Here is a 53,802-nt window from a genome sequence, read left to right as displayed (position 1 = left end):
ATAAAATAAACTTCTTTTGTCTTTAGCTTTTAAAAAAATGGTTAGACAGCACGTTTGGAATCTTCCTCACCAAAGTCCAGCGCTCACCTAGCATTCTTATCAGGCTCATTTTTCATGGAATGGCCCTACTATGGTATACTTATTCCTACTCCCCTGCAGAGCATTCTCCTCCTGGGAGTCGAAGGAGAGCAAAAAGGACTCCTGGTCCCAGGCTGGCATGGAGAACTTCTTCCTTGCTCCCTCCAGCCTGGGCATTCACGGTTGAAACCCTAAAGCTGGCCAAGAAGGGGAGGGTTCCTGTTACGGGGAAAATCCAGGTACGAGGCAACTCAGCTACCTCCTGGCCCTCAGGCAAAAAGCCTGCGTGTTCCTGAGGAGAAATAAAAAGGAGCCCAGCCACCAACCGGAGCAAAAGCAAAGATCAAAGTTTATTGCGCAACAGGTTCAAGTCAGGGCTGAACACCTGGGAATAGGTTGCGAGAACTTTTCAAAACTTTTCTGGTTCCCACAATGCATCTTGTTACATGTCATGATTATGTCACTACTACATAGGTGAAACGTCAGGAAAGGGGCAGAAAGGGGAGGGTTATACATGATTAACATACTGGTAAACATGATTAACATGGAGGAAATGAAATGCAAATCAGTGTTCCTGGGAACAGAACAATGGGATTGCCTGGCCAGGTCTATCACCCCTCAATGGGTCCAGAGGAAGGAGATAATGGCCTGTGTTTAACTGTCAATTGCTCTCTGCAATGTCGTCTGTTTTCCTGTGTCCGTGCCTTCCCGCTCAAGGGATCATGGCAGAGGCCTTGAAGCCCTTGGCCAAAGTGGCAAGATGGCGGTGGAACCAAGACTCTGGCAGTTTGTGTACTGCCCATGTAACAATGTGTCAGGGGCAAGGGGACAGTGTCTAGGGCGGCTCCCTTGAGGGCATAGATTCGTTCCTTTTTTTAAAAAAAAGAGAATTTATTATATTTCATAAAGGAAAACAGACCAAATACAAACACTACAAACACTACAAAACACAAAAAGAAAAAAAGAAAAAATACATGTGAAAACACTTAACTAAACAACAAAAATTAAAACATCAAAAATACAGCAAATAAATTCTTTAACATCCTCAAACTTGTTTGATTCTTACTTAGTGGACTTCCTCCCATCCTCTATGCTGCGTTCATTTCAAATTTACTTTAGTAACTTTATAACGACTTTAAAATCATCATTAACAATTAATCTATTCCTTATCTATCATCTTATCACTACCTTCATAATCTTATCTCATAACTATACAAATCAACAACTCTAACAATTATATTCTACTTTTTCTAAAACCAGTTTATGATTCTGCTGATTTCCAGTTCAAATCTCTATCTTTTCACGTTTTTTTCATATAGTCTCCGAATTTCTTCCAATCTTCTTGCACCTTTTCTTCCCTCTGCTCTCGGAGTTTCGCGGTCAGTTCAGCGAGTTCCATATATTCAATCAACTTCATCTGCCATTCTTCCACTGTCGGTAAATCTTCACTTTTCCAATTTTTCGCTATTAAAATCCTAGCAGCTGTTGTGGCATACATTAAAAATGTTCTATCTCTATTGGGTATCTCATGGTTGGTTATGCCCGGCAGAATTACCGTATATACTTGAGTATAAGCCGACCCGAATATAAGCCGAGGCACCTAATTTTCCTACAAAAACCTGGGAAAGCTTATTGACTTGAGTATAAGCCGGTTCACCTTTGCCACTGTGGAGGAGGAAGAGGAGGAGGAACAAGCAGCTCTTCAGGCCGCTCCTTCCGCTTCCTCCTTTGCTGCTGTGGAGCTCACCCCATCGCGGGGATTCGAACTGCCATTCTTCTGATTGGCAAGCCCTAGGGCTCTGTGGTTTAACCCACAGCGCAATGTTCCCTTGTGTTATACAGAGAAGGCTGGGATCCTGTCCTGTTTAAGCAGGAACCAGGGAAAGTGAGCACCTGTGGGGTTTTAATACTTCCTTAACTGATAGGCTTTCTGCCTTCTGGGGTCTAAAGTTTGCATTTATGTGAGCAGTTCAGGAATGGAACAAGCTGCCTGGGGAGAGTAAAGAACCGCCATTCTTGTACGCTTCTTAAGGAATGGTTGACCGGGGTGAGTGGGCAGCAGCGGCACAAGCGGAGAGAAAGGGCTTCTTTCTCGCCGCCCCCACCGCCTGCCTCACTCGAGTATAAGCCGAGGTCAGCTTTTTCAGCTCAAAAAATGTGCTGAAAAACTAGGCTTATACTCAAGTATATACGGTAGTTCCTTACTGCTCAGCTTGGGAGACTTCCTTTAGGTGACCCCCCCCCCGAATTCCATTACATTCCCTCCACAGGGAGTCTTCTGCCCTGAGGGTGGTTCCCATTGACAAGCCATTTACTCTCTTTTATTCCTAAATGGCTTGCACTCAAGTGGCCCTCAGTTTGCATGAGCTAAACCCAGGGATTTTCGTGTTTGGCACAGTTTAATCAAACTTTGCTTAACCCAAACCTTTACTAAATCAAAGAATTGTGAGGGGATCTAGCTGCCGCCCCACAACTAGGATCTATTAAAAACATGCAAATAATCACATTAAAAGCAAGACTCAGCTATATTAGTCAAAAAACCGATTTGAATGCGTTATTAAAATGCAACACCAGATGGCACCAGAGAGCACGAAACCTTTTCTATAGTGTTTTTACATTGGGTTTTTTCTTTTGTTATAATGATTTAATTTCTGACTTATTAATAGTGTTTTTTTTCTGTGTGTAGATCCACCCGCAGTCAGTTCCCCAAAGCCTGTTGGAACAAGAAAGTCTTCACCTGTCAGCAGAAGGACAAGAAGAATGTCTACCTTCTCCAGGGAGGGAGTTGCAGAGTCCAGGAGCAGCCACCAAGAAGGCTGTTTCCTGCGTCCCCCACAAGTGTGCTGGGACTGAGAGAAGGGCCTCCCCTGAAAATACGACTGGCATATTTCAAAAAGTGAAATTCTTCTTCTTTTTGGCCAAAGTTGTTGAACTTTTGCTAAGGCATTTGGTTAATTAAACCAACTATGGCCTTTTCAGCTGTGTGTGGCAGGGTATTGTTTTTGTTTGTTACAATTGTGTAACCCGTTCCAGTACTTCCGGGTTCGGCACGTTCGCAACCCTCGCCGAACGCAACCCGCAGCTATCGTAACCCGAGGTATGACTGTATTGTAAACTGCCCTGTGATCCTCAGATGAAGAATGGTATATAAAAATAATGATAATAATATTAAATAAAACAGATGTATGCTTCTCTGGCTGAGATGAAGCCAGTAGCCACAAGAAGCAGGCCGTCTCAGTCATAAGCAGTACTGTATACAGGCCAACTTCAAGACTTTTTGTTTTGTTTTTTCAAGCCTTTGGGGAACAAGTCTTTGGCTTTTTGCTCTTTTTTATATGTATTTTAAGAAGAATGTTTTAAATACTAATATTCTTTTAATGGCACATTATCTTTGTTTTGACAACTTACGGTACAGTTTTTACTGTATGTTTAAGCATATTTACTCAGAAGTCCCATTGATCTTATTGAGATCTGCTCCTTAGTAAGCATGTTTAGGATTACAGCCTTAGGTCCATACATTTGGTTGGAAAGGTAAGATACAAATAGATTTAATAACAAATAAATAAATAGGAATGGTTTTCCATGACGGTTTTAATAGTGTTACTTATCTAATTATTTTTAAAGTATTTTTGTTTATTGTGTGCTGTGAGCCCTGCACTGTGAGAAAGGTGGGATATAAACAAACAAACAAACAAATAACAATGAGTTATTTATGAAGGAACTTCCCCCACTTTCTCTATAGTTTTACTTTACAACATTCTGCTCCATTCCACCTGGAGCTACAATAGGCTGTATTTGCAAACTGACTATTGACTACTGACTATTCATTTATTTAGAATATTTTAAAACATTGTTGGATAATCTCAGTTAATCTACACTTGTTGCTCAGTTTATGCACATTCAGCAGCATTTTTGATCAGATAGGCCAGGGGTAGCCAACCTTTTTATACCTACAGGTAGACAACCCCTGAGATAGGTGGTTTTGCGGAGATGAAAGTGAAGGAGTAAACCACCACAGCATGTTTTGGTTAAGTTGTATTCACCCTCAAGCTTGATGCTCTGATAAGAGAACACATAATTACCACAAAAGCTGCAATGCACTTTAATAGAAATGGTAAGTTAGAAAAGTCCTATGAATAACTGCCTTCTCTTCCCTTCCCAACTCCTTTATCTCCCCCAAATAAATTTTCAAACACCATCTTCCTCCCCTGAAACAGAAGATTAGCAACTGAATGGATTGGTTGCTGGTGAGGGGCGGGGAGCTGTGTCTCTTCTTCACCAGCTCAACAAGCATAAGGTCTTGGGAGTCAGCCTGGCTCCTGCTGTGGGATGGCCCCGGCCAAGTGATGTGCTACTCTCTCACTTGCCTGTTAGTGATGGTGGCTGTGGAATCGAGTGGCATTCTGGGGCTGCTCTGTGCGTTATGTGCTGGCCAGCTGCCCAGCAGGGATGGAGGCACAGCCAGGTCATGCCTGAACCAAGCAGGGACAGCCCACCCATGAGGCAAGGTGAGGGGACCACCTTGGGAAGCTGGATCCACAGGGGCAGCGGGTCCCAATGGAGATCTTTATTACCCCCTTGTTCCTGACATAGGTGTGCACTCACCACTACTTTCCTGCCAAGGAGGAGGGCACCATTTTGTGGTTTGAATACAGTGCCAAGAGGTCTTGGGCTGGCCCTGGCAACAAGAATTGCTCTGGTCCCATTTGAGACACTGGCTAGCATCACTTTATGAATGATGCTCTGACATGTATATATTAGGGGCAGTGCCGGCCACTTCGTGCCCTGAACAGATTCAAAACTTGGCTCAACATAGCTGCTATCCAGCTGAGCCACATTAGTTGCAATGGCAACCAGGAAGCATTGGGGCTGGGCCCTCCTGCAATTCTGACATTGGCTCTACTAGGCTGCGGAGAGGTAGTGGTTTTTTGGGATGAGGTGGTTTTCCAAAGGTCATGGTGTCCATACAGTGTCAAGACTGCTCCTTGCTCTGGCTCAGTTGTAGGGTGGTTATGTGCCTTACTTGATGAAGGACAGTTCTCCATGTGAAGGGCTGTGTTGTCCAAGAAGAGAGAGCAGGGGTCTCAAGGTTGACATATGTCATGGTCACACTCTTCTGCACTGTGGGTGAGATGTACTGGATTTCTATTTAAATTGCAGTAATCAGGGCTTTTCCCCAGCCAGAACACACCGGAACTCAGTTCCGGCACATCTCAGGTGGACACCATTGCCATTATAAGAAAATAAAGGAGGCTTTCATGGTGAGTTCCAGCACCTCTTTTTCTAGAAAAATAGCACTGGCAGCAATTATTTCTAAATTTGCTTTTATTCATAGAAATTAGCACCTGCAAATCTGCTCTCTCTTTTTGACATTGCATTTCCTCTTTTTTGGCAGTGGCTGGTGGAACAGTGTCTTTGGCAAGCATTAGGCAGTGGACCACAGACCACAACTTACTGCCCCTACATTCCTTGAATGTCTCCATACATTGTGTTGGTGAGGCAGAAGTAGTTCTTCATTCCAGTCTTCATTCCAGCTGCTCGAACAACCTCCTTTATTTACAGGAACTTTGCTGTTAGACTGTACTTCTCACCATTAAAGTAGTGTCTCCCCCCCATTATTACTGTGCTGGGGAGAAGCTAAACTGAGATCTGCAAGGCCATTAAACTATGAAGACTGACCAGTGAACTCAGGACTGACCACCCTCTACTTTCACTTCAGAAGCACAAGGATTGTTTTGTTTTAAAGAATCTTATTTACAAATTGATAATTTTACAGGAATACAGTTCAATGTGGCCTTACAGAGAATAAATAAAGAAAAAAACTATACATTGGTCTTTAAGTCTCCATTTCAAAATACAGGGCTGTTTTTGAATGAGTACTATAGTCATAAACTAATATTAAGCAGCCTGACATTAATATTTACTAGAGATGAAGGGAACACAGCTACCAGTGTTCACTACAAAGCAGAGGGGGTAATTACTTGCAGTGATAGCTCAGAACATCTCAGAAAAATGTGCTCTGCATTAAGAGGAATGGAGTACACCCAAAAGACAAATACTGTACTATTGTTACAAGCAAGAAGCCTAACATACAACATATTATAAACAGACCAGGTTCCAAAGAACTGTACAACTAGTTTTGCACCCCGATCACCTTTGAAGCTGAGGGAACTTTCATAAGCATAATACCACTCAGGCATACCCAGTGTAACACTCTGGATCATCATTTACAGCATGGTCAGAAAACAGGAAAGGAAAAAAAAAAAAAAACCTCATTGTTTAAATTGGGGGCATTATTCCCACGCTTAAACTTTGCCACTAATGCTACCAGCTCAAGGTTAAACTTGTAGAAAACTTGAAATCTGAATCCGTAAATTGTGTCTGATGCACATATTTTAGCTTTTCTGTAAAACAGAGTTCCAGCAAACCCTTTTGCTAAAGCCTTTCCCCATACAATCGTGGGAAAAGCTTCACAGTGGCTGCATGCAAATTTTGTGTTATGAAATGCCCTCCGTGATAGTCATTTTGTCACTGGCAATGAGGTATATGATGGGAGGTTTATTAAATTATACACTGTGTGAAGAAGGAGACAAAGAGAAGTTTTTCTTGCTGATAATAGCAGAACTTGAGCTCATCCAATGAAACTGGTTGGATGGAGTTCCAGGACATTGCTTCTTTATGTGGTACATAGTTAACGAACAATAATAGTTAATTAGCTGTCAGACCCTAACAACAACAAATTTTGGATCTGACAGTAAGGCAGCCCCTTTTCAATGGCCACAGAAAGCTGAGCATCTGTTTGGGGGGGGGAGTTGTGTGTCTGTCAGAAAACTAGGAGGGGGTTAATGGAATGGAGTATCCTGAACAAAGGCATAGGTGGTTGAGCTGGCCCACACTCCAAACATTTGTTGCTCCTTGCTAGGTCCACTTCCACTTGCAGGTGATGACTTGTAATGTAATGGATGCAATGCACAACCTGCTCTAAAATAAACTGTTTCTTTTTATTTTAGATCGATGCACCTTCTGATCCACCGAATTTTAAATCTGCTTTTAGTGGTGCTGTGCATCTCATTATGCTGTTTGTACTTGCTGCTGCTTGAATTGTTATGTATTTCTGTTTATTTTGTTCGTTGGTTGATTGATAAGTTATTGGATTTTAATAGCTGCAAGCCACTTAGAAAACATTGTTCATGGGGTGACATGCAAATGCTGTAAAATAAATACCGGTACATTAAGTTAAATAGCCATTAATTGGCCTCCTCAGCGTGAATCTATGTCATTCAAGCTAGTGACAAACAACATACCGGTATCTTTGTGTGACGATATGATGCTGGGGGGAACGGGGAAGGCCTACCTTGAAAAAGACCAAAGTAGCTGTTCAAGGCATCTCATTCTGAGTGCAGAAGCCTCTGGCTTCTGCCAAGGTGACTTATGAAGAGTTGACCAAAGCGTGCCTATATACAACAGCATTATTTAAAAACAGAAATTGTTGTTGTTAAGAGAGTATAGCATCTAGATCAAGGGAAGTAATAGTACCACTGTATTCCACTCTGGTCAGACCTCACCTGGAATACTGGGTCCAGTTCTGGGCACCACAGTTCAAGAAGGATACTGACAACAAGCTGGGACGTGTCCAGAGGAGGGCAACCAAAATGGTCAAAGGCCTGGAAACGATGCCTTATGAGGAGCAGCTTAGGGAGCTGGGTATGTTTAGCCTGGAGAAGAGAAGGTTAAGGGGTGATATGATAGCCATGTTCAAATATATCAAAGGATGTCATATAGAGGAGGGAGAAAGGTTGTTTTCTGCTGCTCAAGAGAAGCAGACACACAGCAATGGATTCAAACTACAAGAAAGAAGATTCCACCTAAACATTAGGAAGAACTTCCTGACAGTAAGAGCTGTTGGACAGTGGAATTTGCTACCAAGGAGTGTGGTGGAGTCTCCTTCTTTGGAGGTCTTCAAGCGGAGGCTTGACAGCCGTCTGTCAGGAATGCTTTGATGGTGTTTCCTGCTTGGCAGGGGGTTGGACTGGATGGCCCTGGTGGTCTCTTCCAACTCTAGGATTCTATGATTCTATGACTTGTGACATACTGCAGCTCTGTGTTATTTGATGTCTCGGTAATTCATTTGTTATGTAGTGCAAATATGACCTACGTCCAGGCATTGTGAATAATTTCATAAAATGTCTGCTTAAATACACACACCTGAGCCTTGTATAAGAGAGAGAAAGGCAGGGAGGGAGAGACTGGAAGGCAGGGGAGGGATTACAGAACCTGGGTCGCTTTACCTTGACCTTATCCTCTAGCAGGGAAAATAGAGTGGTGCCTTTCAGGGTGCTGGGCAGAGGGGCATGTGGAGGGTTCGACACCACAGGAAGAAGACTCCTCGGTTATCCTGATTATTTCATTTTGCCCAGGTCTGTCTCAGCTCACTTCTGCCAGTCTCTCCCAGCAGACTGTGACTTGCGTCAAGTCTGACAAAGTTACATCTAAATGAAACAACCACTAAAAGTGCCGCAAGGCTTTTGTTGCTGTTATAGATATTATTATTTTTACCTTGATTTTTAAATCTTATTATTATTAATGTGGAAATTGTTCAGATTTGTACATTTTGATGTGTTTTATTCATTGCTTCAGTTGTGTTCGTAATTATGTGAATATTTTCATATTGTAAGCTGCCTTAACTAAGGAAAGGCAGCATACAAAGAACATGATGCTGGCAATGGTAGTAATCCGAAAAGAAGAACTGAAATGCTTGAGTCTCCCAAGATACAAAGACCGAAAGGAAGCCGGGAAAGAGCTCGTTCCCCCTGTGCTTAGCTAGCGATCAGAGGGAAAAGAAGGAAGAGTGACCGGGAAGACTGACAAAGCATGATTTAAGGTTCCTTGCATGACGGATCCCAAGAAAGTGAAGAGCAGTGCCAAATGAGAGAAAGAGCAAAACATACACATTTTGCAAACTCTATTAGTACATGTTGAAATTAGGCACTGAGCCACCCGTGACTGACTGGGAGTGAAAGGATGCATTCCATCTCTCAGCCCAGTCAAAACAGACCCCAAAGTGGCCTTGGAGTTTCAGGGAACAATCTATCTCTCTCTTTTCTGTTGTCTGCACTGTCCAAGAAGGCCTACCTCACACCTTGAGAACTATGCTTTCAGAGCTGTGGTTTCCAGATGGTTTCCAGGCCCATAGAGACAATTTTGACTTTGCGTGTTGGTGCCAAGTCCTGCTGCTGCAGAAGGAAGTCATCTATTCATCCCTTATTATGCTCCATCTGTTTGTTGATGGCTCCCATCCCACCCACGTGAATTGCCACATTGGAGGCCATAGGACTGTGATCACAACTCCATGCTCCACACCCAGAAGAGCAAGAAGTCAAAGATTTTCAGATCTGAAACCACAAAGTCTCACAGGTTCACCCCACTAAGCCTTGCAAAAGCCATGCCTGCCGTTCACAAAAGGCTAGCTCAACACATTTTGGTGCTTGAAGCAGAAAGCCAGCCCCCTCCTGTTGATGAATATGGGACACTATCAACTGGAACATCACATAAGGCATTGGAGGTCTTGGAGTAAGAACTCAGGCACATTGCTTTTTGTGCCACTTTGCTGAAAAGCCCTGCAATCTGCCTGTGGCTAAAGTGACACAAAAAGAGCCAATAGATTACTGCCTCATCCTATAAAACTTACTCATTTTGCCTGGCACTTTAGTCTGAGCAACTTGTGCAGGCCAAGGGCATGATGGAAATAGTCACATTTGTTCACCCACCTGCCCCTTTCATGTATAAAGTGTGGGGTGTGTGAGGGTAGGGTCTGGTTTTTTTCCCCCACAACAAAAGGTACATGCATCTGAGAGAAGCTGGCTCTCTGCTTTACTCTGTTGCTGCAGGCATTTTTCTCCCAGCTTTGGTCCAATGCCAAAAGTGAACTTGGCTGGGGAGATGAAACATGGGAAGATAATACAGGGGAGGAAAGACCAAGAATTCAGCTCTTTCACCAGACCTCCCCCAACTCCCCACTTTATATGGGAAGGAGGCAGAGGTATGTCAGGACAGATGCAGCTGCCTGCTTCATGCCTAGTTTGGTTCTCGGCTGCTTTCAGACTAGCGCCCTGGTTGGTACCCAACTGCCTCCAATTTGCTAGCCCTTCACCATTCACCTGCCCAGGCGCAACTGAAATGAGTAGGAGCCTTACAAGAGCTCCTATTCCCTCATTTTACCACCACATGAGGTTTCCTACCATCTCTGGTTTCCGCAAGCAAGCCAACTGCCTCACCTCCGCTGCCTCACTGTCAGCCTGTGACCCAATCAAAATGGGACTTGTCTGCATAAACCCTTGTATGGCGACAGCCTTCTTTATTTCAGAGCTCTCCTGTTCCCTAGGTTCCAGATATAGCCCAATTCCAAAAGACAGATTTTGCAACTTTGTGCTGCCCTGACTGTTGAAGGCTAAATCTAGCAGCTGACTCTGCTGTAGCTGAACATCCTAACTCTGTGCATCTTCCATTGCCATTATGGGCCAGCCTACAAATTCCGAAGATACAAAATACAAAGATTTTGACAGGGAACTTTGGTGACAAGGTTTACTCAGTTTAGTAAATAATTCCTAAAATTTTATACCTGTTTCTTTGGTAGATACCAGGCCCTACTACTACACAATCCCAGGAATCTATTCTGCACAAGGCAGATTTTACATAGAAGCAAAATGATAGGCCTTTCCCCTGCTCAAAATGAAAGAATGGGATGCTACAGAGAGTGGAAACCTGGGCAATAAGTGAAGTATCCTCATAAGCAGAAACTTGGAGCATCAGATCAAAGCCAGACAGAGGCTTCTGGGAAACCCAGAAGAAACAGGACCATCACTGACAATTTGGCCCCAGTAACCGGAATTTGGAGATAAGCTGTCCCTGAAGCTGGAAATCTAGCTGTCATGGCTAATGGCCACTTGTAGACTGCACCCTTGATGAATTCATCCAATCCCCATTCGAAGTCATCTAAGCCAGCGGCCATCACCAAAACACGTGGCAGTGAATTCCATATAATAATTATCCATGGTAGGAAATAACACTCTCTTTTGACTCTCTCGAGCTGATGTCCCATAGATTTCATTGCATACTAGTGAGGGGTAGTGAGAAAAAATTATTGTTCTCCACACTGTGAATAATTTTCTAAGCCTTTATCATGCCCTCCGTTACTTGTCATTTTCTAATCTAAAGTGCCTCAAACGGCCACTTTGGCCATTTCATTTTAGTTGCCCTCTGCTGCACTTTTTCCAGCTCTATGTTCACCCTTTTGAGATGGGAGAAACCAGGACTGTACACAGTATTAAAAATCTTCATGCGCTCTAAAATAGATAAATCAAGAGATTCTCAGAAGCTCTAGATCTGGAGTGTATAGAAGGAGATATTTCTATATTTCATATAGCATACAAAAAAACCTAAATTGAGGCAGTCTGCACTCCACACTAAAAAAAGAAGAAAAGCAATCCAAATTCTGATTATTGTATAAAATGTGCAAGCTGGGCAAATCTGCACAATTTTTCATATCTGGTTAATTTTGGGGGGGTGGGTTGGGGTGCATTAGGCCTGTCTCACAAACAACTGGAAACCTCCCTTAGCATTTTTTTCTGGCTTCTGAGATTTCAGCAAGCATTGTCCGTACGCCTTCAAGTGTATAGATGTGGTAATAAAGACCAGAAAACTGATTCCTATTTAAAATGAAAGCTGAGTTAAAGAAGCCAAATTCTACATCCAGCATCATATTCTACTCTTTTTCTACACTCATGCAGAACTGCATCACACACACATACAGCCCCGGGCATAAAGTGCTGGCGCTCTTCCCAGCAGTGTGTGTGTGTGTGTGTGTGTGTGTGTGTGTGTGTGCCTATTCCCACCTCAAGTCTGTGTAGTCAGACTACATCTCAAGTTCTTCCCTCAGAGGAAAATGAGAGTTCGTGTTTTCCTCTTCCCATCACAGACAAAACCCATTCATAAACGGAACCTATGACATTACAAGATAAATAGCCTCCCTTCCCCCAGTCTTTGCCAATCCAAAGTATAGCACCTTGAATGAGGTTGTGTGGTAGACCTGGTCAGATCCCATCTTTCTCCTTTCCTTTCCTTTGGTGGCTGATAAAGAAAGTCCCAACTCCGCTACTGAAAGAAATCGCGAGTCCAGGTGAAGTGGCTTCAGTTCTATGTGTAAGTTTTTGAGGGCAGATGGGATGGGACGGTCCAGAGTATTTAGGGCATGAAGGAAAGGCATCACTACAAAGTGGTTGCTTCTTGGAGGAGGCAATGGATTTCCTGGAAGGAGGGTCGGTTTTTGGTGTCTCGTCTCCAGCAGCTGAGCATTAGCTTATATACAGGATCAGGACAACAGGCAGGCTGTGGAAGGTAGGTCTTTAAATAGGAGAGAGAGAGAGAGAGAGAGAGAACAGATACTGAATAAAGGCAGATAAAACCCCTCTCAAAAAGACACTAGAAGCAATAGGTGGGGATTTCATTTCTGGCATGTAACAGCAGAGCTGGAATGTAGCTGAAAGTAATCTACTTCATTTACTAATGATGACTTATTAATCAGATCTGTAGCCCCATTTCCTCCAAAGAATTCAGGATGGCTTACAAGTTGAGGCTGAGAGAAAGATTCATCGGAGGCTGACATACTTTTATGGCTCTGGGGGAATTTGAACTCAGGGCCAATCATTCTACCTAGCAGACCACATGAGAACTCTTATTTTCCTTGTTCTAAGAGGAAGATGGCATGAACTGCAGGGCAAGGAAGGTCCTGCTAGTGGCGCAATCCAGACAACTCAAGGCTTGGAGTGCTGAAAAATTGTCAACATGCCGTAGTGCAAATGGCGCCCACTTGCTTGCCTGCCACCATCAACCCAACCACTGCTTGCCTGTGCATCCACATGCATATCCACCTGATTGTCTGCACGCTCCGTTGCCACCGTGTGCCCACTGCCCCTCACCTGCCACCTTAACTGCTTGTGCGTGTGGTTGCACATGTGCGCCACCACACGCTGCTGTCCACCTGCACGCTGCTGCTGCTGGCTGCCCACTGCCCCCCCCACAATGAGGGCCACATTGACATACTTTCAGAAGCTACAGCCCTCCGGGGGGGGGGGGCAGGCGGGCAGCAGATGGCAGCGGCCATTGGCCAGAGAAGGTGTGGAACCAGAAATTGCGTCTCTTTTGTTTCTGCACTCTTTTGGTCCCCCTTGGCTGAAATCCTGGGACATATTGGGATGGAATCAGAAGCTGGGATGGCTTCTGTAATTCTGGGGTATAAACAGAACAGTTGTGCAGTATGTTAAAGCACATTTGAAAAAGACACCCCCACACACACAAATAATTTTGGGCACTGCGGTGTGCAAAGAGTTGCTGAGAATTGTAACTGTGTGGGTTAAACTGCAGTGCCCAGAATTCTTTGAGGGGAGAAATGTGCTTCAGCTGTGCCAGAGAAAATGGGAGTTGAAGTCAAACATCATTTGGAAGATCACAGCTTTCCTGATTTCTACTGTACTTGGGCTCAAAAAGTATGTTTCATTTTCATTGTGTTCATTCATCCTCATCACAACTACATAAGGAAGAGCATCTTTCCCCCCCTCATTTACACATGAGGAATGAAAGCCACGTTCTTCATTCTAGCAGAAGTGTCACATTGATTTTCTTCTCATCCCACCCATTTTTCTGACTCCATTTTTTAGGTTTCCAGAATCTAATCATGGCTTATTTATTATCCTGTTTCAAACTCTCCCATTCCCGCCCCCCTCAACACAGCAACATAGCTGCCTTGAGTCCCTGTCAAGGAAAAAAAGCAAAACAACATCAACAACAACAACAACACTGTATTTATGGGATGCCAGCTGGATGAGTGCAAGTGCAAGATTTAACAATCTATAATTATTTTAAAACAGCTCACAATTCTGGTAGGAAAGGAAGCCATGGGAATTACCTTTCATTTTATGTATTAAGATTATATTATTTCTTTGTAATATTGTGCTTGTAAATATTTTTGACACTCAAATTTATTGATACATTTTTTTGTGGGGGATGTTTGGTATTTTGATAAGCTGGTGTTTGTGGTGAGCTGCTTTGGATAAAATTCACTGTGGAAAAGCAGCTTTATAAACAAGCTAAAGTTTATTTGGGGGTTCAGCCTGCACGGTGCCTGAGTCCCTTGTAATTATTGGGGTCCTGGATCCAGCAAGGGTGTGTGTGTGAGCTGGGCTAGAAGCCAGTGAGTCAGATTTCTGTTGGAATCCAAGGATGTGACCTTCTGGGGTGTTGATGCTGTAAACGTCTTCATCTTAGGCTCAGGTTGTACAGGTATATATGTATGTAAATAAACTACATATCACAAAGATGTCATAGCATTCACTGTCCCTAATTTCAAGGAAACAGAACCCTGGCTAAGTGCCTGGAACCCCTGGGATCTTGCACCACTCAGAGATTGGGGTGGCATGCAACACTCTTAAAAGTGCAACTGTCCCATAATGGAGCAGATGACCTGGTACATTTCATTTTTTCCTATTTTTTCCATACCTGCCGCCCCTGATCCCTAAAGAACTCTCCTGTGTTCTCAATGACTTGTTCATCTGAGAGCTGAGAATATGGCTGCTCACGGCAAAAGGTGAAAGTCTCCCAGAGTGTCACGCCAAATGCCCACACGTCACTTGCTGTGGTGAACTTGCCCTGGAGGGGAAAATGGGTGGGTGGGAGAGAGGCAGAAAGCACACCATTTAGAAACATGCACTTACAAACATCCAGGGATGTACATCTCCCAAGAGCCCCAAGGGACTTCCAGGAGAAAAATATGTGGCGACAGCAGAAGACACTCTTTCAGGCTAGTTTGGCAGTCTCATTCTCAGTCCCTCGTTGGTGGAGAAGCACAGCTGGAATTGCAGGGCATGTTTAAAGAAGCTGTTATTTTCAGGCCTTTGCCAAATTTAGCTCTCCTTTCCTGTGGTCACCATCAGGGAGTTTGCTATCAGAAGGAACCCTTGAAAGGTCATTTGCCGAACAGAGGTGGGGACGATGTATCACGTGTGGCAGGGGTGCAAAATGGTGAAACAATTTTGGACAATGATACATGAGGAACTTGTATTTAGGAGTTCAATCTTGAAGAAACCAGAAGCCTTTTTATTAAGTTTATTATTTATTAAGTTTATTATTAAGAATAAAAGGAATGTAATTCTCTATGCAACTGCGGCAGCCAGAATTGTACTGGCGCGAAACTGGGAAGCTGGCAAAACACCAGAATTAGCAGAATGGAGAATAAAGATGTTTGAATTTGCAGAGATGGCACAATTAACAGCATCAATCAGAGGATGTTCTAATCAAGTAATTAGAAAGAGTGGGATTGTGTTAAGGAATACATGGTGGAAATAGGTGCTATAGTGTAAAAATTAATATGGTATAACAAAAAAGTCGCAAGGAGACAGAAAATATAGTAATATAGTGGAATGACAGGACAAATAAATATAGTGAATAATGCAACAATAATAAATAGTACAGTAGGTTAAAAAAAGAAAAAGAGATTGACATGGATAGAGGGAAATTCGAGGGGCGAGGGGGAAGGATTTGGGATTTTTTAGGTTTGTTTGAATGTATAGTATTAAGTAGTGGGTGGACATAGCAGACGACACAGTGATTCTCCAAGCAGCTCTCTTTATTCTCAGGCTGGAACAGAACTGAACTGAAGGGCTGAGCCAGCCTGCTTATAGTACTCAGTAACATGCAACAGTAACAACCTTCTCTAGCTACCCAATCCGTGAACGGCACTCTCAATCCTTCATTTGCATGTGGACCTGAGTGAGAACTGCAGTCACGGTGGGCAGTGAAACTATATACACAACACCCCTAGTGGCCTAGGGTGAGAACTTCAATACATAACATATAGTGTTGGTTTTGAACTGTGGGATTTTCTTTCTTTTGCTCGTTTTGTAACATTCAAATAAAGTTAGTTTTTTTTAAAAGGTCATTTGCCTGTGTTTGTTCAGAGAAATAAAAGCATGATAGGGGCAAAGGAATGTTTTAAAAATAGAGTGGCGATTCTAATTTGTATTCCTGCATGATGATAACAAAGCCAACCAAGGTATTAAACTGGATTCCACAAACTTGATTAAAAGTATTATTTTTAAAAACCTTAAGAATGTGTACCTTCAATATTCACCTAGCCCACGACCCATTCTCCTCCTTTCCTTCCCAGATATACAAGTCTTTGGCTTTTCAGTACAGAAAGGATGAATCCGGGATCCATGTAGTCACCAGCTCTAAGAGGAAGTGCAAGGTGAGGCTTACCAAAAGGATGCTCTCCCAGGACATCCAGCGAATGGGGAGCACGGCCCGGCCCTGGATCCTGTAGTAGTCTCCACTGTAGAGGTTCCGGCTCATGCCAAAGTCAGCAATCTTGATTGTGTAATTCTTCCCTACCAGGCAGTTGCGTGTAGCCAGATCGCGGTGGACAAAATTCAGGGAGGACAGATACTTCATGCCAGAAGCAATCTGCGTGGCAATTAATTTCAGGTTGGCATAGCTGAAGGAAATAAGAAGGACCAGAGAAGGAATGGCTTGTGGCCAGCCTAGTGTCCAAACTGCAGAGCATGCTCCCTTCCTGGCTAGGCATGGGAACAGCAACCCAGAGTTGTTTTCCAAAAGACAGAGGGTCAGACTGCGTTGAGGGAGTTTTTAAATTGCAGGCTTGAGAAGGGTCGCATATCAATCTTTCAAAAAAGCAGCTGGGGGAGGTGATCCAGATGGGACTATGGTGCCATATTTTAACCTTTTCACCCTTGCTACTTTCCTGTCAAACTGCTGCTACCCAAAATATGTTGCTCATTTAAATGGAAAAGCTGTATGATAACAATTGCAAAGTTATTTACTAGAAACTACTTCTCAAAAACTAAATACAGCTTCTCATGGTGTCAAAATCAACATCGTGACATAATATATTAAAATGTCACTTATTCAGCTGACAACCAAGCCCATCATGTACAAAATACAAATCCTATTTTGTCAGTGCCGTAATGCATTCATTTCGAATTTCTTCATCTTCTCTTGTATTTTTCTGTCTGACGTATTCCTTAGAAGAGTGACATGAAGATGATAAAGTTGGTAGACAAAAGAAACTGGCACTGGTAGATGCTGGCACAGGCAGACAAGACAAGGATTTTTTAATTTGTGTAGCTATTATATTACAAAGTGTCTATGTTTATATGATTTAGAACTATGCACAGCTGATGAAGCCCCTTCGGGTGAAACAGGGGAATATCCAGGAATCCTTGTGTTGTCTGGAGCTGACTGCCACTTCACAGGTAAGCTACACACTCTGTTGTGTGGGCAGGGCGGTCCTTCCCCTTACCTGGCCAATCCCCTGGCAACGCCTCCCCAGGCGGGATTGGGCGGTTGACTGAGGTAGGTAGGGACCCCAGTTATCCAGCCTGGGGAGGGTGAAGCCAGCCCGAACTACCAGGAGCCGCACTGGGATCCAGGGGGTTGTGCGCCATCACGCAAAAGTCGCTCCCCATTTGATGTGGGGAGTGGTCATTTAGGAAGTAGTTTCTAGTAAATAACTTTGCAATTGTTATCATACAGCCTATTATGTTTACATGTTTTTTTCAATTGGATTTGCGTAATATAGGCATTCTGGTGGTTTTGATTTTGAGTTCATTTAAATGGGGCAAATAAAAGCTTCTTGCCAGTGGGGGAAGTGGGGGTGGGGAATGCATGGGGCAAACTATTAATCCAGCTGCTCTATGTTACAGCCTCTCTCGACTGAGGGCTCCCACAGCTGCTTTTTATAAGAGAAAAAGATGTGGTCAGTCTTAAACATGCTATTTAAAAACACATGTAGTCACATGTAGTTTGACCAGCAGCTGGAGCAGCGAAAGCAAAGCCCTAATTAGGTGGGTAAATCTAGAGGGAGATATAGGGCCCGTCAAGCAAGGGACAGAGAGGTTTTCTGCTTGTTACAGTGTTTCCCCCATGAAAAGCCTCTATTTACCGCTGAATTGGAACAAACGTCAATCTGTAGCGAAATCGATTAATGCTTGTTCTGATTCAGCCACAAATAGAGGGTTTCCTCAGGAGAAAGGGGCAGGACAAATGGAAGTGCTGGCGAGCCCTAACATGCAGTTGTGAAGGCTACTTAATACATGGCTGAATTTGCCTTGCAACAAGAAAAACTAGATGAAGCTTTTCTTTTACACTGATCCCTATAATTCAAAATCCCCCAAACAGTATCTCTCTTCCTACCCTTAGTTTTTCCATGTCTCTGCTACACCTTTCCTGCTCTTTTCCCGATAGATCCCAGCTTCCCACTTTATCATCCTCATCTGCCTGAAGGTCTCCGGCTCTCCAAAACAACTCTGCCTAATGCAGACAGTATATCCTCCCATAACATGCTTGATGCCCCCCCCCTTCTTCAAGCCATTGCCTTAACAACCTCAGTCTACACCCCCAACTAGCAAATCCTATGGATACATCCCAGGATGCCAGACTCTGAACATACAGGGTGCAGCAACATTCCCGAAGCGAAGCAGGTCTAGAAGACTCAGATATGCTGCTCTGAGTTCCATCATGGACGAAAGCCTGGACAGAAATGTGAAAAAGTACTTTTACCAACCCCTTCCACTCTGCCCTTGATTTTGTTGTCTCCCCAGAGCAAAAAACCCGAGCTTGTTATATTATTTATACAGGAAGCATCTGGAGAGCAATCATAGTTCTGTGAAAAGACAAGGCTGCAGGATGTGGTGGGGTGAAATGGGGGGGGGGCAGAAGAGGGATAATGAGAACCCCCTTTGCTCTAGTAAAGGCTCAGGGGAAAATCCCAGGGACTGCACCTTGAGCCCTTTTGTGCAGCACAGGTACAACAGGCACACACACACAAGCTCAGCAGTTTGTGGAGCCAGAATGTGCAACAGCTGCCACATCAATGAGGCCTCCACACAGAGGAGACAGTGCACAATCCAGCACCCACGGAGCCTTTATTAGCTACCTGACAGAAGGGGTGGAGCACTCGGACAAGCTCTGGGGCTCCTGGCGAAACAGGAATTGGTTGAGATCACCATTCTCCATGTACTCGGTGATCATGCAGAGGGGGTCGTCGGTGATGCACACGGCCAGCAGCCTGATGATGTTGGGGTCCTTCAACCTGGACATAATCTTTATCTCCTTCAGGAAGTCATTCCTTTCAGAAACAAAATTATTATAATTTTGTAAATGGTGTGTCATTGCTTCTCAGTTTTTCAGTTTCCATGGTTCTGTATGTATCGTGGCATTTCATGCGTTGTCACTTGCTGTTATTTTGATTGATCATAGTTTAGTAATTATTTATTATAATTGTTAAGAGTGAGTTTCTGATTATAATTGTTAAGAGTGAGTTTCAGAAACTATTTGCTGATAGTTTGAGAATAAATTTTATTTTGTACTGTTATATTCTAATAGATTATTGAATACAGCTTTATTTGGTAAAAGTTGTTTGTTTTAAAGTTCTATTTTTATTATGAATTATTTGTATTCTATCAGATTGTTATAAGGTGTGTTATAATAATGATGATGATGATAATAATAATAATAATAATAATAATAATAATAATAATAATAATAATTTATACTTGTACCCCGCCCATCTGGCTGGGCTTCCCCAGCCACTCTGGGCGGCTTCCAACAAGAGATTAAAAATACATTAAAACACCGGTCATCTTTGTTGTATATTTTGCTGTTTTTCAGCTTGTAAATGTTAAGATTTCATGCTCCCCGGATGCTGATTTTATGATTGGCATATTTCACACGCCTGTCTGAGTGGAGCCTGAGAAATGAAGACCGTCTTATCTCTATTCCAGTGTGAGTCTGTGAAATTGTACTTTCAATTTTACGCTGTCCTATTTGTTCCTGGAGCTGGAGAGAACAGATGCCATAATGCTGTTGTCTGTAAATATTCTGTAAATAAATAGTGGTTTAATACTATGGTGCCTCTTTCCTTTTACTGTGTCAAGAGAGAAGGCTAGTGTGCATAAATGAAGTTGGTTTATGTCGCTGGAGTGCCCTGGAGAAGAAGGGGGTGCCTTTTCCAGAGCTATGCTCACCGGAGGACGCTGCAGATAGACCGGAGTGCTCTCCCTACAGTAAACTGCCTTGTGTATAGTAATATAGAAAGGCAGTATACATATTAAAAGTGAAATGAAATCCAGCATGGGGAACGGATGCAGCCCAGTGCCTGAAAGCCTTGAGCTGAAAATCAGAAAGGCCCTGGTTCAAATCATGTCTCTAGTCTAGCATGAACCTTCTCGTTGGCCTTGGGCAAGTCACACCCTCGGGCCTCGCTTCCTGCACTCTCTGTAATACGCAGATACTAATGCCAGCCTACCTCACAGCATTATTTTAAGGATTATGGCAATATAATGTATGTAACTGAAGTGTTTTGAATATACTTTGTATAATAATAATAATAATAATAATAATAATAATAATAATAATAATAATAATTTATTTATACCCCGCCCATCTGGCCGGGTCTCCCCAGCCACTCTGGGCGGCCTCCAACAAATACCAAAATACAATACAGTCACAAATTAAAAACTTCCCTAAACAGGGCTGCCTTTAGGTATTTTCTGAATGTCAGGTAGTTCTTTATTCCCTTGACTTCTGACGGGAGGGCGTTCCACAGGGCGGGCGCCACCACCGAGAAGGCCCTCTGCCTGGTTCCCTGTAGTTTTGCTTCTCGCAGTGAGGGAACCGCCAGAAGGCCCTCGGCGCTGGATCTCAGTGTCCGGGCTGAATGATGGGGGTGGAGACGCTCCTTCAGGTATACAGGACCGAGGCCGTATTTCACGTTACATGTAGGTAGCCGTGTTGGTCTGCCATAGTCAAAACAAAATAAAAAATAAAAAAATCCTTCCAGTAGCACCTTAGAGACCAACTAAGTTTGTTCTTGGTATGAGCTTCTGTGTGCATGCAAGAACAAACTTAAGTTGGTCTCTAAGGTGCTACTGGAAGGAATTTTTTATTTTTTTATTTTGTTTTGTATTTCACCTAATGCTTTTGAACTGTAATTATAAATGGTTAAGAGCCTTTTGCTGCGTTTTACTCAAGATTCCTTTCTCAAACAGGGCAGAAAACCTGCTTGCACCCAGGCTTCCCATAGGCATCTGGTGGGGCACCATGAGGACAGAATGCTGGACCAGATGGGCCTTTGTCCTAGTCCAGCAGGGCTCTGTTTAGGCTATTCTGTTTAATTTTGTTCTCATTGTGGGTAAAGGAGCTGCTGTAACTGATCTTAGGAATGCTACAGCTGTCTTCCGCCTCCCAAGCACCTGGCATTCTTGTTGGCATCAGCTCTCAGCATCTTCACAGCCAGGAGGACAGGTTGGCTAGTGTTGCCATCCGGAACAAAATCCTTCTCCACAAACTGCTCCATCCCTCCTTCCACTTCACACAGGTGGACCTAGAAGGAAGGTAGCAAAGCAGAACTGGTTTGACAAATAGCTCTCACAGAGAGAAGGGCTGGACTTTAAAAAAAAAAAAAGCAAGATCATGAGAATGGCCTTCTCCTCCCCACTCAACTCTTCTCCCACCCCCACTTCCTCCTCTGCGTCTGGAGTAGAAATGAGTTCAAAGTGCTGTGCAGCCAATTTGAGAGTCAGGTTTGCTTGTGAATTTCCTGTACAGACAGATGTTTGTTATCTTCTGGTTGTGTTATCACCCCACTGAAGCCCCCTTATCCATAATGGAAAGCTTCCCAGACACAACAAAATTGCTGCCAAGGATATTAGAGAGAGGCAACATGACCACTCAGAAGAACCAGACTGATATCATCCCCAAGGCTGAGTGACCCATCAGATGAGCTTTTCCTATTTTGTGTGAAATAAAACAATCTGGTGTTGTGAATTTGGGTGTCTGGATGACCATAAATGGATCTATGACTAGTTTTGCCTAAATTTGCTGGGGATCAGGGATTTAACAGATGAATACTGATATTTTGCTTTACAGTTCTCTAGTATTGGCATGTAATACACATCAGGGTTTGGATAGCATCCAATTAGTGTGAGGAGGCAGAGAAGTTCATTTTCCAGAACTGTAACCTTGTTGGTTTGTTGTAGCTTTCCAAACCTTGTGGCACCTAAAAAACTAACATATTTATTGAACTGCAAAAATCATTTTGATGAATGATTTCTTACGTTTTCTGATATTTTGAATTACTACGACTTTATTGAATTTTACTAATCATTTTTATAAATCTGTTGTTGTTTCTTTATTTTATAATATTTATATTTTTATTTATGTTATTGTATTTGATAGTACAATGGTTGCAGTGCTTGTTGTTTTTAATTGCTATTGTGATTATCGTGAGCCACTTTGAGCTCAGCATTTGTTGTTGAAAAGCAGAACAGAAGCACCAAATCAATATTATAGCATGAGCTTTTGGACCACAATCAACTTCATCAGATGAATGAATTGCAATTCAGAATTGGCAAGCATGGAGGGGGAAACAGAAAAATGAGTTCAGGGGAAATGAAATGTAAGGGCTTATCCACACTTAGTTTTCCTCTGCTCTTAGGAGATTTATTTTTGTCCTGGATTTTCCCCTGTGAAACGTGAACTGCAAAGCTCAACCAGAGCAAAAGGCAATCGGCAGAAAACCTGAATTGGCATTTGCCCTGACTGAGTTTTAAAGAGCGGGTTTCTGTGAGGTTTTTTTTGGGGGGGGGGAGGGCAAAAAAAAACCAAGCTCAGACACAGAGCTTTTAAGTATGGAGCTGTGTCTGGAAAGAACGAGGCAAAAGCTAAGTGTATGAGCCCTAAGAAGGCCAGTGGCAATTACCTCAAACAGTGGTAGCCTAAAGACTTTTTGTCCTCTGTTGTTTGCGCAGGAACTTGCTATAAACATATGGTAAAACAAACTTTGTTCTCAAGGCCGGGGAGTCGGACGGAGCAGTAACAAATTCCTAGAGCCAGGCCACACCTCTGAGGGCTCATCCAGACTTCCTTTTGTGCTGCATTTCTAGTCATAGGTCTGTGCTTTAAAGCACCACGTTTAAGCACACTTTTCTTTTCTCACCCTGGAGCTTTCCCCGCGAAAACCCTCTCCTTACCGCTGAATCGGAGCAAACAGCAATCTGCAGAAAACCCAAATTGCTGTTTGTTCCGATTCAGCATTAAAGAGCGCATTTTCCTGACAAAAGTGTCAAGGCCGGGGGGGGGGAAGTGCTCAGATACGGTGCTTTAAACTGCAGACCTGTGCCTAGAAAGCGCACGGCAAAAGGTAAGTGCAGGTGAGCCCTGAGCTGGCTCTCCAGCACTCAGCTCCTGGGTCATCGATGTTTCCCTTTAAGGGTTCACATGCCATGTTATCTAATTGATAACAAACACGTTCAACTTTAACATATCCCTATGTTTCCAGTGGGGAGATAGGTACAGGGAACCACTTTTTATTGGACCAGTTTTTATAACCAATCAATTAAGTTGGTTAATCAAGCAATGTAACAGCACTCCTAGAAACATGCAGCAGAAATACAGTACACAGATATTTTCAGAAATGCAAAGACATATGTTGTGTCTCTCCCCTCACCCCCTACCCAAAAATATCTGCACAAGATCAAAGTTAATGACCAACAGAGCTTGTCCAACATAGTACATAGCTCAGTTGGTAGACCATGAAACTCTTAATCACAGGGTTATGGGTTCAAGCCCCATGTTGGGCAAAAGATTCCTGCATTGCAGGGGGTTGGACTAGATGGCCCCTATGATCCCTTCCAACTCTACAATTCTATGATTTTGCAGCTGGCATGACAGATAGAGGTACTGTATAATTTTATAGCATTTCAAAAATCTGCAAAATTGTTTGACCTGAGATAACACTGGAGCAAAATAAATGGTTGAACACAAAGGGCACCAGTGGTTCTGTCACACCACTTATCTTTTAAGAGAGCTGAAAGTGATATGATAGCGGCATTTTGGAACACACATATTGCTTCTGTCCCACGGTCACCTCTGCTCAAATAGGCTTTGGAGACACAACAAAAATGCAAAACCGATTGTTTATCAGAAAGAATGGTGAGATGAGCCTGCACACTATAATAAACAAAACCTTGCCATATGAACAACAATAGAAAAAACCCTAAGTAACTTCATTTGTTCAGGCCTTTATAAGAGTGACACTGTACTCACTCTTCTTTTATCTACCTAACTGCTTCTATATTATTATTCCTATGCATTGCAATTTAAAATGGTTTATTATTATACACCCTGGTAATAAACTTTTCCTTGATAGGCAGGGTACATTTTTTTAAAAATATATATAAATAAATAAATAAAACCTGAACTTTCAGTAAAAATTGAAAGCCATAATTGGTGATCATACTGTCACCGTGTCCATGTATTGTCACTGCTGTGGTGAAAAGCGAAGTTTAATTTGCATTGGTAGTTATGTCCAGATCCATAAGATAAATATGAATAAATTTTATTTATTTTTTATTATTTAAATATAAAGTGCATGTCGTCCCCCAGAGAATCCTGGGAATTGTTTGCTGGAAGCTGTGGCTGTTAAAATAAAAGCTGTAAATATTATTAATATTATTAATATTAATATTATCATCATCCACCCTAATGACAGCTTCCTTGGCAGGCTACAATAAGTAAAATACAATATTAAAAGCAGTTTATAAACTTCACAATCACAAAAATAAGGTGGGTCACATGAGCCTGTGATTTTGTACAGTGGACGCTCAGGTTGCGAACGCGATCCGTGCAGGAGGCGCGTTTGCAACCCACAGTGTTTGCAACCCGCGCCGCTGTGTCTGCGCATCCGCTTGATGCAATTTAGCACTTCTGCGCATGCGCAAAGCGCAATTTAGTGCTTCTGTGCATGTGCGAGCGTCGAAACCTGAAGTAACCCATTACGTTACTTCCGGGTTCAGCGCAACCTGAAGCGACCATAACCCGTGGTATGACTGTATTTTATTTTATTGGGCAGTTAGTCATAGTGGACACCTGACAGAGCAGCATATGCAGTGAAGCAGTTATCAGTTTCTACTAGCTGCAACCAAGGAGGCATAATTCTCCTCCAAATTAACACCCTCCATTCAATTCCAGAAGGTCAGCAGTGATGGACAAGGAGAGCATTGCCAAAGTACAGTGGTACTTCAACAGACACTGACACAGTAGCACAATGCAAAGTCACAGAAAAATATATCACCAAGGACAAGCGCTCCACAACCAGGAGTATAGACAAGTGGACAAATATAAGCATAGTCTTTTTCTTTACAATCACTTGTGTATTTGATAGAAGTAACATCAACTCGTAAATTTACTGGACGCTGTTCCGGTAAATTCAGCGTTTCTTCCCTTAATCATTGAGCTGTACAATGAAGTCTAAGCAGTAAAAAAGCAATAGCTTAGAAAACTGGACAAATCTGTCCCTGTATTAATGTTGCCCAATGAAGCAATCTAGAGACCAGTTCATCCGGCTGAGAAGGCCCTCTCAAAGCAGGATTGGCTTTGGTTGAAGCAATAATCTCTTCTCTGTCTATATATTCTAAGTGTGATAAGAATTCTAAGGTATCATAAATAAAATGAATGTTCATAGTTGCACAAGGTAAACACACATACATAAGTACATAAACCGCATGTTTATGTAGTTACGATGTTAGTGGGCGTGCTAACGCCAGACACATGTGCACATGGGCCAAGCAGGAGGGCCTGGAGTGACTTCTCTTTTACTGATGAGCAACAGAGAAAGTATCAGAGCACCACTGCATGGACAAAACAAAAATTGCAGTAATTATTAGACACCCATTATTTGCCGATTCAATGCCCAGTAGGATGATATCACCTGTCCCAATAAATTAAGATCCTTACCTGGCATGCAATTACGGCGGGGGGCAAAAATCACCCTCTGTGTCCCCTGCATGGTGGGCACACACTCACCCATTGGGGGAGGCCTCCTGCCCTCGACCAGCGCACCGGTGCTCACCCAGGAGCAGCGGGGGGCAGCCCCCTCAATATTGGGGGGGGGCTCATCCCCCTGTTTCAAAATACTGAGGGTGCTGAAGCAGCTTCTGTCCCCTAGAGCTGGCACCCCTGATCCTTACAGAGCATGTTGGCGTTCCTATCCCAGACCATAGTTTATCCATCTCCTTTTTCTTTTCTGCTCATGGCCTTCTTGCCTTAGCGCTCAGTCCAACTGAGTCTTTCTCTTATCTCCATGACCGTGCCATGCCATGCATTCATCATCAGTCTCCTGCTCCAGCAATCCTTGCTGGAAGGTACACATACCGTAAGGAGCAAGCCGTGAACTCACCTCTCCAAACTGGCCTTCTCCCAGCTTCTCCTTGAAAGTCAGCAGCTTTCGAGGAAACTCGGCCACAGCCACATCTTTGCCGGACAGCAAGTCCATGGTGATTGCAGGGACAGAGTAGGTGTTGCTGCCTGTCACCCCCTGCAGGTTCACAATGTCTGCCTCCGCATAATGGGGAACTCCTTCAGCCGCACCAGGCTGGGCTGGCTTGGCAGACCCACTGCAACCTGGGAAGGGAAGACAAAAGAGGAGAGGGTCTCAGCCAAATATACTTTGGGGGTCTTTGGCTGCAATCCTCAAGGACCACCTCTGTGCGTATGAACTGACCCGAACCCTGCTATCATCACCTGAGGCCCCTCTTCATGTGCCACGCTCCATGAGAAGTCCAGAAGGTGGAAGCACAAGAATGGGGCCTTTTCTGTGGTGGTTCCCCATTTGTGAATGGCTCTCTCCAGAGAGACTCACCTGGCGCCTTCACTACATATCTTTAGGTGCCAGGAAAAAATATTCCTCTATAACCAGACCTTTGGCTGATTAAACAATTTAATGGCCTTTTAAATGACTTTGTGCGGGGGGGAGGGTTATTGGTTTTTGTGGCTGTTAAGTATTTTGTGTTTTCCTTTTGTATTTTTGTGCTGTAAACCACCCTCAGATCTTCAGATGAAAGTGCTGAATCAATAAAATGAACTTTGGACAACATCAGACTTTTTATTATTATAGAAAGATAATTTATGCAGTGTCTTTCTGGATATGTTTATTATGCCAGAGCTCCTATGTTGGGGACGTTCTTTTCCTTCTGTTTCTTTTTTCCTCCTTTTACTGTATACTTGCATTTTGTAGTCTGTTGCTTACTCTTTACATAAATAAAAATATTTATACACACTGTATATAAAAATGTTGAATTCTGCAACTTAGGGATACTAAGAACGTTATTCTTTATTTTATGTAAGTTCTTCTGTTTCTGTTATTCATACATTAAGGAGATTTGTGCAGGCACCACAGGCTCCAGGTTGCCCCGAAAACTGAAGGGCACTGGCGCACACATGTGATGTCACACATGCAATGACATCACACATGTGATGTCACATGCACATCTCGACGCTGTGCAGGCCAGTGCAGCTTTCCTCTAGGCTGTGCTGGTCCCCACAGCATTGGGAGACGCTACACAGGCCAGCGCGACCTTGCACCAGAAGCGCCGGCCGAGGGAGTGAGAGAGGAAGGCGGAAAGGCAGGCGGTCAGGGTGAGAAATATTGAGGGGACGGGGCCCTGTTGCAAGCCCCTGCAAGTTGTTGGCAGGGGTGACCCAAGACCAGGCACTATTGTGTCTTTGGAGTTTGCCAACAGGAAGACCACCTGCTGCCATTAAGTTATCTTTGGATGCCAAATTAAGGATGGGCAGATCTCAGTTTTTCTCAGTTTCTCATTTTGCCAATCTTAAATTCAGTTCTCCACATTTGCACATCAGTTGTTTTTTTAAGTGCTCATGAAAATTCACCCGTGTGTGAATTTCTCCTAATAAAACTTTTGTATGCAATTCTGCATAACTTACACATTTTTGCAGGGTAGGGCTTCCTAATATAATGTGGTTTTATATATTTTTTAATGGAAACATGTGTTTTTAGACACAATTTACCACTGTACATGTGTTTTTGTAGGCATTACGTGGCAGAAGACCTACACTGCAAAATTCAGAGAATTCATACAATTCATTTTAACTGAATAAGGCTGCTGGTTTATAATTTAATAACCCTTTTATCTATATATTCTGTGAGATGGCTGCTATTTTAAGTATTAAAATAAATGTGTGCTTTTAGAAGCATAACAAAAGTACCTTAGGGTGGCTTTTTTGGGACTGAAAGGCAGTATTAAAGTATCTAAGTAAAGAATACAATCTCATTCACCCCCTTAGCTTTGAAAAATAATAATAAAGAAACGTTGAAGCTGGCACAGGGGTTTATAGCCCCGGGTAACAGAGCAAATGTGGGAACAAGATGAACAGAGTGCCTGGTTGCTCTGACCTGCCTCATGCTCCCCTGGGGTGAATTCAGGTAACTTGCGGATGAGTCGAGAAGGCTCCTGGTAGTCTGGAGCCAGTGGGAATATGCGGTCGTAAGTGGAGTTTGATTCTCGCTCACTGGATGATGTGGAGCGGTTATGGTTGAACATGCTGGACTCACTGGGCAGAGAGAGGCTGACGGTCATTTCATCATCCAGCATCCGGCGAGAGGCCTGGAAGCAAGTCAAGGTTTCAGCATTACTGTACAACAGGGAGAGACGGGCTTTATGAACTGATATTGATATCCCTGTTCAATCATGTTCATTGGTGCAAGAGCATGCAAGGTTTTAAGACACACAGAGCTTTTCCTTGGGCCAGACCTACATGCTATTAAGTTAAGAGGGAGGGAGAAAAGGTGGGGTCCTTGGATTTTACCCCTCGTGAGTAGGAAGCAGCTTAAGGGCACAAGCAGCTTTCCTCAACAGACAGATATTCAGTTAGGAAAGAATCTTGAATAGGTTGCTTCAAATCTTGATACTAAACTCACATTTCTTACACATTTCTATGCTTGCTTGCTTGGAAAAGAATGACATGTACCATGCTTAATCCCAAGGAAGTAACTTCCTCACTTTGGCAATTAAGTTTCTAATGCAGACATGCACTGTATCCGTCCGCAGGCTTACCTTTTCCAACATCTTCTGCCAAAACTGTCTCCAGAGTATGATTACAATGATGGCCACCAGGATGAAAATGATGGCCACTAGGCAGCCAATCAAGATGCGAGTATTACTGTCATCCACTTTGAGGGTTGGATCTGTCAGAATACAACCATAAAATGTGAGCTCTAGGTGAATTTATGAAAATTAAAGAGACTTTCGTATGGCATATTGCATTGCAAGCTGCCATCTTTTGCCTTAGGTTTCATAGCTCCCCACACCGCCAGAATTATTCTTGGTGTCTTTTCAAATACTGCCTCTATTCACACTGTTTCTGAGAACAGCAGCCTGAATAACTAAGAGTGCAGTTCTAGCCCCTTCCAATATTGAGGGAGTGGGTCCCCTCTGCTGAAGAGTGCCACTGGTCTTCATTATGATGGGAGGTCCAGCTGCAATCAAGAGGGTGGAAAGCTATGACTGTCCCTTCTGGTAGAAGGAAAAAGGCCTGAAATAAGGTATTCCAGGGAAAGGTGCCAGTAGCCTTGGATCTATCAAATCTTCCATTCTTGGACAAGGTGATTGAGCAGGTGGTCGCTGAACAATTCCAGGCATATCTGGAGGATGCGGGCCATTTGGCTTCCTTCCAGTTGGAATTCAGGCCCCTTCATGAGCCTGAAACTGCCTTGGTCTCATGGTCCCTAGCTCTGGCGGGCTAGGGAGAGAGGTGAAAGCCGTTTCCTGGTTCTGCTGGATCTCACAGCAGCTTTTGATACCATTGACTCATGGTATCCTCTTGGCTGGGAAGGAGGTTGGGAGCTGGAGGCACTGCTATACAGTGGTTCCGCTCCTTCCTCCTAGGCCATGCCCAGAAAGTGGTGTTGGCAGATGAGTGTTCAGACCCCTGGGTGCTCATTTGTGGAGTACCTCAGGGCTGTGTCCTCTCCCCCAAGTTTTTCAACACCTATATGAAGCTGCTGGGAGAGATCATCAGGGGGTTTGGGCTGGGTGTTAACCAGTATGCAGATGTTTCCCAGCTCTGCCTCTCCTTTAAACAGGTGAAGACAGTGAAGGTCCTGTGTGAGTGTCTGGAGGCAGTTAGAGGAAGCATTGTGACTAACTGATTAAGGTTGAATCCCGACAAGAAAGAAGTACTGTTTCTGGGGGACAGAGGATGGGCAGGTGTTGGGGATTCCCTGGTCCTGAACTGAGTAACTGTGCTCCTAAAGGACCAGGTGTGCAGCCTGGGTGTCATTTTGGACTCACAGCTGTCCATGGAGTCACAGGTTAATTCTGTGACCAGGGCAGCTATCTACCAGCTCCAACCGATACACCAGCTGAGACCCTACCTGCCTGCACATTGTCTCACCAGAGTGGTACATGCCCTAGTTATCTCTCGCTTGGATTACTGCAATGCGCTCTATGAGGGGCTACCTTTGAAGGTGACTCGGAAACTACAACTAACCCAGAATGCGGCAGCTAGACTGGTGACTGGGAGCAGCCACTAGGACCATATAACACTGGTCCTGAAAGACCTACATTGGCTCCTAGTACGTTTCTGAGCACAATTCAAAGTGTTGGTGTTGACCTTTAAAGCCCTAAAGGACCTTGGCCCTGTATACCTGAAGAAGCATCTCCACCCCCCATCATGCAGCTCAGACACTGAGATCTAGGACTAAGGATCTTCTAAGAACCAGGCAGAGGGCCTTCTCGGTAGTGGCGCCCACCCTGTAGAACTCCCTCCCATCAGATGTCAAGGAGATGAGTAACTATATAAACATTAGAAAACACTTGAAGGCAGCCCTGTATAGGGAAGCTTTTTAATGTTTAATTTTTTAATGTTTTTTATATATATTGGAAGCTGCCCAGAGTGACTGGTGCCACCTAGTCAGATTGGCAGGGTACAAATAAATTATCACCACCATCATTCTAATGGTGAAGGATCTCCCAAGTGGTCCCATCTTTGGGTCCCTCAGCTATGACATCTTGGAGCAGGAGTAGCAAAATGAAAGTAAGGGCCTCACCCCCACCCCTCCGCCACAGTGCAAACCCTGGCCCTCTGCATCTCCCTGGTGCCAAGTTAGAATTGTTCCACAGCCAGCTCATCCACAATATTCCAGGTGTGCACATTCTAAACTAGCTTCACACATACCATAAGTAGTAGGAGTCACTGAAGAATCAGGTAGGGCTCCAGAATTATTGTACATGGCTGCGTCTAATAAAGGAAAAAAAAGGGGGGTTAATCCAGACTTAAACAACACCACCAGCAGACACATATTTAAATGTGGAAAATCAGATTATAGGTGCTCCTCAAGACACTGAGCTGGTTTCAATTATCGTATCTTGGCTTAATGAAGAAAGATGTGAATGCCCCTTATGGATGTGCACACGGCCTCTTTGCTCCTCTATTCACACAAACAATGAGTAAAACATTAGGTTTGGTTATGGAAAAGGTGGTTTCCCTTGGCCAACCAACTAAACTCCTGTCAGTGGCCCATCCACACTTTTGTTTGACCTGTGATTCCTACTGATCTAGTATAATGGGTCCAATACGGTCTTTATCCCACCACTTTCCCCAGGAAAACCCACTGGTTACCGTTGAACTGGAGCAAATGCCAGTCTGCAGAAAACCTGAATAAAATTTTGTCCCGCTTCTGAACTAGTCCTAACATAGCTCCTGAATCGGATTTCGTGTGCTTCATGTGTTGGGGAGAATCTGCTCCCCCCTCTCTCCTTCTTTCCCCAACTACCCCTGCAGCATGGGCGTACCCGGGGGGCGGGGGGAGCGGCAACTGACCCCCCCAGAAGCAAAAAAAAATTAAATGGTTATCGGCATCCTAAAAGGAAAAAAAAAAAAAAGCTCAAGACTTTCTCCCCCTCCTAAAATCTCAATAACAATTGAGCTCTTCCGCTCTTGCCGAGGCAGTTGGCCACTCTGTGTGTGTGTGTGTGTTGCACCGGCTGTTTCCCCCTCCCTCATGCCAACAAAGAGCTGGCGTGCCTATCAGAGACCGGATCCTAGCCTGCACCCTGCTTGGTCAAATGGGGATGCAGGCTGAGACTTGGTCAGTGTCAGGGGCCGGATTCATCGTTGCCGGGATTCATCATTGCAAGGGAGCTTGGCAAACTGAGTTCCCTTGCATGGTGAGTAGTTCCTTTGCGAGGACTGAGGATCCTGGGAAACGTGAGTTTTTCAGCCATTTGGGGCTTTCTGTTTGGGGGGGAAAGTTTTCCTGTTTTTTGAAGTTGTTTTTGTTTTTGAACCTGAATGACCATGGCTCTCCCCCCCCCCCCCAGTTCTGATCCTGGGTTCGCCCCTGCCCTGCAGGGTAGTTTTTTCCAGTTGTCTCTTCAGCTTTGAGAAGCACCTCTGGGTTTTCTTGGCATGTTTTATTTTATTTATTTATTTTACTTTCCCCTGCTTACTGCTCATGTAAAACTTGTGATAAAATGATATTTATTGGAAGGGTCTCCGCTTCTTTTGTATGTCAAATGACCGTCTGATTATCCAGCTTTCTGAGCATCTGGTTCCCTGATTATCTGACTGCAATAGGGGGGCAGAGCTGAAGTTGGGGAGAACACAAAAAAGCAGACTATTGGTTATAGGACTAAAGAACAGGAAAACATGTGGTTTCAGGGATAAAACCTGAGGCAAAAATCACACGTGGGAACACCCAGCCCTGGACCAAATTGAAAACAGGGCAAAAAGACATGGGAGGGAAAGTGTGAGAGGGACAAGAAGAGAGGCCTCAGAGACTAAGCAAAGCTTACACCAGGCTCAGGGGAGGGGGGAAGTAAGCCCTGCCCCACATAATTGATCACAATATGCGGCACACGCACACCATTTGAATGGCAAAGCCCATCAACTCGGGGGGGGGGGGCGGTCCCCTGAAATATGGGGGGTCTGAAGGGACCCTAGCCTCTAGGAGTTTGCTCTATGACCAGGTTCCTGTGGGAGGGAGGGAGATACCCTGTGGTCCTAGGCTGCTTAGCACTTTTTAAAGGTCTAAACCACAGGGGGCCCTTTTCAGCCCAGCAGCCATATTCCCTCAGTTGCATACCGGGAGCGGCATACCAGTGGCAGGCACAGCCAAAGGCAACAGCATGAGCAGAGATGTGAATTTTGCTTGGCTGGAGAGGGGGGGGGTGGGTGGGTGTAGAAACCTCCGAATTTTGTATGAACCCAACTTACCACACAAAGGCAAGGAAGAGATTGTCACAATTCAGGGACGGATACATTCTGGCCATGCAAAAACACACAAGGGGAGGTGGGACGGAGCAAGGCCAATAAAGGCTGTAGCCCAGGAAGATGCCCAAGGGGCAGGCAGTGATACCTGGAGGCTCTCACACCTGGGCGAAAGGCCAACAGTTTGAACTGAGTCTAGAAACTAGCTGGCAAACCCATGACGCGCACATAGCACTGGCATAATCAGCTGTGTTTGCCCAGCTCCTGATAACAATCTGGCAGCAGCCTACTGGACCATGTGAAGTTTCTGGACTCCAAGGGCAATCCCATGTAAAGTGAATTAAAGTAGTCCAACCTGGCAGTAACAAGAACAGGAATAAGCATGTCTAAGTCTGACTTCTCCAGGAAAGGCCACTGTTTACAAGTTAGTAAAAGGAACTGCTAACTGACTTTCTGGTCCATCAACTGCATCCTTCCCTAGGAAAAACAGACCGGGCCTTAATCAATCATTCTCTAGTCACATCTATGTGCAATGAAATGTATGCACCTATGCACACATTAGACATTAGGGTGAATGGCCTATGAGGCAGGAGTGGCTAGGGCACAATCCTGTTCACTGAACCAATTTTGCTGCATGTACAGAGCAGGTCTTCTGTGTTTTACAGATCCATATATCTTGTATATCATTGTGACAAATACAGTTCACCAGCCTATGCTGTGTCCAGACATGTGAGAAAATGAAACCTACTTTCCTAGCACATCAGGCCTTCTGCTGTATATTCTAGCGATGAAAAGGATTCCTGGCTCCCTCCCAAAATATCTCTCACTTACTAGGATGCACATAAACACACACAGTTCCATCACCCATCCCTGTGCAATACCTGACTGGAAGGTGATCTCACTGAACATCATCCAGGTGTCAGCAAAGTAGAATTGGCATTTGATGGCACTGGCCATGTGATGGAGAAGGGGCACTGTGACAAAGCGGGCACTGGGGTTCACGTCATCTAACACCAGCACTGAGGAGATGGCGTTCGGCTCCCACTCATTTGCATCAGAGCGGAAGTGGCACTGCACCTCCTTGAAAATCTTCACTCCCTTGGCAAACATATTGTTGCAGTGAACCTGTGTAATGGAGACATGAGATGGGTGAGCATGAGGTGATGTGGTCCCACCCTGAGACTATGAAATGCACCAGCTAAGGTTGCCACATTTTCTGAAAGCCCTGCTACATCAAACAACAAAGCAAAACATAGAAAATCAACAGGGGAAGCAATCAAGTCTTATATAAATAATAGGAAATAAGTAAGCAATAATACCCTCCCACTGTAAGCGCATGCAAAGCAGCCACATTAAGCTTTTGCTCCTATGCACATATATTTGGGAGTAAGCTTCACTGAACTCAGTGCAGCTTCCTTTTGAGTAATCAAGCTACAAGATGCCTCCTTCAGCAATTAATTGGTTGTGCTATTACAGAATTTTGTTCTGGGCTCTTGTCCTGACACCTTTGGTTGCCAGATCTTAGTGTATGACAAAATTCCAGAATTTTAGCCTTCTTCTTAGGGTCTCTGGGGAAGGAGCAGCATTTCAGGACTGAGGTCCAGAATCACAGTGTGTGGTGCACGCACATACTATTTTCTTCTAGACTGTTTTGCCACTTGTTCCACCCATTCTATCCATCAGATTGCACCCTTGAGGTGCTAGGCAAAGCCACGCTCTTCTCTCCTGATTTCTCCTGCACAGGCCCCGCTGGAATGAATGGGATGCAGCTGGAAACCATTGCTCTTAATCGACCCAAGCTCTCAACTATTTCAGTAGAATAAGGTACCAGTGGATTGTGTCCCATATCAGTTAGTGGAAAGGAAAGATAACATATGAATTTTCTGCATAAGGCACAAAATATAACACCTATTTATCCTTTGCCAGTGCCACTCTTATACGCATCAATTGTCCCGGGAAAAAACAGGACGTCCCGTTTTTTTCTCGAGAGGACAGCAGCCCAAATGGCCACTGTGAGCTCACGCGATTTCAGTACACTCACCCCGAAAAAGTGCTTTTTTTCAGGGCAGAAATCTTGTGTGCCGCTCCACCACACAAGATTTCTGCCCTGAAAGAAAGCACTTTATGGGGGTGAGTGTACTTTAATTGCGTGAGCTCACAAGTGCTTGGGGGGGGGGGAGGCTGAGAACTTGTACGGGTAACATGACTTGCACAAGATTGCAGCCCCAGAAGATGGCGTCTCAGTTTTGGATCCCTTTGTATTGCAGGGTCTGCACTCTTTGCTGTCAACCAAATGTGCCATGTCCGATTTCAAAATGGCTGTCATCAACACAGGTCAAATGAATACACAGACCCCCTTTTTAAGGTAAGGGATTTGGACTTTGGCACACATATTTAGAACAAAGTCCCATGTGTAATTATTTATAATAATAGTTATTTAAGTGTGTAGGCCAAAAGTTTATTTATTTATTTAAACCATTTATATATCACTTAACCACCATATAATCAGAAATACAATACAGGAAAGATAAAAATAGGTTAAAACTATAAAATCAGACTTCAGCTGGAATAAAAAAGGTTTTGGTAGGTGCTGGAAGCTCAACACCTCTGACCTCAACTGGAAGTGAGTCCCATCAAATTGGGTCCTTCAAGACCTCAGTGATTGGGGTGGGATATAAGGGATTAGGTGATCCTTGAGGTATCTGGACCCAAGCAGATAAGGGGCTTAATATAAGAATCTTGAACTTGGTCCTGCAGCATATAGGAAGCAAGCTTTTGAGCATCCATGTTATCTGTTAGCACTGGTCTGCCCCAGTCAACAGTCAAGCTGAACCTTTTTGCAGCAGCTGGAGCCTTCAGACCTGAGGCTTGAAACGTGGGGTTGGGCAGCAGGAAGAGGATCCCTGCTGCCAGTCTAAAGAAAACATGGGAGCTCGCATTGAATTTAGCAACTAACCTTCATGGTGGTGAAGTTTCTGATCCGGTCAAATTCGAAGACAATTTCCACATAGCCGTTGGTAGTGCTCTCATTGCGCCAGCCAACATAGTCATAACCAGGCCATACATGGTATTCATGGGTTTGGCTAAAATCATCCAGGCCTGAAACCCCATCTGTCAGCTGGCCTAGTCCTTCCGTCATGCTAGTGAGTGGCAGGTTAAAAGAAGAGGGGGGGGGGGGTAGAACACAGTTAATCCCAACCTTTTCCTTCTAAATATCAGCAAGATTGTCCTGGCTCAAACAAGAGGGCAAAGGGGACAGGTGGTGGTCTCCTGTACCATTTAATGGATGGATAAATTGTGGAACTGGCAGCTGGAAACTCAGTTGAAAGTCCAATTTAGCCCGGGGGATAGGCAAATTCTCATGTTAGTTGTTGATACAGTAAATTCCTCTCATGTGATGCAATGTAAAGCATTTTTGTACATGCCCTGATGATCCCCAAATCATCATGAGAGTTTTTTTGTGAGACACAGGGCTGCCAGGAAGTTCCAAAAGTCCCAGGTTACACAAGGAAGGAATCTTGTATTCTCTAGAAATCTAGTTACAGTAGGGGTAGCTAACTTGGTGCTCTCCAGCTGTCATGGACTACTACAACTTCCATCATCCCTGGTCATGCTGGCCATCTGGAGAGCACTGTGTTGGCTACCCCTGAGCTATGGTGTCTTTGCTGGGTCATTTCCATGTGATAACTTGCTTTGTGGAATAGTCCCCCATACAGGAAAAAGAAAACGAAGTTACTGGAAAAGTTCATTCAGTTCTAGAAAATGCTTGTGGTCTTTAATGCAATCACTTGTGAATTTGTCCACATGGGAATCCCAAACTCATTCAGGCAAGTTACATGAGACAAAGTGGCCTGCATGCCAAGAAGGCTTGGCTGTTTATCTGCTCAAATACCATAGTAAAAGCTAATGAAAGAAATAATTTTGCAGAAAGGTCATTTGCTCCACAAAAATGTGATGGGTAGACATCGCGCAAGGAATTTATCACATGAAAAATGAGCATAAATTCTATGTGTCTGGTTGAACTTTGAGGATGAGGATAATTACAATTTTGTTTGTACATACATACATACATACCTACATACCCTGCCCATCTGCCTGGGTTGTCATGTGACCATGAGAAAGTATAAAGGTACAGAGATGGCTGGCAGAAATTTTATAGATTTTTATCTCATTTTATTACTGATAACCTTCTGAGGGCTATTTGAATGCTTGAGCACCGTGCGAAAAAGATGCTGGACTAAATGGGCCACTGCTCTGATACAGCAGAGTTGTTCTCACATTCTTATGTTCAAATTCCCCAAATAGCAGGAAAATAGAGCAGATTCTTGAAAAATAATCACCTTTGACTTAGTTTGTGCCACTGGTTTAGGTTGGATACAAAAATTTGGGGGCAGGTTGTTGCACTGGATGCAAACATGCACTTTAAACTATAAAGTACACCACAAGGAAGAAGCTTGATGGAGCACCGAAAATATTTTTTTTAAAAAGAGTTACACTCTGTGCTCTTTTCCCCACCCAGGGGGTACTCAAGGGAACGCAGTACCAGAAAAGGCACTGGTTCCTCTTCACAATTTATCTTTAAATTTGAAACTATTGTTATGTTTCTTGAAACAAGGAGATTGCCTGCTCCCTTCACTCTGAAATATTAACTTGGCTGAAGGCTTTCCTCTCTCCCTCCCACCCATCATGAACCTTTCCCAGTTGTGTGATGCTCAGGAACCCACCTGTACCCGTCGTAGATTGAATCATTCAGGTAAATCACGGTGCCACCAGGTAGAGCCAGCTGCTGCCCTGCAGGAGCACTGTAGGAAACCAGCCCATCTGTAAAGGGATGATGGGACAGGGGTTACTCTTTGCACTGCTGCTGCAAGGGAGAACATAGGTCCGGAAAGAAGTTCAGAAACACAGAGCTTGGAGGCTGGGAACAGACTAAGCTAAATGGGAAGAAAGACTGGCTGAGTCTAGGCTGCTTCCAAGTGGAATCATTCACACACTTGCAAATTTTGGTTGTGCAGTTAGTGGATTTGGCACTCTTGAGCAACAATATATATATTTTAAGCACTTACCATGTAATATTTCAAAAATCTCTAAGTGGTGTAGATTTTTTTTTAAATGAGTTTTTTCTGGAAGGAAAACAATGGGGAAATGCCTTTGAAAGTGTGGGATAACACTTTCCTGCAAACAAATAATAATAAATGCTCAACAAACTACTGTACAGCCCTCGTCTGAACCATGCCTTCCTGCAGTCAGGGGCGTAGCAAGGTAAACTGGTACCCGGGGGCAAAAAAAATGTCACTACCCCCCCCCCCCCCGAGGCATGGGAAGGTCAGGTGGTACCCAGTGCAGAAAATTTCTTGTCAACGCCCCTAATTGATTTCCCCCCAGCCTGCAAAAATTGTTTTACGATATTTCATATTTTCTTACAAGGGAATAATAACAAGTAATAAAAAAAACTTTTATTTATATCTGCCCTCCCCAGCTGAAGTCGGGCTCAGGGTGGCAAACATCAGATACATAACATTGGTATAAAATCAAACAATAATTAAATTACCTCCTTAAAACACCTCAAAATCAAATGTCTAATTAGATGGCTTTCCACAGGGTTTGGGTTGGGAACAGTAAGTGTTCTCTGAACTGAAATTTCAGCCTTCATGACATAGGAAAACAGCCAAGTGAAAAGCTATTTTGGTGGAGGAGGGTCAAGATATTAACCAATATGCATGAAATTTCATATATAGCTATATAATCCCTAGTATAGTAAGATAAGACCTTCGGAGCAGGCATTTTCAAAAAAAATTATTCAGAAATTTGTTTCCAAAAAAAATTGTTCCTTGATAATTTGTCACCCCCTCCATTATGGAACCCAGGGCGGACCACCGCCCCCCGTCCCCCCTTGCTACGCCCCTGCCTGCAGTTCAGGTACTCTTATGTTCTAAGGAAGCTAAAACAAGATAATACTGCAGAGATTAATTAATTTAAAGAAAGTACTTCCTGTGATCCTAATTAATTGGTCCTCTGTGGTGCCTTTAAAGGGCAGAGTTTCTAACAGTGTAAAGTAGTCTGGGAAAGGGGTTGAAAATAGGACTTCATGGCACAAAAATTGGCACATATTTCTTTACCCCTGATAAAGTTCCTAGCTCCTTTTGTGCACAAAAGTTTGAAACAGAGCTCAATCAGTAAGCCTGATCAGCAACTACAGTTAATATACCCCTGCACCTCAAAATAAGTTATAAATATCTAGTCCATATAGTATAACTGCATGATTGAAGGAATGTCCCCTTCAAAATTCACAATAAATCTCTGTTCCAAACCTTTGTGCAAGTAAAGAGCTGGTGACTAAGGGCTCATCCAGACTTCCTTTTATGCTGTGCTTTCTAGGCGCAGGTGCAGGCTTTAAAGCTCAATGTCTGAAGAGGGCTTTTTGTTTGTTGTTTTGCCCCAGCACTTTCCCTGGGAAACCCCGTGTTTTACCGCTGAATTGGAGCAAATGTCAGGGAGAGTCAGAGCAACGTTTGAGAGCAATGTTAGATTTCTGTTTGAATCCAAGGCTGCAGCTATGCAAGAAACAAGATCCTTTGGGGGTTTTTAATGCTTCGAGCCCCATCCATCTTAGGCTCAGGTTGTTTATGTGTGTAAATGAACCATATATCCTGAAAAACCCCTAGTCTCCACCATTCCTCATTTCCAAAAGGAAACATGAACTCTGAGTAAACACCTGGAACCCCTGGAATCTCTCACTGCTCAGAGATTGGGGTGGCATCCTTCTGTGTGCTATTAAGGGGCGATTGTGTATTCTCTCTCTGTAATTCCACAGACACACCCAACTTGTACAGGGGAAAATACTGAGCTACCTTACAGGGTTGCTTTACAGATTGCAAAATAATGGATACCAAGCACTTCAAACACTCCAATGAGCTTTAGAAATGCTGTATTTATCATTATTAAGACAATGCTTGCTTTGCCTTCCTATTTCGTAACTATAACATTAATAATAAGTAGTTCTAATCAAAACGAAACAAAATAAAATAAAAAATTCCTTCCAGCAGCACCTTAGAGACCAACTAAGTTTGTTCTTGGTATGAGCTTTCGTGTGCATGCAGAAGTGTGCATGCACACAAAAGCTCATACCAATAACAAACTTAGTTGGTCTCTAAGGTGCTACCGGAAGGAATTTTTTTATTTTATTTTATTTTGGCTATGGCAGACCAACACGGCTACCTACCTGTAACCAGTTCTAATCCAGTATTATGATACAATTAAAAAGTAGTAACTGAAATTAAGAACAAAAGATAAATACATAAAGTAACCTATTCTAGCCCTTTAAACTGAATGCTTTTTTCCTTCAAGCATTAAATCTTCAATCAGTTTGGGAACAGCAGATTTTGCTTTCTGTCACTTATATTGTCCTCTTCCTATGACTTATTTCTGCACTTCACTGCACACTTTTCTAAACCCTGTATTTCTATGAATTTTTAAAGTTCCAGGAAACATTATACATTTGAAAGTGATACACATAAGTAAATTAGACGTATCACTGTGCAAAGGAATATGCTGCCAGTTGAGACATTTTTCCCTGACCAGTTCCACACTTGCCCCCACTTTCCCTCTCTAGTTTCCTCTTTGCTGCTCTCATTTCAGAGTAATGTGAACAAAAATGGCCACAATCTGTGACCAAGAACAGCCATAATCCAGCTAAGTACAGCTGTGAATGAGAGGTCTTTCTGCAAGTTTGCATCTCAGCAGCTCAGTTTCGAAACTATTTTTTAATTTAAGAAGCTGGTTGTGGAACTAAAGGAGCTTTCCCCTCCATATCTGGTTGCTTTATTCTGGGATGAAATTTATTAGAAGATATTAAAGATTATTAAAACACATATTCAAATTTCTGCACAGTTATTCCTACTAAAAGTGTAGACAGATACCATGAAGATGTTTTGCCAAAAGGAACAGCAGTGACAATCATTTAAATATGTGTCTATATCCTTATGGTAAAAATAACCTCTGGAATTTAGTTATTGATAAAAAATAAAACATAAGTCATAGGTCTCTAGTGGACAGGAAGATCTGCTTATTTCTATTCAGTATGGTAGGATTTTATTTCATATAGTTTTGTTTCAGATGTACAGGTATCTCTTCCCATGCCATCGAGTGAAGTATGGTTGTTAGACTGTGTTATTATTTAATATTTTTAGATTTTGTACGCCCTGCATTGAGTTCAATATATTATTGTTGTTGTTGTTGTTTTTGTTATTGTTCACTTGCCTCTGTGGTTCCATAATAATTTTGAAAACTTTTTTCTTTTCTTTTAAAGAATCTGGCAAGCCATTTTTCCATGTTGTGGATGGGATACATCTGTTGCAAAGGAAAAAGACCCAGAACAGTTGGGTGCAGACACTAATTATGGACACATTTGTCTAGAACGATCATTGCCATTGTATGGTTAGCCAGATATGCTATTTTCCCTTTAAAGCGCCACATTGATTTACCTGTTCATTAGTTGTTTTATTTTCAAAAATGGGGAGGGGGGGCAGAATCCTTCGTGACATCACAGAGGCTAGCCAATCCACACTATGCACAGTTAGCATCTGCTTCAACTTTGCAGAACTACTGCCCCAGCTTCCCACAAGGGCTCAACTTTGGACAAAAAAGGTACATTTGGATGGAACACAGTGATGAAGCTTCCAGAATAGCCTCACTGCTCTACATAAATGATATTTGCATACAGTGTAGGTCACCCTGATAGGTCATAGTTCCAATGAATTGCTGTACTTACCTAGCCAGACACAACCATACAGCTCCACCCTGAGACAGACATTTGTGGAATGGTCAGTCACAGGAATAAAGCGGATGAATCGACCAATGATGGGTGGCTCCAAGTCCTTGAGGACAATATCGTATGGGTTGGTGTTTCCATCAAGCACCTGAGGGGACAATGGACATAAAATGATCAAGAACAAGGCTGCTGGGTGGCAGGTAGACAAAGAAGTGTTGCAGCCATGGTAATTGTACCACGGTTCTCCTTGAAATTTGCATAGCTATTATTCTGATGGTGCCCTCTAGCAACTGAGTATATAAGATTTTTCTATTTAGGTCAACTCAATTCTGCTATAAGTTTAAACTGGTTGCATATTTGCTCTTTAGTAGCATGGCCTCTCCAACTCCTAGAGAACATTGGCAATTTATGTACGTTCTGCGTCTTCACCCAAAACATGGGTTCATGGTAACATAAAGATTCAGCTGAAATCTTGTCGAGTTCAGGGAATTCTTTGGTCCTTGTCTTAGTTCTGAGGACCAAAATGTGGCGGGAAGGTAAAGGCGTTTCCATGCACTCTGGTTTCCGTCACGGTGTTCCATTGCACCAGTAGCAGTTGAGTCGTGCTGGTCACATGACCTGGAAAGCTTTCTGTGGACAAACGCCGGCTCCCTCGACCTGAAATCAAGTTGAGCGCTGCAACCCCATAGTCACCTTTGACTGGACTTAACCGTCCAGGGGTCCTTCACCTTTACCTTTTTATGTGCTGGTGCACTTTGAGACATGCATACACATGTCTGTCTGTATGTGTATAATTCAACAAAGTTGCCTGCTTTTTTGGAATCTTTATGGGGTCGTCTTCATGAGCTCCTGGGCTTCAGAGCTTACTAAAGCATTACTGAGGGCATATCCACACTTACCCAGCCAGATGGGCGGGGTATAAATATATTATTATTATTATTATTATTATTATTATTATTATTATTATTATTATTATTATTATTATTACCTTTCCTCTGCTCTTTCCAAGGACTTTTTTTCTTTCTCCGGAGCTTTTCCTGCAAAAACCCGCTCTTTAAAGCTCAGTCAGAGCAAACAGCAATATGTGGAAAACCTGAATTGCTGTTTGCTCCAAACACAGAGCTTTGAAGCACAGGCCTGTGCCTGGAAGAGTGAGGCAAAAGATAAGTGTGGCTAAGCCCTGGCTGTGCTGTTGTTTTTTATTTGCCACAGATTCTCTATACACAACCACAACAACAACAACAACAACAACAACAACAACAACTAGTATTATTATTATTATTATTATTATTACTTCACCCCTCCCTAATGCTTTACCTGCTTTCCATGCCTGTTCCGCCAAGATATCCAGCGGGTGCCATCCCGGCTGTAATTAATTTTGTACATTGGTGCAAATTCATTGCCGTGACCTCCTGCATGACGGCCTTGGGTCCCTACCAGGGTGATGAAGTGCAGGGCATGTAAATCAATCTCCAGGAACTCCTTGAGGTCATCTGGTTCCACGGGGATCTCAGGGCACCATGCACCATCTCCTTCTTCTGAGCCTAGCCTAGAGAAAAGCAGAAAGTGGACCTGACTGGTGTCACCAACTCATTTGCGGTCAATGCCCATCTTGGCCTTTCACTTCCCATGGTGGCTCTGCCTCATTCTTTCATTCGTCCCCTTCCTGTGACTCCCTTATCTGGCTCTGGCCCTCTCAGCCACTAGTCCAGTTTCTCCATTCCCATTCCACTTCCTACTTTCGCCACCTCAGCACCTGTGCCTTCCCTACTTACCACTATAGATGTGCCACCCGGGTGGCAACAGGGCAGAGCCAGGACTGGAGAAGCTGGGTTGGGCTGACCTCAGGGATGGAATGGAGGACAAGAGCAGGGCAGCCCTGACTGTGACAAAGGGAGAGGCTGGAAGCTGGCTATGACAGCTGGACAGAATTTGGACAGTGAAAATGGTTTTCTCCCTCTCACATGAAAGAACTCGGGGGGGGGGACAAGGAACTCTTCACATCACATTCAATGATCATATGGAGTTAGCTGCTGCAAGATGTAGCGAGGCTCAGATGGCTTAAAAGGGGCTCGTGAGTATTCATGGTGGTGATGTATCAGTGGTGATAGACCATAGTAACTAAATGAGGCAAGTTGAGGCGAATGCCTCCGGTGGTAGGATCCACAAAGGCAACAGATCTGGCCTCCAAGGAACATATCACATGTAGATCTTCACCTCTCCCTTTTCCCTGATGTAAAGCTTCACTCCCCACTTTATCCCTGGTGGGGCAGGTGCCATTTTGTGGTTTGCCTCACGTACCAAAATGTCTTGGGCCGGCCTTGCCAGCAGGGATTGTTAAGATCATGGCCCCTGCCGGCACTGGGCGCTGCCAGTCATTCAGTAGCTGTGCACCCACACAGTGTTGAATTAAAAGCCCTTGTGCATTCTCCACCAGCTCACATGCCCCATTCAGTAGTGCTCAGCAGTGCATGTTGGCAGCATCCAGCAAACCATCTCATGAGCCACATCAGTGATAAGCAATGGACACCATCAGGGGCGTCGTAGGGTGGGGGCGGGCCGCCCCTCGTGCCGCCCCTAGCGGGTGGGGGCGGTGCTGCTGCTCCCAGGGTGACGGAGGGAGCGGCGGCGCATGGGGTGACAAGCGGCGGCCCCTCCCACCACTCCCACGCGCCGCTGCTCCGCTCCCTGCCCGCTGGGCTCAGGGAGCGGAGCCCGGGGCGAAAGGACAGGGGCAGGCCAGCGAGGGGAATGACACCCCCCGCTGGCCAAACCCCTCTCCTTTTCCCCGGGACGGCTCCGCTCACGGAGCGCAGCGGGAGAGGGGCGGGCCAACTGGCTCGCGCGGAGGCGTTGTTCCGTGCGCATGCGTCATGACGTCATGCGCATGGAGCGACGCCCCGCCCCCATGGGTGCCGCTGGGCTTGCCGCCCCTGGCAGCCCAGTGGCTAGCGACGCCCCTGGACACCATGAACAATCCAGCAGGCACCTGTTCATTCTGCTCTATTACTGCTGGTAATATTCAATGCCTGAACCTTAGCACTGTAATCAGGTTCTGGGGCTGAGCCCTGGTACAATAATGGTGCCAACAGGCTCTTCTAGGGATGGATCCAGAGTCAGTTCCACCTTTTTTGGGTGCCCTCAGACAACTTAGCCTAGGAGGAGCCAATCACTTTTGGAGTAGGGGAGGATGCAAAAGCACAGCCAGTGAGGCATGGGAACGACTGGCATATGTGAACTGAGGCTCTCAGGCTCATGTCTTGGGTTTGTGAGAAACCCAGGCTCATCTCACTCTTACCTTCCATACTTAGCTGCTGTGGATTCAGACCATTGACTAGAAGCAGTAATGTCCTCATCGGGGATGTGCCCACCTGACATGCCCAATGGGTAGCGGCAGACAGCTGCAGAGAGAGAGAGAGAGAGAGAGAGAGAGAGAGAGAGAGAGAGAGAGAGAGAGATGTCAGTAAAGCAGTAATGACAGGTTTTTTCAGTCCAACAGAATGCTAGATTAGAGAAAGAAAAAAAAACAGAGGTATTGGAAGAATTGATTAAAACAGAGGTTGGTTAAAAAACCTGGAAAAGATTCGGTAAAACAAACAATAAAGATGTTATAAACACAATATTCCATGATAATAAACCAAGAAATAGAATGGAAAATAAAAAGGATGAAGCAGAAAAACATGTGCATATTTTGGACATGCTGCTGCATGGAATAATGCATGAGTCTGACCTTTGGAGTTTGTAAGTAAAGCATTTAAACTTACTAACAGTGTGATTTGTTCTTTGCGAGAGGGATAGAGAGGAGTAGAGAGGGGAAGCTCTGTAAGTGGACTAAACAGAATATTTAAAGAGTCTAACAACCTATACTCTTCATGCTTCACTATGCTACATGATTGTGTTTTTAAACTCAGCTGGGAGCTCTCATTTGCTGGAGAGGGTGTTTAGCCCGTGCTTTGGATCTAAGGATCAAGCCAGTTATTTTACTAATTTCCACACACTATCTATCTATCTATTCCCCCCCCCCGAGTCCACATTATTACCACAATGATTCCTGCATAAGATAGAATACTGTTTTTCTAATCTTTCTATTCTATTTGTCATTATAATTATGAGTACTAATTTATATAACGTGAAGTTTAGCTGGCGCATAATGCTACCTATCAGATATTTTGAATGCACATTCCTTAATATTGGGAAAGAACCATGGACACTTTAGTTGAGATTCCTGCATTGTAAGGGTTTGGACTAGATGACCCTCAGGGTCCCATCAGATCTACAATTCTATGATTCTAAGCAGCAAAAATGACCAGATAAAAGCTATATATAGCTCTATCTTCCTCAAAGCTCTTTAAAGCCCTAGGGGCCTTCCAGAGGGAGATCTGTGAGTAGAGAAAGACTGTTTGCCATCAGGGGGTGATTTCACCTGTGCTACCCCACAGAAGGGAGTTGCTGCTATGGGCACTATGTGTGTGTGTAATGAGCCAAACAGAGTGAAAGATTATGAGTTATTGGGGTGGGGAGAGTGTGTGTATGAACTTAACAGTGCACAGTTTATCTTTTGGTTCCTATTTTGTTTTATAAATAATAAATGCTGTATTGATTAGTCTATATATATAAAAATGTTCCCATTGCGTGCGCGGCTGACAGCACCTTGCTCCGTAACCACTAGACCAAATCACATCAAATTTAGGACAAAGCGTAACATGACCATGGGGGAAGGATCTAGCATAATAAAAATTCAAAAAAACCACACCTGTCATGCCTAAAATATAGAATAAAGGCCAAAAAAATGGCGCCCACATTAAGTGTCACCAGCAAGAGAACTGAAGACTTTGAACAACAACCAATAGAAAGGCTCATCGCAGGGCAGCGTCACAGACTGTGCGCCAACCAAAAAACCTCCTTCACCTCAGTCAGCCATTTTCAGACAGCAGGGAAGCCCCCCATTAATCTCCCTAGCCCCAGCCTCTGCCAAGGGCCTTACCGCACTCAGAAAACAGTTAAGAGGAAGGCCTCAACTCTTCTTAGTAGTTTCAGCTCCAGGCAGGAAAAGGTTTTTAGGCCTGGGCCATACCATTCCTTATGGCTGGGGAAATGTAGGATGAGAAAGCTCAGCAACTATGCTTCGCTCCCTATCCTGTCTCCACACACAATCCTTTCTGCACTGCTGTATCGCTTTACAAATGAAACTCCAGTTATCAGAAGAGGAAAAAGCGCCGCACACAAATGTATAAGGACCCTACCAGTTCCCCACCCCCCCTCCTTGCATCCTTATGGTCCCTTCTGACCCCAGGCTCAATGCCAGAGCGGACTGTACCATGTATCAGGTTTCCAGAGGGGGGGGGAGATAGTAAAAGTTCAACGGGATAAGTTGTGAGGAGGAAGGCAAAAACAGGGGAAAGACAAACAGGAGGCAGGCGGAAGTTCAACGGGAGAAGCTGTGGGGAGGAAGGTGAAAGTGGGGGGGAGGGAGACAGTGAGGCGCCAGGCAAGAGTTCAACAGGAGAAGCTGTGGGGAGGAAGGCAGAAACGAAATACGGAGAGGAGGCAGGCGGAAGTTCAACGGGAGAAGCTGTGGGGAGGAAGGTGAAAGTGGGGGGGAGGGAGACAGAGAGGTGCCAGGCAAGAGTTCAACGGGAGAAGCTGTGGGGAGGAAGGCAGAAACGGGGAAAAGACAAACAGGAGGCAGGCGGAAGTTCAACGGGAGAAGCTGTGGGGAGGAAGGCGAAAACGGGGGAAAGACAGGCAGGAGGCAGGCGGATGTTCAACGGGAGAAGCTGTGGGGAGGAAGGCAAAAACAGAAAGACAAACAGGAGCAAGGCGGGAGTTCAATGGGAGAAGCTGTGGGGAGGAAGGTGAAAGCGGGGGGAGGGAGACAGAGAGGTGCCAGGCAAGAGTTCAACGGGAGAAGCTGTGGGGAGGAAGGCAAAAACGAAATACGGAGAGGAGGCAGGAGGAAGTTCAACGGGAGAAGCTGTGGGGAGGAAGGTGAAAGTGGGGGGGAGGGAGACAGAGAGGTGCCAGGCAAGAGTTCAACGGGAGAAGCTGTGGGGACGAAGGCAAAAACGAAATACGGAGAGGAGGCAGGAGGCAGGAGGAAGTTCAAAGGGAGAAGCTGTGGGGAGGAAGGCGAAAATGGGAAATACGGAGAGGAGGCAGGCAGGAGTTCAACAGGATAAGCTGTGGGGAGGCATGCGCTTTCTCTTTTACATCTTCCTTTTCCATTTCACAAAATGAGCCACAGCAACACGTGGCCGGGTCAGCTAGTTAATCATATAATATGACTTTTGCTTTAATTGTGATGTTTAGCGTATTGTTTAATTGTTGCTTTTTTAACAGTGTTTTATAGATTGTAATTGTTCCACTGATAATTTGTTAATTTTCTGTATGATTTATGCTGTATTTGTGATATTCTATAATGTTCTGTCATAGAATCCTAGAGTTGGAAGAGACCACCAGGGCCATCCAGTCCAACCCCCTGCCAAGCAGGAAACACCATCAAAGCATTCCTGACAGATGGCTGTCCAGCCTCCGCTTAAAGACCTCCAAAGAAGGAGACTCCACCACACTCCTTGGCAGCAAATTCCACTGCCGAACAGCTCTCACTGTCAGGAAGTTCTTCCTAATGTTTAGGTGGAATCTTCTTTCTTGGAGTTTGAATCCATTGCCCCGTGTCCGCTTCTCTGGAGCAGCAGAAAACAACCTTTCTCCCTCCTCTGTCATGTCACTGTTATTTATTGTTTGGAAATGGCATGGAAATATAATAATATATCAAATCAGATATATAGAAGTTAAAGTGGAACCTGCATCTTGGGTCCATTTCTGCATATCTCTTGCCCATGAATTAAATCCTAAAGTTTTGTAGTGATGAGAAGGAATATGTTTAAAATGTGTGCACTGTTTAACTGTGAGAGTCTCAAATCCTGTAAGGGCTCCCTTAATTAGGAGTTAATTGCTCACTTTTGAAAAAGACACCTCTGCAAATACTGATACCATGTCATAACTTCAATCTCAAACCTGATTTGAATCTCTTGTTGAGTTAAATTCTTGATATTTTAAAAATCACGTTTGTCATTTATACCATTTTTTAGTTTCTAAAGTGTTGTCAAATTCTTTCCACTAGTTCTCACTGGGTTTTCCAGTATGAAAGGTAGACTTGAGTTGACAGAATATAGAGTCCTCTAAACATCATTTGAAATGCATTCCCATAAGCACTTTTAGTCAATTATTCATTGCTGAAATGCCTGTTAGACGCACCTGTTTGCAATCTAGAAGTAATTATAATATTTGGTATTTACACTGTACTTTGCAATACCCAAGTAACTTCTCATACATTATTTCCAATAGTTCTGTAATATATGCCCCCAGTATTACCCAAAATTGTAGATGGGAGAGGGAGATGATGAGATTGGGTTGCCTTCGTGGCAGAGGCAAGATGTGGACTAGAGAACGTCCTGACTTGTAGACTCTACAGCAGGGGTCCCCAAACTAAGGCCTGGGGGCCGGATGCGGCCCAATTGCCTTCTAAATCTGGCCCGCGGACAGTCCGGGAATCAGCGTGTTTTTACATGAGTAGAATGTGTACTTTTATTTAAAATCCATCTCTGGGTTATTTGTGGGGCATAGGAATTTATTCATATTTTTCCCCAAAATATAGTCCAGCCCCCCACAAGGTCTGAGGGACAGTGGACCGGCCCCCTGCTGAAAAAGTTTCCTGACCCCTGCTCTACAGCAACTGAACAGTTAAACCAAAATCGAAAATTCTTTCTAGTAGCACCTTAGAGACCAACTGAGTTTGTTCCTGGTATGAGCTTTCGTGTGCATGCACACTGGTATCTGAAGAAGTGTGCATGCACACGAAAGCTCATACCAGGAACAAACTCAGTTGGTCTCTAAGGTGCTACTAGAAAGAATTTTCGATTTTGTTTTGACTATGGCAGACCAACACGGCTACCCACCTGTAACTGGAACAGTTAAACATTAAATATATTTTAGTTGGTAAGATACAGAGATTGAGCTGACTGAGCACTGGAGGGACAACTCAGTAAAGCACTTCTGCAAGCTCACATCCCCAACACCTTCTTCCCAGTTTGGAAATGGAAAACTACCAGTGCCTACAATGTGTGGCTGCTTTGGATTTGCAAGAGACCAGCCAAGAAGCTTCAAGCAGGCCTTGACCTACCTGAGCATTATTTTTCATGCTTAGCTGCCAAGAGAGCTTCTCAAAGGGCTGCTTGTTCCACCGTGTTTACTGTCTGACCGCTGGCCTCAGCCCAAAGCTCTGTCCATTACCTGCCAGCAAACTTCTTCTTAGCAAACTGAACTACATGGGATGAGGAAGGTGCTGCATTTTTGAATCACTAATGCAGCCTAAACATATTCCGACACATTCAGTACAGCCTACACATCTTCCAACAGTGGTTTAAAGATACTGGACCAGAAATGGGGAGCCTGTGGCCCTCCAGTTGTTAGACTCAAGCTCTCCTCAGCCCTGGCCAGCATGGCCAATGGGTAGGGATGATGGGAGTTGTACTCCAGCTACAACTGGAGATTTGCAGGTGCGCTAGAGACCTTTGGGTTGCCCAGGGAAACTGACTGGCAGTGGATTCAGGACACGGAAAAAGGAAATGCTGTTATAGATTTAAGGGTTATTAATTTCAGGGTTTTGCCCACCCCCCCACCCCCCGAAACCCTGAAATTAATAAATGCTAGGATTTTGATTACTGTATTTGGGAAATGAAGGGAGAGAGACTGAGGGGAGAGAGACTTTCTGCAGGCAATGGCTTTTCCTTGCCCCCCCCCCCAGCCTCAGGAGCCTTTGAGAACAGCAGAAGCATCTGGGAAGAGAGGAATTCAGGGGGCAGTTTTTAATAATAATTTTATAAGTTGTGTGTCCTTGTTTCTCAGTTTGACCATTTTACGTGGTTTTATACATTTTGTGGTATTTTATGCATTGTGATTTGCTGTTATTGATTATAGATTATTAATTCTTTATTGTAATTGATAAGTGTAAACTGTTTAATTATTGTATGCTGAGGTTTAGTTTATTGTTTACTATTGGATTCTAATGGATTATTGAATATTCCTTTATTTGATATAAGTTGTTTATTTTCCAGTTATTGTGACTATTAATGTTTGATGTATTATTATTATTATTATCATCATCATCATCATTATGTGTGCTGGAAGCCACCCAGAGTGGCTGGGGCAACCCAGCATGGTGGGCAGGTTATATATATATATATATGAGAATCCAAGCTGCAGAGGAATTCCTGTGGCTGAGCTAAGGTCATCAAGGAACAATAGGAAGCAATTGAGGGACATTAACAATACAATATAGGGACCTGGGTGGCGCTGTGGGGTAAACCACAGAGTCTAGGACTTGCCAATCAGAAGGTTGGTGGTTCAAATCCCCACGACGGGGTGAGCTCCCGTTGCTCGGTCCCAGCTCCTGCCCACCTAGCAGTTCAAAAGCACGCAGTGCAAATAGATAAATAGGTACCACTCCGGCGGGAAGGTAAACGGCATTTCAGTGCGCTGCTCTAGTTCCCCAGAAGTGGCTTAGTCATGCTGGTCACATGACCCGGAAGCTGCACGCCGGCTCCCTCGGCCAATAAAGCGAGATGAACGCCACAACCCCAGAGTCGTTGGCGACGTCCCTTTACCTTTAACAATACAATAGAACTTCCCCCTTGCCTTGAGGTTTGAACAGAGACTGGGGATTTGGAAGGTTGCCAGGGTAACTGCTCTGGGAGCAAGGGTGGCTGGAAAAAAGGAGGAGGAAGAAGAGCTGAAATCCTGTCCCTGGGATTAGCTGCCACAAGACGTGGTGTTGGCCAGTGGCTTAAATGGGTTTAAAGAGCAATTACACAAATGCATGGAGGGCAGATCCACCAATAACTGTTGGCTATGACAGCTAAATGGAACTTCTGTGTTCCAAGGAAGGAAGCTCACCTCCCAGTTTCAGATGCTGTTGTCCTCATGTCCTGCTTTTGGCCTTCCTAGTGTTAAGAAAACCACCAACCCAGCCACTATTACAATCAGGATGCTGGAATCGATTAGCTTTGTGCCTGGTTCAGCAGGGAATCTTCTTTTGATTCTTAGGTGACCCAAACTTGTTAACTTTTGTATGCCATGAGAGCTAACCTTTATGGAGGTCTGAGGGCAAGCAGCTTAATCAAGAATCATACATGGAACCTGTTAGCTGTGATAAGCCCAATTTAAAAGGTACAACTCTTGACCACCACAATACTGCTCAGAAGTATTATATGCAATGGGACTTACTTCCAGATAGGCTACATCTCTTAGTTTGTGGACCTGATACTGAGAAGCAGCATTTTCATCTCTTACCTGGATTGACCTGAGTTTTCACAGCACTTGGAATAGCCAGCAGGATCAGGAGAGCTATCAGTGTCTCGGGAGGAGTAAGCATCTTCAGTTCTGTACCTATGGCAGCCAAAATAAGAAATCAGAATGCATAATTAAGACTGCAGCCATATGCCTGGGAATAAAGCCCATTGAACAGTGCACAGTGAGGGCTAAGCCACAGTTTCACTTCTCCCACCGCTTTTCCCCAGGGGCGTAGGAAGGCCAGGTGGTACCCGGTACGAAAATTTTCTTGTCAACCCCCCCCCACTGACCCCCCCCCCGCGCAAAAATGGTTTTGCGTTATTTCATATTTTCTTACAAATGAATAATAACTAATAATAATAATAATAATAATAATAATAATAATAATAATAAACTTTTATTTATATCCTGCCCTCCCCGGCCGAAGTCGGGCTCAGGGTGGCTAACATCAGATACGTAACACTGGTATAAAATCAAACAATAATTAAATTACCTCCTAAAAACATCTCAAAATCAAATTAAAGTCTAATTAGATGGCTTTCCACAGGGTTAGGGTTGGGAACAGTAAGTGCTCCACTGAACTGAAATTTCAGCCTTCAGAACATAGGAAAACAGCCAAGTAAACAGCTATTTTGGTGGAGGAGGGTTAAGATATTAAACGATATGCATGAAATTTCATATATAGCTACATAATCCCTAGTATACAGGTGAAACTCGAAAAATTAGAATATCGTGGAAAAGTCCATTTATGTAAGCAATTGTTTTCATTAGCTACTGAAGTTTAATATATAAGATAGACTCATGACATGCAAAGAGAGATATGTCAAGCCTTTATTTGTTATAATTGTGATGATTATGGTGTACAACTGATGAAAACCCCAAAGTTGAAATTGTTAATAAAGGCTTGACATATCTCGCTTTGCATGTCATGAGTCTATCTCATATATTAGTTTCACCTTTTAAGTTGAATTACTGAAAAAATGAACCTTTCCACGATATTCTAATTTTTCAAGTTTCACCTGTAGTAAGATAAGACCTTTGGAGCAAGCATTTTTAAAAAAAAGTTTTCTATGAACCGCCCTAGTAGGGCAGTGATTGTTCCTTGATAATTTGTCACCCCCTCCATTATGGAACGTGGGGTGGACCACCCCCTAGCTACGCCCCTGCCCAGGGGAATCCGCTCTCTACCACTGAATCTGAGCAAATGACAATTGCATTTTCTACGGATTTCTGTTTGCTCCGATTCAATGCTAAAGAACAGGTTTTCCTGGGGAAAGCAGCCAAATAAACAGAAAACCACTCGAATCCATGCCTAGATAGCACCTGAGAAGCAGAAGTGTGGATAAGCCCTAAGGTTTAGTCCAAAGTAAACATGTAGAGGGTTGCCCTGTAAGACTTTGATTGTGTTCAAGGCTAGCTTAGGTCGAAGAGTTAAAAGTCCAACCACACATGTATCTTGTGTATGC

The 53,802-nt window shown here is 43.9% G+C and overlaps 1 protein-coding gene across 1 annotated transcript; it reads right to left on the bottom strand.

Annotated features, from left to right (window-relative positions):
* Positions 1-11,927: 11,927 nt before the first annotated feature.
* DDR2 (discoidin domain receptor tyrosine kinase 2) lies at positions 11,928-52,444 on the bottom strand. Its single transcript, XM_033151214.1, has 16 exons — positions 52,337-52,444; positions 45,285-45,387; positions 43,304-43,535; positions 41,987-42,134; positions 37,941-38,037; positions 36,173-36,356; positions 34,098-34,341; positions 31,183-31,245; positions 29,061-29,191; positions 28,400-28,610; positions 26,384-26,607; positions 21,399-21,529; positions 19,082-19,273; positions 16,387-16,621; positions 14,629-14,778; positions 11,928-12,477 (listed from the first exon to the last, which is right to left on the bottom strand). The coding sequence occupies exons 1-16, from the start codon at positions 52,416-52,418 to the stop codon at positions 12,343-12,345; spliced, it is 2,562 nt and encodes an 853-aa protein (XP_033007105.1). The 5' UTR covers positions 52,419-52,444; the 3' UTR covers positions 11,928-12,342.
* Between the last annotated feature and the right edge of the window lie 1,358 nt (positions 52,445-53,802).

The sequence above is a fragment of the Lacerta agilis genome, chromosome 6 (assembly GCF_009819535.1).
Source record: "Lacerta agilis isolate rLacAgi1 chromosome 6, rLacAgi1.pri, whole genome shotgun sequence".
In the NCBI taxonomy this organism is placed as follows: domain Eukaryota; kingdom Metazoa; phylum Chordata; class Lepidosauria; order Squamata; family Lacertidae; genus Lacerta; species Lacerta agilis.
This window is presented reverse-complemented; position numbering and strand designations above follow the sequence as displayed.

Coding starts and splice junctions, on each gene's coding strand:
- DDR2 (XM_033151214.1), bottom strand. CDS start 52,418: ATGCTTACTCCTCCCGAGACACTGATAGCTCTCCTGATCCTGCTGGCT. Junction 36,357..37,940: donor TCAATCTACGACGGGTACAG/GTGGGTTCCTGA, acceptor GCCACTCACTAG/CATGACGGAAGGACTAGGCC. Junction 34,342..36,172: donor GAAACTTCACCACCATGAAG/GTTAGTTGCTAA, acceptor TCCATTACACAG/GTTCACTGCAACAATATGTT.